The sequence below is a fragment of the Stenella coeruleoalba genome (genome assembly GCF_951394435.1).
Source record: "Stenella coeruleoalba genome assembly, chromosome: 12".
In the NCBI taxonomy this organism is placed as follows: Eukaryota; Metazoa; Chordata; class Mammalia; order Artiodactyla; family Delphinidae; genus Stenella; species Stenella coeruleoalba.
The window spans coordinates 74,512,614-74,567,159 of NC_137158.1; the positions used below are offsets into that span (position 1 = coordinate 74,512,614).

Here is a 54,546-nt window from a genome sequence, read left to right on the forward strand (position 1 = left end):
TGTCTGAGTCGCTGACTGAGGGCTCGAATGCCTTTGTGTTTGGTCCTGGAGACAGTCTCTACTTAGATCGTGAGATTGCATCTATGTAATTATAATAAGTTGGCATTTTGGAAAAGCTCCCTAAAGCTGCTGCAACCACACCTACAGTTTCAGTTGACTCTGGGGAACCCACATTTTCTGGAGTCCGTAGTTGTCTCACAAAAAGCCTTGAGGGAAATATGAGATGGTCTAACACTCTAGCCATTGCAAGGAAGAGAGACCGTGAATCAAAAGGTGTGAGGTCTATGGGAAACAGGTGGAGGAACCCAGGTTAAGGGCGTAGAATGAGTGACAATACTTGTGTTCAGATAAAGCACTACTCTGGGTCTAATGACAGCAGATGTAAGTGGTCACATTTGAACACCTGCAACACATTCTACGTCTAGAAACTTGGGCTCTAAGGCTCAGCTCCATATTCTCTTAACAGCATCTTTTCTGGCCTCTGGCCAAAGTGCTACAGAGGCTTTTCTTGAACTTTGCAACACCTCACTCCTTGCAGTGGGTTGAATTGTGCCCCCCAAAAAGATATGTTCAAGTCCTCACCTCCAACATCTGTGAATGTGACTTTACTTGGACATAGGGTCTTTGCAGATGTAATCAAGCTAAGGTGCTGTTGCACTGGATGCGGGTGGCCACCACATCCAATGACTAGTGTCTTTACAAGAGAAAAGATCTGGATACAGAGACACAGAAGAGCTGCCGGGAGGAAGGCCAGGTGAAGAGAAGCAGAGATTGGAGTGATGCAGCTGTAAGCACCAGAAGGTAGGAAGAGGCGAGTTAAGATTCTTCCCTAGATCTTTCAAAGGGAGCAGGGCCCTGCTGACACTTTGACTTTGGACTTCTAGCCTCCAGAACTGTGAGAATCAACCTCTGTTGTTTTAAGCCACCCAGTTGGTGGTAATATGTAATGGCAGCCCTAGGAAACGAATACACCCCTTAACCTCCAAAACGCCTTCCCTCAGGGCTCTTAGCCGTGGTAACCACTGACTAAGCTAAGCACACTCCTCCTGTGTAGCGGGAAGAGTTGAGTCCTTGCGCCCAAGGGCTGCTTGGCCGGCCGAGAAGCGGCTGTCTGCACGTGATGCACACGGCCTGTGCCTACACATGCTGGGGTGTGCCGCGAGAAGACATCTAAGACAAGCCCGAAGATCAAGCAGGTTTTACGGGGATGCCTGTCACATTCTTTCCCATAAGCACACGCTAGGGGAAAAGGCCATGAATGTGTGTCTCTGGTTTATTTTCAGAGAATGAATAGTAGATAATTATCAACATAATAATGAAACACCACTTATGATAAAGTTAAAAACACATTACTGGTCTTCCCTGGTGGCGCAGTGGTTGAGAGTCCACCTGCCGATGCAGGGGACACAGGTTCGTGCCCCGGTCCGGGAGGATCCCACATGCCGCAGAGCGGCTGGGCCCGTGAGCCATGGCCGCTGAGCCTGTGCGTCCGGAGCCTGTGCTCCGCAACGGGAGAGGCCACAACAGTGAGAGGCCCGCGTACCGCAAAAGAAACCACATTACTGCCATCTGCTGAGATCGCAGAATCTGTGGGCTGGTTTCCCACGAAGGTGAGGCACTCTCCTGCGTGTCAGATGTGCAGAGATGAATCTGACGAGGTGCCTGTTCTCAGGACGGTTCCAGGCTAGCCCTACACACACATCCCACCAACGCAGTACGAAGTGAGCAGCCCTCAGCCAGGGGGTCTCCATTCCGACCCTACACCATATCGAAGTTTTACTAAAAGCATGTCCATCTACCACCATTCCAAAGATATTTGAATTGTTTTCTGTAATGCTCAATGAGTGATTATGTTGCCAAGATTGTATGAGTTTTACAAATTTTATTGGGCGGCCCATTCCACGTTCTGCACCAACTTGGATATCAAACGCAGAAGGTGTCAGCGTATATACATCGTCTCCCCTGGGAAGCCTGCTTTGATGTAAATCTGGATTGGGGGCTATGTGTCAATAGATGACAAATGGATCATACGCGGTGCCATCTGAGGAATCTGGTGCCAACCCTTGAGTAACTATACACGACTCCCAGAGTAACTTTCTCAACTATCCCAGTGCCGCTTCCTTTGTTAGGAATATGTTCTGCTTTTCCACTGCCTGGCAAATCAAATCCAAGGTGCCCAGTTTTGCATTCAGCTCACTCCCTTCCCTAATCTCCTCCCGCCTTTCCACGCTCTCTGCTTCACAGTCCTCTGCTTTAGTCAGACCAGCAGATTACTCTCCCTCCACCTCTTGCCTTTTGACTTGTTTTCTGACTTGGAATCCCAAGCTCTCTCCACCAGATCACACTGCCTGGAGGAAACAAAATTAAACAAAATTTTTCTCTTTTTCAGGAACCAGAGGTCATTGTGGTCTTTTTCTAGATTCACAACAACAAAGAGGCACTTTTCTAACTTCCCATTTTATGGAAGCTCTCTTGCTCGTAAGTTACCATATTTTTGATTCTTTCTGTATCTTGAGCATCCTAGTGTCCTAGGTAAAATAAATAATAGCAACACAACCTTGTAATTGCACATAAAACATCTCTCATAAACTCTGCCCATCTGCCCATTCAATGCACAAGGAATAGGAGAGGAAGCAAAGATAAAATTAAACCTAATTAGCAGTCCTGGGTGGGTAAGGTAGGGTAAGAGCAAAGAGTGTCCCACTAGAAGGAATAATTGAGGTTACTTGCTTTTTAAAAAGGGCAATTTTAAAAATTAAGGGGATCTCCATATTCTATCATTTAACAACAGGAAGCACAAGCTTCTCTAAAATTTCCCATCAAAACATGGTTTCATAGCAACGGCTACTGAAAGGTAAGTCTTCTGTGATTTCGATTTTACTATCTATAATGCATTCTTTGTGACTCGATCTAGGTGGGTAAGAAATGTCAAATTCAAGATTAAAAATTTTTTATGATGAGTGGAAAACATAGGTATGAAATATATCTTTCAGTAATAAAAAGCAACCAATTTACTAAAAGACGTTTGTGAAAGTATGGACCTATTTAAAGTTTCTCTTCTTTTAGCCTTTAATAGTTCCGATCAAAATCTTTGAAAATTCAACGGGTAAGGGAGATCAAACCTGAAAGTTTACAGCAAAGTTACAAAGAATGAGCAATTTTGTCCCAAAATAACTATTTTTTTCCTCTTAAAGATAAAAATATATACCTACAGCTCACTTTTTTTTTTTTTTTAAGCAAAAGTAAGATATTACTGGAGCCTGGTTTTAAGAGTTCACCTAAAACCTAGAGAAGCAAAACAGAAGAAGCAGGAAACATGGTCACTTTACCCTACTTGTTAGTAATACTAACATAGCACCACAGCTGCCCTGTATCTAGTCAAGGAGACTTGATGGACACTGTAATTAGAGGTCATCACCATTAAAAACACTTTCTGATTAATAGGACTCAGTGTTTCCATACATACAACTTTGTTAAAACTAGAGTCTTTCATACCTAAGATATCAGCTATTGCAATTAAGGATAGTTTTTCCTTGAAACAATAGGTTCAGAAATTTTTACTACTTTTATTCTTCCCACTGAACCTATTGAATTCAAGTTTTAGTTATCAGTAAGTTTTTTCTTCTCATGACTCCTGTCACAGTCAGCAATCATTTCTCTCTTGCTCATTCATCTTTCAAACCACATTTTAGAATCTTCTGCGTGGACAATATTTATTTTTCTATATTCAGGGTGACAGTTTCTTATGTAATGTCATTACAGTTTTCTTCTATTGGTGGCTAAGGGTTATATATACTAGCGGAGAGACGTCTGCTCTTAGCAGTGTGGTGGGCTGGATATTCTGAACTGTAACCATTCACATTCCCCTCTCCCTACACATGCCAGATAAATCCACATGTAAGATAAATCCAGATAAGTTCCAGCAGTCGTACTTTAAATGCATTGATGAGATTGTAAGACAGTTGGGGAAACTCCTCAAGATCAAAAATATATGAACAAAATGGTAAGCAAACCACCACCAGCCCTCAATGTAGAGCTTTGGGGACTAACAGCCTCAGGCCACAGTGATGAAAGACATTGATGAAGACTAGACTTTTGGCTTGAAAGAAAGTTCAGAAACTGAATCTAAGATTTTCACATGAAGCCAGGAGATTAGAAGAGAAGGACTAGGCTAGGAAAAAAAAAAATCGTCAGGCATCTTCCCAGCTCTGCAATGATGGAGATGGGGATAGATCCTAATAATAGACTTATCTTCCCTAATATTTTGTAAACTCTCACTAGATTCTGTGGTTCAAAAGTACACTATGTATGCCCATGGAAATAGTAAGCCAAGAAATTAAAATGGCCCCAAGTGATAACATCACCTGGAGCCTAAAAAATAAACAGAAATCTTCTTTGGAGAAAAGCATCCTCAATTTACATACCTTGGGAGTCCCAAATTATGCATCCCCCATTTAAAAAAACATCAGAAACACAAAATAATCCACTATGCACGTCAGCAGAAAAAAACTAGATTCAAATTCTCAAAAAATGTAGATATTGGAATTGTCAAAAACACAATATTAAGTAACCATGGAAACAAAACAGAATGGAAATAAATAAGCAAGGAAAATGTAAAATAACCATACAGGCTTTTCTCACCTTCTGAGATGGTCCACGCTCCGTCCGTGGAGTGTTTCTCTCTAAATAAATCTGCTTCTTACCTATCAAAATAAATAAATAAAAATAAGCATACAAATTTGAAAAAGAATTAAATGGGACTTCTAAAAATGAATCACTGAAATCAAAAATTCATTGGATGGATTAAATAGCCGATTATGTTTATAGGAAGAAAGAAAGAATCAGTGACCTGGAATATAGACCTGAAGAAATTATTCAGAAAACACCATATGGAAAATGAGAGTTAAGATTCAAAGAACCGAATGAGAAGGTTTAACAAAAAACTGATTGGAATTGCAAAAGGAAAGAATAGAATGAATAGAGGAGAGGCAATATTATAGAGAAGTTTCCAGAATGGTGAAAAGTATGAAGCCATCAAACATAGAAATTATATACCAAGAATGATAAATAAAATAAATCCACACCTAGACACATCATAGTGAAACTCTAGAATACCAAAGACAAAGAAAAACCTTTAAAAGCTGCCAGAGCCTTTTCAACAAATCATGCTAGAGTGAGTGGATATCCATAAAAGAAGCTCAACCTAAGTATTACCTCTTACTCAAAAGTTAACTCAAGGGCTTCCCTGGTGGCGCAGTGGTTGAGAGTCTGCCGATGCAGGGGACACAGGTTCGTGCCCCGGTCCGGGAAGATCCCACATGCTGCGGAGCGGCTGGGCCCGTGAGCCATGGCCGCTGAGCCTGCGCGTCCGGAGCCTGTGCTCCACAATGGGAGAGGCCACAACAGTGAGAGGCCCGCGTACCACAAGAAAAAAAAAAAAAATTAACTCAAAATGGATCACAGACTTCAATTTTAAAACTACAAAGCTTTTAGAAAAAGAAAGGTAGGAGAAAAACTTCAGGATCCAGGGCTAGACAATTCTTATTCTTGACACCAAAAGCACGGTCCACAAAAGGAAAAACTGATAAACTGAACTTGAATAAAACGAAAATCTTTTGTTCTACAAAGACCCTGTTAACAGGATGAAAAAAACAAGCAATATGCTGTGAGAAAGTATTTGCAAACAACATACCCAACAAAGACCTAGTATCTAGAATATACAAAGAACTCTCAAAAGTAAAATATCCAATTAGAAATTGGCAAAAAACCATGAAGAGACATTGCACCAAAGGGGATATATGAAGATGACAAAATGAGTACATGAAAAGATGTTCAACCTCGTTAGCAATTAGGGTAATGCAAATTTAAACCACAGTGAGATGTCATTATACATCTACCAGATGGCTAAAATAAAACATAGTGAAAATACCGAATAGGCAATGATGCAGAGAAACTGGATCACCCATACACTGGAAATGTAAAATGGTATGACCACTCTGGCAAACAGTTTAGCAGTCTGTAAACATTTATGCAAGCAATTACTATATGTTCAGCAATTGCACTCCTGGGCATTTACCCAAAAGAAATGAAGATTCCTGTTCACACAAAAATCAATAGCAGCTTTATCCATTATAGCTCCAAACGGTGAATAACCCACTGTCCTTCAGTGGGTGAATGGTTAAACTGTGGTACATCCATACCAGGAAACACTACTGGCCATAAAAACAAATTAACTTTTTTTTTTAACATCTTTATTGGGGTATAATTGCTTTACAATGGTGTGTTAGTTTCTGCTTTATAACAAAGTGAATCAGTTATACATATACATATGTTCCCATATCTCTTCCTTCTTGCATCTCCCTCCCTCCCACCCTCCCTAACCCACCCCTCTAGGTGGTCACAAAGCACTGAGCTGATCTCCCTGTGCCATGCGGCTGCTTCCCACTAGCTATCTACCTTACGTTTGGTAGTGTATATATGTCCATGTCTCTCTCTCGCTTTGTCACAGCTCACCCTTCCCCCTCCCCATATCCTCAAGTCCGTTCTCTAGTAGGTCTGTGGCTTTATTCCTGTCTTACCCCTAGGTTCTTCATGACATTTTTTTCCCTTAAATTCCATGCAACAACCTGTAAGAATCTCTGGAGAATTAGGCTGAATGACAAAGAAGCCAATCTCAGACGGATACACACTATGTAATTCCATTTATATAAAATTCTTGACATGACAAAATTACAGAAATTGAAAACAGATTAATTGGTTGCCAGAGGTTAAGGAGGTACTAGGAGAGGCAGGGCAGTGGGTGTGGCTATAAAAGGGCAACTGGAGGGACCCTTGTAGTAATGGGAATATTCTGCGTCTTCACTGTGTCAGTGTCAATATCCTGGTTGTGATATTGTACTACAGTTTTTTTGGTTTGTTTGTTTGTTGGCTGTGTTGTGCGGCATGTGGGATCTTAGCTCCCCAACCAGGGATCGAACCTGTGCCCCCTGCAGTGGAACCATGGAGTCTTAACGACTGGGCTGTCGGGGAAGTCCATGTACTACAGTTTTACAAGATGTTACCACTGGGAGAAACTGAGTGAAGGGTACAAGCATCTGTTTATTTCTTATAATTGCATGTGAATCTACAACATGAAAAGTTTAATTAATAACAACAAATATAACAATGTTAAAGCATTTCTTTAGAAATGGTTGAATATGCTTCTTAAATGTGATTATAGACCACTATAATTGTTGACATTCTTTTTAGAAGTTGTGAAATGTTACAACTTATGCTTATGTAGATGCAATCTTCTCAGTGCAGTTCAATAAAGACTATTTATACTAAATATAACAACAACAACAGCAACAAAAGCAACCAGAAAGAAAAGACACATTACCTCCAAAGTAATGACATTAGGAATAATAATGGGCGTCTCCACAGCAATAACGAAAGATAGTAGAACTTCTTCAAAGTGGTGAGAAAAAAATAGCTGTCCACTTAAAATTGTGTATGTAGAAAATCAACTTTAAAGAACATAGGTGAACTAAATACATTTTTGATAAGCAGAAACTAAGGGTTCACCATCAACAGACTGTCACTGAAGAATATCAAATGTTGTGTTTCAGAAGGAAGGAAAATTACATCCTATGTGGAAGATCTGAGATGCAAGAATGGTGAGTAAAGAAATGATTAACACATGGGTAAATCTAACAACTACCTATATAAAAAGAGAAATAACAACGTCTAATTGCTAAGGTTAAAAATCACAAGCTTAGACTAAAATACTGGAGGATTATGGCACAAAAGTTGGAAGAGGGGTGATTGAAACTTAAAGATTTCTAAGATCTTCAATTAGAGAGGAAGGTGAAGATATTACCATTACATTTTAAGTATGGATGGTAAATTCAAAAGCAATTTCCCAAAACAAAGATGAGGGGAAGGAGGGTAGATTTTATGTATTTATTTATTTTATTTACTTTTGGCTGCTTTGGGTCTTCGTTGCTGCACGTGGGCTTTCTCTAGTTGCGGCAAGCAGTGTGTACGCTTCATTGTGGTGCGCAGGCTTCTCATTGCAGTGGCTTCTCTTGTTGCGGAGCACAGGCTCTAGACACACGGGCTTCAGTAGTTGTGGCTCGTGGGCTCTAGAGCGCAGCCTCAGTAGTTGTGACGCACGGGCTTAGTTGCTCCGCGGCATGTGGGATCTTTCCGGACCGGGGCTCGAACCCATGTCCCCTGCATTGGCAGGCAGATTCTTAACCCTGCGCCACCAGGAAGTCCCTAGATTTTCTTTTTTTTAATGTTTTAAATTAATCCAAAGGAAAATGAAGGGAAAGCAAAAACAAACAAAAAAAGCACAAAATAAGGTGATAGGAATAAATCTAAATATATCAGTAAATAATCAGGACTAAACTCATCAGTTAAGGTTAAGATTAGATTAAATATAATCCAATTTGCTATATGCTGTTTCTGGGACACACTAAAACATCAGGACCAAGTAAGACAAAATTAAAAGGGAAGTAAAAAATCTACTAGGTGTACTGTGAGCATCTTTATGTTAATAAATTTAAAACTTCAATGAAAATGACAAATTCACAGAAAGATGTAGTAACAAAAATGACTGAACTCTTTTTTTAATTTAATTTTTTTATACAGCAGGTTATTAGTTATCTATTTTATACATATTAGTGTATATATGTCAATCCCAATCTGACTAAACTCTTGAGAGAAATAGAAAGGCTAACAATTCTATAATCATTGAAATCTAATCATTAGTTAAATTTTCTCACAAAAGAAACACAAATGTCAGACAATTTTATAGGCACCCTCTATCCAATATTCAAGGAAGATATTTAAATCTTTCTCTTCTATTTCAATAGAAAAAAAGAGAGAACAGTCACTAAGTTATTCTATAACATGGACATCAAATCCAGACAAGAGCAACACAAAAATGGAAGATTATAGGCCAATTTTATCACGGTACTAGAAATTTTAGCCAGCAAGCACTGTAAGAACACCACTATCATTTATGGTCCACATAAAAGACCCAAGAGGACTTCCCTGGTGGTCCAGTGGTTAAGACTCCATGCTTCCAATGCAGGGGGTGGGTGCAGGTTCCCTCCCTGGTCAGGGAACTAAGATCCCACATGCCACAAAACATGGCCAAAAAAACAAGAAAACCCTATAAATTTTAAATATAAGACTTTTAGCAAAATGACTGGATATAAGAGGAATAGTCAAAAATATAACTTCTTAGGTCAGGAAAAAGAAAAAAAAATGTTTTAAGGTATCATTTGTAATAGAACATAAAAGATAAAGAAGCTAGGACATACCTGGTGGCACAGTGGTTAAGAATCCGCCTGCCAACGCAGGGGAGATGGGTTCGAGCGCTGGTCCGGGAAGATCCCACATGCTGCGGAGCAACTAAGCCCGTGCGCCACAACTACTGAGCCTGCGCTCTAGAGCCCGTGAGCCACAACTATTGAAGCCCACGCTCCGCAACAAAGAGAAGCCACTGCAATGAGAAGCCCGCGCACCGCATGGAAGAAAAGCCCCCACTCGCTGCAACTAGAGAAAGCCCACGCGCAGCAACGAAGACCCAACACAGCCAAAAATAAATAGATAAATACATAAAAAAATAAATACATAAATAAACAAGATAAATAACATTACTCTTCTAAAAAAAAAGGATAAAGAGGCTAGGAGTAAATCTAACAAAAGATGCTCAAAAGCTTTAAAAGAAAACTTCTAAGAACTAAATGGAGGGGTATGCTATCTTTATGAATAGGAAGATTATGAAGATGTTGTTTCCACAAACTAATCTACTGTTTGATTGCAAATTCAGCTGAAGTCCCAACAGAATTTTTTCGGAAACCTAACAAGTTTGTTCCAAAATTGCACAGAAAAAAAGAGCCACGGTATTCCTAATGAAACAGATGGCGGGGTGGGGGGGTTACTGAAATATCAAGACTTCCTATAAAGCCACAGAAATGTAGATGTTTAGTATCAGTGCTGGAATAAACAATGAACCAATGGAGTAGAGAGCCCATGAAACAAAACCCACATATATATAGAAACTTATATGACAGATCAATGGGGAATAGATGAACCACTCATAACAGATTTTGGACAGTTGGTTACATCCCTAAGTGGAAAAAAAAAGTGAATTTGAATTCCTATTATCACACCATATACATATACACATACAATTTAATATGGATTAAAGTCAAATGTAAAAAAGAAAGCTTTATAACCTTTAGAATATGGGAGAACATCTTTATTAAGGACTTCTTAAACAAAATACAAAAAAGCACAAAACACACAGGGAAAGGCTAATAAATTTGACATTAAACTTAAAAATTTCTGTCTAAAATGCATAACCTAATTTCAATCAAACATCAAGACTTAACTTACAGTTTACAGAAAGTAGAGAGGATGGAGGACACCATGAAGATACCGTCGAATAATTCCAGAATGTGGAATATTCTACAAAGCAACTGGCCTGAACTCTTCAAAAAGTCAATGTCATAAAAAAAATTTAAAAAACATGTGGTTGGGGTGGATGGATGGGTAGGAAACTCTTTTAGATTAAGAGAATAAAATGACAAAACAACATGCAGTTCATGAAGCTTGGTTGAGTCTGGGTTTAAAAACAAACCAACATATAAAAATGACATCCTTGGGACAATGGGAGAAATTTGAGTTTATACTATATATTACATATTATGAGATTACTGTTTGTAATAATAATATTGTGGTGATATAGGACACTTGCTTTTTAGAAAATGCATGGTGAAATACTGAAAGGTGACATATCATGTTTTCAATTTACTTTCAAATTGTTCAACAACAAAATGTTACTGTTTAATTTGGATGGAATATATATGGATGTTCATTATGTTTCTGTGTTGCTACACATGTATGAAACTTTTCATATTAAAAAGTTGAGGGAAAAAAGTTGGGGGGCATTTACAACTTGCGCCCTCCCAAGGGCATCAATCAGTGAAAAAATAACCACAAACTGAGAGAAAACGTTTACAACATATAACAGTAAAAATGGACTAGTATCCACAATCTATTTTTTTTTAACTCCTTAAGAAAAAGGCAGCAACGTAATATAAAATGGGCAAAAGACAGGAAATAAGCTTTTCACAGAGAGCAATCAGGAATGAATATAATATACGCGAAAAGCAGCTCAACCTTGTTAGAATTTAGGAAACGCACATTCAAACAATGAGACTCCCAGTCTGGCCAAAATGGAGTAACAGGGGCAGAATTTCCCTTCCCCATATTAAACAACGAAACATCCGTACAAAATATGTACAATAAAGTTTTTCAGACATTGGACAACTGTGCAGGACAGTGACTCTTGAGAGGAGAACAAACAGGGAAAGTCCTACCATTGCCCAAGCTTAATGCAGGGAGAGCCTGGGCGTTTCCCCGGGTAGAGCATTTAGGGGAGCCAAGGTAAAATCTGTAGGGTAGAGTACTGGAGAGAGGAGCTACAGAGGGAGGATTCCAGATCTACAGAGAGTTCCCCTGAGGCTTCGGCTTATCAGTGTATGCACTTCAGAAAACTACCCCAAGGTGGGAAAGAACCAGAAAAGAACAAGTGGTAAAATTCAAGTTCATACAGGGCTCAGAATGGTTCTCGCTCTCAATAGACAGAGTGGAGAAATCTCATAGTAAACCACGTGTAAGGAAGATTATTCAGAAGGGTATTATCTCAGTAGTGAGCCAAATTAGCCTAGATTAAAGGCTGTTCTGGTCCTATCTCATTAAGTATAAAAGCAAGCTATGAAATGATCAAATTATTTCTAAATAACTATGTCCCAGAACAAAACTCAACATATTAAAAGGAATACAAAAAGCTCCAGCACCCAACAGTGTAAAATCCAAAAATTATCAGGTGTGCAAAGAAGGAAATTACAACCCAATAATGAGGGGAAAAAATCAATCAATAGCAACAGACAAGAAATGACAGATGACAGAATGGTCAAGTATATTGAAACAGTAATGTTCAGTCAGATGTTCCAAAAAAGAGAGGAAAGCAGGAGTCTGGAAGGAGAGACATGGAAGATATAAAAAAGACCCAAATGGAACTTCTAAAGATTAAAAATATAATGTATGAGGTAAAAAATACATTGGACGGGATTAACAAGAGATTAGATACTTAAGGAGAAAACATTAATGAACTTGAGGACATAGCAATGGAAACCAATCTGGAACACAGAAAAATAAATAAATAAATAAAAAGACAAAGAAAAATAAAACAAAACAGAGCACCAGAGTGCTAAGAGACAGTTTTCAAGTAGCCTAACATACAATTAGAGTCCCACAGGGAAAGAAATGAAGGACAGAGACAGAAAAAAATAAATGAAAAAGCCTCCAAAATTCCAAATTTGATGAAAACCATAAATCTACAGGTAAAGAGCCCCAGCAGAAGAAACATGAAGGGGGAAAAAAAAACTACACCAAGCACATCATAATCAAAGTGCTTAACAGCAGTGATCAAGAAAAACCTTAAAAGCAACTAAAGAAAAAGAGGGGCTTCCCTGGTGGCGCAGTGGTTGAGAATCTGCCTGCCGATGCAGGGGACACGGGTTCGAGCCCTGGTCTGGGAAGATCCCACAGCCACGGAGCAACTGGGCCCGTGAGCCACAACTACTGAGCCTGCGCGTCTGGAGCCTGTGCTCTGCAACAAGAGAGGCCACAATAGTGAGAGGCGCGCGCACCGTGATGAAGAGTGGCCCCCGCCTGCCACAACTAGAGAAAGCCCTCGCACAGAAACGAAGACCCAACACAGCCAAAACTAAATTTAAAAAAAAAAAAGTTTCATACAGAAGAACAAATGTAAGAGTAATAGAAGTCTTCTTGCTGGAAACTACAATAATATACCACCTAACAGCCACTGGATTGGCAAAATTAAAAAGTCTGAAATTAAGAAGTATTAGAAAGGCTATGAAACAAAGGTAGTTCATATAGTGCTGGTAGGGATATGACTGGTACAGCCACTGCAGAATATAACTTGGCATTATCTTATAAAGATGAAGATATCCAGGGGCTTCCCTGGTGGCGCAGTGGTTGGGAGTCCGCCTGCCGATGCAGGGGACATGGGTTCGTGCCCCGGTCCGGGAGGATCCCACATGCCGCAGAGCGGCTGGGCCCGTGAGCCATGGCCGCTGAGCCTGCGCGTCCGGAGCCTGTGCTCCGCAACGGAAGAGGCCACAGCGGCTGAGCCTGCGCATCCGGAGCCTGTGCTCTGCAACGGGAGAGGCCACAGCAGTGAGAGGCCCACGTACCGCAAAAAAAAAAAAAAAAAGATTAAGATATCCATATCACGTGACCAAGCAAATCACTCCTAGATAAAGAATGTTCATAGCAGCATTGTTTGCAATAGCAGAAACAAAAACAAACCCCAAACATCCATAAACAGAAGAATGGATAAATTATGGTCTATTCATATAACATAGCAATAAAAATGAATGACTGGGCTTCCCTGGTGGCGCAGTGGTTGGGAGTCCGCCTGCCGATGCAGGGGACACGGGTTCTGTGCCCCGGTCCGGGAAGATCCCACATGCCGCGGAGCAGCTGGGCCCGTGAGCCATCGCTGCTGAGCCTGCGCGTCCGGAGCCTGTGCTCCGCAACGGGAGAGGCCACAACAGTGAGAGGCCCACGTACCGCAAAAAAAAAAAAAAAAAAAATGACTTTCCAAAAACACTAAGCTGAAAAAAGCAAGTCACAGAAGTAAACGTACTTTATACCATTTATATAAAATTCAAAAACATACAAAACTTAACATTTCATTTAAGGATACGTACATACGTTGTAAAACTATAATAACAAGCAAGAGAATGACAAACACAAAATACAGAATAATAATTATTTGAGAAGGAGAGGGTACTTTTAAAATGCCAGTAATATTCATTTCCTAAGCTGGCCAATGGGTACACGGCAGATATTATTCTTTATACCTATATATATACATTTGTGTATTTTTGTAGGCATGAAATACTTCATTAAAAATAAAGACTGAAAAATATGAAAGACTTTAAAAATGAAGACTACTATTTATGTATAACAATAAAATTAGTGTAAAAAAGTATACAAAGAAAATGTTCAATTCTTTATTTCTTTCAGTGCCCCGTACAATCAGTATTAATCTAAAAGGGCTATAATCCTACTGTGAAAAAAAAATAACAGGCAGTGTCTTTAACTGCTTTGACACAAAATCTGAACGTCTGGTACTCGAAATTATACAAGAGCAAATATGTTAGCCACTCATGTCTGATTCTTCAACTTTCATCTGTACTTAGATTTTTCTTTATCTTTGGATTTCTTGGGACTCCTGCTTCGTTCTCTCTTTTTACTCCTTTCTCTTTCATAGGGATCTGTCTGGTATTTGGATTTGTGACTATTACTATAGTGGCCATCCCTTTCTCGAGATCGGCTACGACTTCGGTTTTGAGGTCGGTCTCTCTTTTCACTCTTTTGCTTCTCCCAACAACTTTCTTCTTCTTCATAGTGACCAAAGCCCATTTCCCTGTAGATATCCTGTCAAAGGAATAAAGTGAATCAGTAAAATAATCATTTTGTACACACTATCAACAAAACTTAGACAAGTCCTCCATTAGTAAGCGGTTTTTACAGCTCAAATTTGAACGCTACCACTAAGGCCAAGAATCTTGTAAGTTAAAACGCAAAAATAATTCAGAAAAAGACTTAACCATTTTCTCATCGATCTCATTATTCTGTACTTACTACTTCAGCTGAACTGAAAGATCAGATCCAAAAACAAGGAACTGAAATAGCCCAATTGAAATAAGAAGCCTTTAGGGTGAAATTGCAATACCAAGAATTCTGGTTATGTGTGCTCACATTTCCACCTCTCCCTCTCCACTCCCCAAAAATGTGGTTCCATCACTGATCTGCAGTGAAACTACTAAAATCCCGATAAGAATCCTATAAAGAAGACATCATTTAAATAACATAGCCAGAAGACGTTTTAGACAGATCAATCAGTCTAAAGAGAAGAGAAAACAGATTCTGAATACTTGGGTCTGAGCAATTATTTTTAAAGTATTTTTTTGTGACAGCTCCTCTCTAAATCTCTAAATAAATTTTCTGGTTTACACTAAGCTGATAAATGGTTTTTTTTAAATCATTATTGACATATTTCTTTAAAATGAGTTAAGAAACACTGAAATAATTCATTGCCCCAAAGAGAACAAAGTGGGTACATTTAGTTCTATTCTCAATAACTAAGGAGCAGTAGTAACGTTTCCATATACAAAAAAGGGCTAGTTACAACACAATTCTATCTCCGCTTGTGTCTTATCCCTGATGAAAATGAGTACCTCCACAAGTGGCTGAAATCTAAAGACGCCAGAGCCAATGCTCTTTTAAGAATAGTTCATAAAATTCAACTTTCTTAAAAGATTTCTCAAAGGAAAGGCAAAATTCTAAGGACTGAACTCCCATGCGCCCAACTCTATCACCTTAGACATTATAATAGTAGATGTAACTATCAAGGCTTAAAACCCAAGTGGTGAAAACCCACGGTTAAGGACTGGGTTTTAAGCAAATGATTCACAATGATTCCATATACTATCTAGATACTGTACATTACGCCTGGCATAGAGATTGCAGTATGTGAAAACAGACCTAACGTGACTGTTACATTCCACAGTGTTTGTGGAATACCTCACTATAAACTGATTCATGATTTCCCACACAATACCAATAGTTCTTGTCATTCTATAAGAGTCCTGGAGGTAGAAAATGAGTAGGTAGTTCAGCTTAACCTTTTATCAACTATTTTCGAGCAAAATGTGACATCCCTAGATAAAAGAATTTTTTGTGCTTCCTGTAACATATACAAAATGTAAATATCTATGTACTATTCTGACTGTACACCTAGTACTTATTTCTGTACTGGTTGAGGCAAGAAACTTTTTAAATGGAGAGACTGTTTTAGCTGATGGATAATCCTATAAAGTCTTCAGCACATTATTATGCAAACAGGCACTTAAATGCTTTGAGTGTTTAAAATAAGAGAGAGAGAGAAAAGATTGTGCAGTATTTAATTCTTTGAAAAAATTGACTAAGCTGAAAATCTGAAATGGACTGAAACCTTAAAAACCTCTCCTACTTGGCACAGTTTTCAAAGCTACACAAGCTTTGAAGTCGGGCAGCTCTAGGTTCAAATGGTCTTTGCCATTTAGACGTGTCAAACAAGAAATGCTCTTGAGGTTAGATTTATCAGTGAAGGTTTCATAGAGAAGTTATAATGGACTTGAGATGAGCCTCAAAGGATGAGTGGGTTAGGGCTTGGAATGGCTTCAAGAAGGCTAATGCAAGGAGTGTTAAGTGAAAATTGAAAAGCAAGGAAGAATGAGTACTGTATGTATGAAGGAGAAAAGTTTAGGCAGCTGGATGAAGCCATGTTAGAACAGATCTAAGTATGTGCTTGCACAGTGCTAAGTGCTTTTGGAGTACAGTATTATCCTCCTTCCAGATATAAGGCAACTGAGACTCAGGAGATCCCCATAGGTTGGAGATAATTATTTCATTGATCAGTAACTCTACATATAAAATTGAAAAGGGGGTGGTATAGAGTAATGAAAAAAATAATACCACATCCAACTGAATTAAAATAAATGTTAAACTTCCAGTCCTCCCACGAAACTATAAGGCCCATGGGCTCGTGGGGTCAGGATCTTCATATCTAAGGTGAGGGAAACAAATCACATGAGCTCTAAGTCCTTTCCAGTATGGACTTTTAAAAATTCTATTTGTTTTATGCATTTAAGACATAAGACAAGATGATTAAACCAACAAGCAGCTGAAAAAAAGAAAGAAAGAAAAAGAACACCATAAAATGTTCAATTTAAGGCACTCAACTTAACCAAGCCAATAATTTCACGTTTAGTAGTCAAAAAATTAAAAAATCAACCAAAAACTGTCCTTGCTGAGGTCTCTGGGAGTAAATCAGAGGTTTAGTTACATCTAAATCACTAAAATAATATTAAAAGATGAAAATGACAACAAAAAGTCCCAAATTATAAGAACACTGAACACCTATGAAAACCACAGAGGAGACAGGCAAGTAGTCTGAGTACCTCTCAGCCAGGCAGCCCACGGCCGAGTACTCATTTCCTGTAACCCCAGTAAAACTCAAACCTCAAGAACACAGTAACCAGCTCTGGAATTAAGACATGTGGTGGAAAAATTAAACAGAGATTTCGAATTGAACAGTAAGGCTGTCATTCAATAAAAAACAAAGCCCTTGAAGAAGTAAGTTAAAACATTCTTAGGAAACTAAGCTCACCAAGCAAAACACCACCGAACAGGAAAATTTGAGCTATACCTGAAAATTCCCTAGCACTGAAAATTCCCTTTAATGATTATGTTTTTGAGATTAAAATCAAAAGGATAAAAAGCAGAATAACAGAAAAAACTGGGCCCACTGAAATCTTAAAAATGGATGCTATTCCATTAGGAAGAAGAGAAAATTAGTACAGCTATATTATTAAATCAAAGTACAAAATCAGAAACAATTGCTTTAATACACTTCGAAGGGAGAGATAAAGTTAGAATATTATTGCAGAAAGAGAAAGACATTTGCTACTGCTGCTGTAAAGTTTTAAGTAATCAAACAGCAAGATAAAAAAGATTCACAAAAAGGCAGGGGTGCAAGGGTGGGAACCACAGACTTAAAATGCAGCCAGTCTTTGGAGTTTTTAAAGATGTCTGATTATCTCAAACACACCAATGTGTATTTCGGGCCTAAATTCATCGAGGAATCCACGTACAAGCGCAGGATGAGCAGCTGTAGCTATAAGCAACACATGGTGGGTGGGGGGATTAAGGAGTTTTAGGGGAAAACCTGCTAAATAGTCACAGAAGTGTGATACAGGCACCATTAAAAAAGATGCTGGGGTGACCTTCGGCTAAATTAATAGAGTATAAAAACTAAGAGGGAGATGTTCCTATTGGATGACATTGGAATATTATACTATGAGACAAATTATATTAGAATTAACAACTGGAGTTAGGAAGGAAAACTGCTGACAGGAATATATTCCAGGTAAGAAGATTTAGAAAAGAAACTGACAGAAATATATTCCAAGTAAGAGGAACAGCAGTAAGGGTGCAAGTCCAAATTTAAATTGTGGTTCCATTACTTATTAGCTGTGAAAAACCACTGGCAAGTGGCTGAACCTCTTTATTCTTTACTTTCTTTTCTGTGAATGGAGACAATAGTATCCACCTCGCATTATAAGGACACAGAGAAGTTACTATTACTGATTCATGTGAGGATTACTTGAAGGATTGACAAGGATGTAACTTAAAAACTGAGGGCAGGGGGCTTCCCTGGTGCCACAGTGGTTGAGAGTCCGCCTGCCGATGCAGGGGACACAGGTTCGTGCCCTGGTCCGGAAAGATCCCACATGCCGCAGAGCGGCTGGGCCCGTGAGCCATGGCCGCTGAGTCTGCGCATCCAGAGCCTGTGCTCCCCAACAAGAGAGGCCACAACAGTGAGAGGCCCGCGTACCGCAAGAAAAACAAAACAAAAAACAAACGGAGGGCAGAGCATAAATGATGGGAATCTTTAAGTAGTAAAAGGTTTATGGAAAGAGGAGAGATTAGATCTCTGCTGGATGACAGCAAGGAGTAGGAAGATCGGCTGTCGAGAAAATAGGGTGCTAAAAATATATATAAAAAATGCGGGGCTTCCCTGGTGGCGCAGTGGTTAAGAATCCGCCTGCCAATGCAGGGGATAACGTTTCGAGCCCTGGTCCGGGAAGATCCCACATGCCGCGGAGCAACTAAGTCCGTGCGCCACAACTGCTGAGCCTGCATTCTAGAGCCCACGAGCCACAACTACTGAGCCTGCGTGCTGCAACTACTGAAGCCTGCACGCCTAGAGCCCGTGCTCCGCAACACGAGAAGCCACCGCAATGAGAAGCCCATACACCGCAACGAAGAGTAGCCCCCCCTCGCCGCAACTAGAGAAAGCCCGCACGCAGCAACGAAGATCCAACGCAGCCAAAAATAAATAAATTAAAAAAAATGCATTTGCTGACAATTTTTAAAATGAAGAATAAACCATAAAATTCATAAAATGGTTACCTTTGGGGAAAGAAGAAAAGGGGGAAAGGACAGGGATGGAAGCTAGGTTTTCTATACGTACCATTTTGTAGATTTTACTTTGGAACCATACAATTATTATTATTATTATTTTTGCGTTACGCGGGCCTCTCACTGTTGTGGCCTCTCCCATTGCGGAGCACAGGCTCCGGACGCGCAGGCTCAGCGGCCATGGCTCACGGGCCCAGCTGCTAAGCAGCATGTGGGATCTTCCCAGACCGGCGCACAAACCTGTGTCCCCTGCATCGGCAGGCGGACTCTCAACCACTGCGCCATCAGGGAAGCCCCAATACAATTAGTTTTTTAAATGACAAAACAAAAGAAAAAATTTTAAGCTATCCTTAAACATCAAAAAGAACAAGTTAATTTAAATATGAATCCAGTTAATGGCCTTACCAGAGAAATGATTCCAAGTGATTTAAAACACAATGATTTGACTGTAAAAATAACAGTAACAGCCAGTGTAGAAAATGTCTGCACACACATTTTTTTTCTTTTTCACTTAATCGTAACGTGCCTGGACAATAAATATTATCTCGATTTCACAGAGGAGGAAACTGTGGCTCAAAAAACTTAAATAACTTGATGAGGTCGCATCAATGATTAGCAACGTAGAAATCTAAACCCAGCTTTTCTGACAGCAAATCCTTTACTTTGCCAATCACACTACATCTCTCCATCTCAGTGTCTTTGCTTAACATTCTCACAGTCTTGAGTCCCCTCTGCCAACTGAAAGCCTCCTCGTCTACCAGGGCCCAGGTTGAAATGCCCTTACGTGGCAAAAACCATAGCAAGGGAACATAACATAATCTGCTTTTCAATTAACTGAGAGTCAAAATGCAGGCTGGAAATGATTCCTTCTCTTTATAATTAATTTTCTCTGGGGAATTTTTATTATCATTGTCTTAGAAAAAGCATTGTTCAAGAAAGCTTTGGGGATGATCAAGCTAATTATTAGTGCTGCTTTTATTTCATATATACCATATGGAAGGGCATAAACGTTTTTCAGGTCCTAAAACCTCAAGACCTCTAAATGCTGTACATAACACTTGGTGATAAATTAACATGATACATTATAAGAACTTTTTTACCATAACCACACTTGTTTTTGGTGGGAATAAGTGAGTGTCCACAGGTATGAAAATCACTCTTGCTTCACAATGTGGAACTATATGATATATTAAGTTATTTCAAAAACAATCTTTTATAATCTGTTATATATATTCTTGAAAATTAAAGTTCATTACCCTAGTGAAACCATTCTACATCTTAAGAGTTAGGAACACATCCATCCCTGTTCAGGACTATACCCTTATCTCCTAAATTAAGATGTAATTTACAAATGGATGAAATATTTATTTCTCTACAGCTAAGTCTGAACATCAGTAAGTACCTGATTTGTATTTTTGACTGGCATATAGTCCTCATCTTCTTTTTCTTCAGAGCAGTGGCGGGTTTTCTTCTTGTGTTTTTTACTTGTGTGTGAGTAACCTGACTTTGAGTCTTCTGCCTGCTCATCTAGTATAAGATCATATTTTGCACTGCAGCAGCTAGTTAAGGACAAACATGAGAACTGACACCGGTAATACATCAAAACATAAGAATCTGGTAAACAAAGTAGGCCATGAGGTTAAAGGTAACTTTTTAAAGCAAGAAACATCTCAGAAGCATAGAGTATATTTCTAAAACAAAACTAATTCATATTTTACTTCATTACAGAGTCAGGAAAAATGGAAAGAACACCTGTCTTTAATAAACGGTTATAAATTGGTAAGTGGGCCAAAAATATAGAGAGTAAAAAAACAAAATGAAAAATATAAGTAGCATAAAAAATAAAGAAGCATATTTGTCAATAATGAAAAACTTAAACTTAGAAAATGAGGCACATTTTTAACTAGAAAAAATTAAGACATTATAAACCCCAATGCCAGAGAAGCTGTATAGATGAAAAATACAGTCGTGTGACTCTTCTTTTGAGCGTAAATTAGTTCAGTCCTATAGGAGAAAATTTAGCAATGCATATCAATAGTTATCATGTTTAAATTCAAATAAGAATTTATAAAATAACAGTAAGTTAAATGAACATAAGCACAGCTGTCCCTCATTATCCACAGGGGATTTGTTCCAGGATCCCGAGGATACCAAAAGCTGCAGATGCTCAAGTCCTTTATATAAATGGCATAGTGTTTGCATATAACCTACGCACACCCTCTTTTATACTTCAAATCATCTCATTACTTAAAAACCAACACAATGTAAATGCTATGTAAACAGTTGTAAATACAACATAAATGCTAGTAAATAGCTGCCTGCACAGCAAATTGAAGTTTCGCTTTCTGGAACTTTCTGGAATACTTTTCCTGAATATTTTCCATCTACAGTTGGAAATCCATGGATGCAGAACCTGCAGATACAGAGGGCTGACTGTATACATAACAGAATTTTTTTTTTTAGGATTATTTTTAATACAGAAATTAAGAACAATAAACAGCCTAGTAATAAAGATATACTTAAATACATCAGGGTATTTCAACTGATATATTACTATAAAGGAAGTTATTAACAATGACAAATGAATGCTATTAAATAACCTGGAATGGTGTTTATAAAAAATTAAAAGTGGAAAAAGCTTGAAGCAAAAACTGTATATACCACACAGTGATTATAACTTTATAAAGCTTTATAAAAGATCGAGGCTTGAGAGGAACAAGGAGAAATAAAAAGTATCATTTGCCCAGGTGGTAGAATTATGAGTGAATCATTTTTAAATTTCACATAAATGTTATAAAAATTGTAATAATATGTTTTAATTCAGAAATAAGTGTTTAATATACTATAATGTCTTAGAATAAGAGAAAATGTAAGACTATTAGAACCTCTTCTAAAAAGAATCTTAAACTCTAAAACAGATTCTGAGGAAGGCTGACAAGGACTAGAACAGTGGTTTTCAAAAGAAAGGCTAGGAGGAAGCCCAAAGCGCAGAGCTATTTCAGTGGCGTGTGGGACTAGAGTAACAGTAGACACACTTCCCTCAGGACTAGGGCTTCGCCAGGCTACAGCTCTATGCTTCCTCAGCGATGTCTCTCGTTCAGCAGGAAAACACTGCAACTTCTGGCTTTTCACAGGACGGCTAATGACAGCTGATCAGCCTGTACCATCCTATCATTACTCCATTATCTCCAACTTCTTTTCTCCTTTATACCATGTCGCAATGTTTCCATAGTACCTTCTGGATGGTCTCCTTCTCCAGATACAAATTCAATAGTCCCTGCCTATGATTTCACCTCAGTGTTTGCTCTACACATGCTGCTCTCTGTCCAAAGGGCTTCAGAGGGGGCTTCCCTGGTGGTGCAGTGGTTAAGAATTTGCCTGCCAATGCAGGGGACACAGGTTTGAGCCCTGGTCTGGGAAGATTCCACATGCTGCGGAGCAACTAAGCCCGTGTGACACAACTACTGAGCCCATGTGCCACAACTACTGAAGCCCGCGCGCCTAGAGCCCGTGCTCCACAACAAGAGAAGCCACCGCAATGAGAAGCCCGCGCACCACAACAAACAGTAGCCCCCACTCGCCGCAACTAGAGAAAGCCTGCGCACAGCAACGAAGACCCAATGCAGCCAAAACTAAATAAATAAATAAATATTTAAAATAATAATAAACTATTCAAAAAAAGTGCTTCAGAGTGTTTCAAACTACTGATCATAATCCATCAATCCAGTTAGTGGGTCACCAAAAGCCAGCATTTTAAAATAACATAGACTAGAAAATAGAGTACACGGCATCTAATGAAAATATTATTTTATAACACTGTTGTTTCAATTACGTGTGTGTGTGTGTGTGTGTGTGTGTGTGTGTGTGTGTGAGAATGATTATATACTTGGACTGTACTGAGTCAAGATGTAAACTGTATTTAATGGATCACAGATAAAGAAAATATTGCTAGTATCCCACCTCAGCCCTCCTCTCTCCCCATATTCAAGCTGTAGCTTTAATGTCACTAAGAGTATTACTTGAGGTTCCTCTGACCCCTTACCTCTATTATGAGTCCCATATCCCACAAATGCACTTCTCTGCAACACTCTAGACGTATTTAATTAATGGTGATTATTTAATGTCTGTTCTTAATGTCTTTAAGGTCCAGAGGCTACATTTCATTGCGAAACTTCACTGGGCATGTAACCGATGCCAAATAAGTATCGGCTGATTACTTGTAATACCACCAAGACACTTGTTGTATCTCTTCCTTCCTTGCTCATCCACTATCTTCTACTCACCACTACAATCAAGACTTCTAGAAGATGTCAAATCTCTCCAAAATCCTACTTTGTGATCTCCCTGTCCTCTTTTCCCCAATTACTTCCCTGAGGTCTAGTGCAGCCAAGTTAAACTTCTCTCTTCTACTTCTATTTTTGAATCTTCTTATTAATGGTTTAACAGCACCTTCTCTCTCATGACCTATAAAGTACATCCCATGTCTTTCTAATTGGCTTATCTGTACTTAGATTATCATCAGAATCCCCTTTCTTCACCATGGTAATAATGTATGTGAAAATATATATCTATGTGCTACATATGAAAACATATGTTCTGTCCCTCTATAACTGTACCTATAATTTGTAGATTACAAATGACTTGCTAAAATGAAACCTATCAACTACCAGAAATGTAAAGATCATCCTACTGGGTCAGATTCATGAATTCCTTTCTCTTGTTCAGTATGCTGTTTGTGAATAATGAATAGTGGTTTGCACCAGGACATGCCTATCTTCTCCATCAACTTCAAAAGGTTAAAAGCAGCACTGTTCAATACTAGCCATGGGTAGTGGTTTAAATTTAAATTAATTAAAATTAAACAAGTTTTAAAATCCAGTTCCTCAGTCCATTTCACAAGCTCGATAACCACATGTGGTTAGCAGCCATACTGGACAGTGGAGTTACAGCACATTTCTATCACTGCAGGAAGTCCCGTTAGACAGCACTGGCCTATAGACTGATTCTCAAACACACTGAGTTCCTTTCTTAACTCTCAGTAGTCTATCATCTTGAATTTAAAACACTTTAATACTAGGTATCCTTCCTTTTCAGCCTGAACACCCGCTATGTGGGGAAGATGCCTCCTCCTACTTCATACTCCACAGCTGACCTTCCTTTCATTTGTCCTACACACTTCCCTTCTTCCAGCTGCAGTTTCTAGTGGTTGGCCTCAATTTAATTTCAAAGATTTGGTGAATAAGTCTCAAGTGTATTCCATCCACACCTTTTATGATTCTAAGATTTCAATCATACCCCCTCTAATGTCCATGTTTTAAGACCAATCTTAGTTTACTGTTTGGTTTGTCTGTATGTGAAAGCCTCTTTTCATGCTGATTATGTCAGTATACTCCAGACTTTATCCAACTCTAACTCCTTACAATGCTTTGTGCATTAGACAGCCAATACAATAAAAAATATTTAACAGGTCAACCTGATATTCATCTTTCCTGATGAATACTTGGAAAAAAAATGTCTATATAGTATGGGCAAAGAGAATCCCTAAAACACCAACAGAAACTAGGAAACAAAGAAACTACTTACGAGAAAGAATCACAAAAGAAATAACCTTTGCCATGTATGGAGTGATAGATTTATAATGAGAATATCAATGAAGAAACTAAAATGACATAATATAAGAAGTATGTTTCATTGCTTCTTATTTGTCTCAGCCTAAAACTTGAAAGAATCTATAAACTAAAGGGTCAAGTCAATGGATTTCTTTTTAATCCTATAAAAGTCAACTCTTGTACACAATAGGAGCCCAATAAATATTCGTTGCTAGACTGACAATGTATTATGCAGAAAGAAGCAATCTAATAACACAAAACAACAACAGGATTTTATCTACATATTCACCAACTCCAAAGAAGTTAAACATATAAGAAGGGTTAACACAAAGAGTTTAGCTTAGCTATAACAAAGAAATTTCTGATTATGAGAAATTTAAAACATTAAGATTATATATAGAAAATACAACTCTTACCTGCAGATCTTCTGAGAATAAGAGATAACCTTAACCTAGGTGTAGGGAGGTAAAAGAATTAAGCTCAAAACTTCTTTCAACCTTAACTTTCTCCATACAATAGAGAATATACTGAAAAAGCAGGTATACAATGTAAAATGGTGAAAAGAGATAACAATAAACTAAGTGATTTCTTCACAAACCATCTGGATTCAGGAACTTGTCTTCTATAGCCTTTTTATAAGGTATCACACTCAACTCTCCAGATTGGATGGTCAATACGTATTGACCAACTGGTTCTTGTGAAGGATACTCCTGTTTGGGCTTTACTTTATCTTTCAGAACCAAATTACATGGTTTGTCCTGTTCCTTTTCATACTCCTTGAAATCACTCTTGGTGTACTTCCCACCTATTTATTTAAAAAAAGAAGAAACAACCTAGTAATAAAATCACCTGATTCATCAAGAACAATAATTATTTTATAAGAGGTATAATATGTAAGAACTATTTATAAGTGGCATATATATCACGGGATAGAAAAAGGCTGAGAAGAAAACAAAAGAATCATAGTAATTCATTCTCCACCACTATTTTAACTGAAATCAGATATCCATTTTGCTAGGTAGCCAGATGCTGCCCCCTAATGACATACATGAATATTACAACACCAAACTTCCAAATCCTAAATTACGCAGTGAATACAATCACTGGAAAATAATTCAGGGTTCAAGTAGAGCCATTAAGTCTATGAGAACATTAGGCCCAAAGGAAATTGAGAGCTTGGGACCTGCGTCTGAGATCTGAGAGGCTTATAAGAATCAAAGACAAGATGAATCTATTTGGCAATTCCAGAAGCTCTGTAAAGGAAAAGGGCCAGTAGGCAAAGTTTCATATAAATGTGAAACAGACAACTGTAAGAGTTAAAATACTGGTAACTGTAAAAAACAGGCATCATTTCATCACTGAAAAATATGTGCCATGTGCCTGCCATTAGAAGTCTCACTATGGATGAAGCAGTTATGGTATATAGTAGAAGGAGCAACAGATCCAAGTGAGAAGTTCTGGATTCAAATATTGACTCCAGTGGGAGGTCCTAGGTAGGACACTTCAATTCTCTGAAAGTCATTCTCTTCATTTAGGAACTGAAAATAATATCAACATTTCACAATGCTGTTGGAATTATTAAACAAGGCTATAAGGAAAAGTACTTAGCACTGTGAATGGTACACAAGATATGTTCAATTTTTTAAAATGTGAATCCATAATATACAGAATTATCTCAGGAACTTCCTTGGTGGCACAGTGGTTAAGAATCCACCTGCCGGGGCTTCCCTGGTGGCACAGTAGTTGAGAGTCCGCCTGCCGATGCAGGGGACGCGGGTTCGTGTCCCGGTCCGGGAAGATTCCACATGCCACGGAGCGGCTGGGCCCATGAGCCATGGCTGCTGAGCCTGCGTGTCCGGAGCCTGTGCTCCACAACGGGAGAGGCCACAACCGTGAGAGGCCCGCGTACCGCAACAAACAAACAAACAAACAAAAGAATCCACCTGCCGGGCTTCCCTGGTGGTGCAGTGGTTAAGAATCCGCCTGCCAATGCAGGGGGCACGGGTTCAAGCCCTGTCTGGGAAGTTTCCACATGGTGCGGAGCAACTAAGCCCGTGCTCCTCAACTAGAGCCTGCGCTCTAGAGCCTGCGAGCCACAACTACTGAGCCCGCGTGCCACAGCTACTGAAGCCCGTGCGCCTAGAGCCCATGCTCAACATGAGAAGCCACTGCAATGAGAAGCCCACGCACCGCATCAAAGAGTAGCCCCCGCTCGCCACAACTAGAGAAAAGCCCGCGCGCAACAAGACCCAATGCAGCCAAAAATAAATAAATAAAGTTATAAAAAATAAATAAATAAAAACACTGCATCAGCAATCAAAAACCCGTAGTATTTCAGTATACACAGATTCAACCTTAAATTTGTTATGGTACCACTAGCAGAAATTTGACATATATATGCACATGTGGGATATGTCATTATGTGTAGGGATAGGACCTAGTACACAGAAGATCTTTTAATTTTGTACCATATGACAACTAAAACAAACAAACTTTATAAAAAAGAATTTTTTTTTTAATTTATTTGTTTTTGGCTACGTTGGGTCTTTGTTGACGTGCATGGGCTTTCTCTAGTTGTAGCGAGTGGGAGCTACTCTTTGTTGCAGTGCGCGGGCTTCTCAGCGCGGTGGTTTCTCTTGTTGCGGAGCACGGGCTCTAGGCACACCGGCTTCAGTAGTTGTGGCACACGGGCTTAGCTGCTCCGCAGCATGTGGGATCTTCCCAGACCACGGCTCAAACCCATGTCCCCTGCACTGGCAGGTGGATTCTTAACCTCTGCGCCCCAGGGAAGCCCCAGAAAAAAGAATTTTTAAGAGTTTTGCATCTAGAAGAGCCAAATCACCAAATGATAATTACTTTGGAAACATGTTATGTCTGCAATGGGTAATTATAAGTAATTTATAATACAGTCAAGCAAAAAATATATTCATCATCAGTTTAAAATACACATATACATCAGATAGAGAAGGACAAATATCATATGATATCACTTATATGTGGAATCTAAAAAAATAGTACAAATGAACTTGTTTACAAAATAGAAATAGAGTTACAGATGCAGAAAACAATCTTATGGTTAACGGGGATGGGGGAGTGAGATAAATGGGGAGACTGGGTTTGACATATACACACTACAATACATAAAACAGATAACTAGTAAGGACCTACCATATAGCACAGGGAACACTACTCAATACTCTGTAATGACCTACATGGGAAAAGAATCTAAAAAAGAGTAGATATATGTATATGTATAACTGAATCACTTTGCTGTGCACCTGAAACTAACACAACATTGTAAATCAATTATACTTCAGTAAAAATTTTAAAATTTTTAAAAATACAAATATACACACTCACACACACATACCCCCATCTTATATACTAGATAGCAGCTAGGGAAAATCAAATAGCAGGAGTTACATCACTGAACATTTCTAATTAACAGCACTGTCAAAAGAGGTACACACACACACACACACACACACACACACACACACACAAACACGATGCAAAGCAGAACAGAAACAAAGGAAGATGAACCAACATACCTTTTCCTTTCCATTTAACCTTTGCAACAGACTGGCTAAAGTCCACATGTATTCTTCTGTCATCTATAAGTACATTGTCCATTTTGAAGAACGCTTTCTCACAATCTTCTTCCTGATAGTAATTATAAAAACTCAAGCATAAATCTTTATGGAAAAGATTTCTGCAGCTAGAACAAATACTGAAAATACAAAAAGTTTCTTGTTACTAAAACTAAAATTTGAATATTTACTATGCACCAAATGCTGTTAAATGCTTTGCATCTACTATCTCAATTAACTCTGATAACACCCCTATGAGGTACTACCTATTATTACCTCCATTTTGTCAAAGAGAAAACAGAGGTTTAGAGAGGTACAGAAGTTGCTAGAGGGCACACAGTTGGCAAGGGTGAGAGCCAGGATTTGAACCGAGGCAGTCTGATTGCAGTGCACATACATATACTTACCAACTGTGTTATACAAATCCATAATCCCTTTTACTCAAAACCCAAAAATATCCTGAAAACTGTTTTTATAAATTTGGTGTTAAAATCCATGTGACAGCAAAACCTAATGGAATGATAAACCTTAACTTATTCTACTTAGTATGAATATTCATTTGTTTTCACAGCGGAAGTATTTCTGTGATTACGGAATGCTGACTCAGAAGTGTGCCACGTAATCCAGAGATATGTGTGTTGCACACACACACACACACACACACACACACACACACACACACACAAACACGCAGTATTACATTCCTAAATTCTGAAAAAGTCTGAAATGGGAACAGCTATTCCCAAGGATTTTGGATAATGGATTGTGGGCCTATGATACCAAGGTCTATGTTACATAAGAATCCTTGCCAGTAACTTTGCAAGCCCTACATCCCCATTTCTGACATCTGAAGACTAGAAATGACACATTTCAATCCAGCACTGATCAATTTTCTCCTAGGTCCCTGGAAACTTATTTTTTGGTCTGTTCACAGCTCAACTAGAAACAATCCAAAGAGAAGCAGATAAAAGAACTAGTTATAATCATTTATTTACAATGTATGTCAAGAATTAAATGGAATATAAACTCCAAGGGACAAAACTTTATTCATCTTTGAATCTACATCATTTAGACCATCATCTGGCACATGGTAGGCAATCAGTGCATGTTTGATAAATCTGACTGATGACCCCTAGGCAGGCATAATTCCATCACTGTGCCATTTCCCCAAAGAGAAAGTTCTCAGATACTTTTTTTCAGGAGGATAGTATTTGCAAATACTCAATTTACTTATACCTAAACAATAGTTAAGGAATCTCTTCAAAATTTAGATTAAACACAACATTGTAAATCAACTACACTTCAATTAAAAATTATAAAAAACACATATGGAAATGCATGCCAAGGACAAAAATATCCAAGAAAATCTTTAAGAAGAACAAAGTTGGAGGACTCACACTACCAGATATCAAGACATAATAAAGCGATAGTAATTCACACAATTTGAGAGTGGTGCAAGGACAGACAAATAGACCAGTGCAACAGTGCAGCATCCAGAAACAGACTTTACACATGTGGACACCTGATTCATAACAAAGTCGGTACTGAAAAGCTATGCGAATGGGTCAACCTTTTTAACGAATTTTGCTGGGTCACCTGGCTATCTTATGCAAGAAAAATGAAATTTAACATGAAACACATAATATACAAAAATCAAATTTCAGATCTAAATGGGAAAGATAATTTCGCAACAAAGCTTCTAAAGATAGAATAGAGAATATTTTCATGACTTCAGGTAGGCAAACATCTTTAAAAATAGACAATAAGGAAGAAAAGCTGACAAACTGAACTAAAAATTAGAAATTTCTGCTTATCAAAAGATACCATTAAGAAAGGGAAAAAGGCAATCCACTGAGCAGCAGATACTTGCAACACATACAACCAAAAAAACAGTCTGTACCCAGGAAGTACAAAGAATTCTTACAAATCAATAAAAAGGCACAAACACCCAATCCCAAAGTGGCCAAGTCTTGAACAGGTACTTCATTTTTATAAAGGACGTTTAAATGGCAATAAACATATGAAAAGGGGCTCAATCAGGAAAATGCAAAATAAAACCACAATAAGATACCACTACACATCCACCAGAGTGGATAACATTTAAAAGACAGACCATACCTAGAGTTGGTAAAGCTACAGAATAATAGGGACTCCCATACATTGCTAGTGGAAGTGAAAATTAGGATAATCCCTTTGGAAAGCTGACTGGAATTATCTCCTGAAGCTACACCTACCCTATGACCCAGCAATTCCCTCCTGGATATATACCCAACAAAAATGCATACACTTGTACACTGAAAGACATGACAGAAATGGTTTAGAGCAGCACCATTCACAGTAGCCAAAACTGGGAAAGACCCAAACGTCCATCAACAGCAGACTGGAAATCTAAATAATGTTATATACACGCAATGAAATACCATATGGCAACGAAAATTTACATACACACAATAAAATACTATATGTCAGTGAAAATTTACATGCACACATAAAATACCGTATCTCCAATGAAAATTAACAAAAAAGTTAAAAGCTACATGCAGTAACGAACAAATCTCACAAATGTTAGTTTAGCACTGAGTAAAAGAAGCTAGACAGCAAAAACACACATTGTGTTTACACTGATATCAAGTTTAAAATTAGACAAAATCTATGATATCAGAAGTAGCAGCAATGGGGAAGTTTGTGGAAGGGGACACAGGTGGGGCCTCTGGGATTCCGGTAATGTTTTTTCTGCTGGCGTTTTATTCCTTGACCTGGGTGGTGATTTACATGGGTGTATTAACTGTGATTAATTCATCAAGCTGTTCACTCATGAGTTGCACGTTTTCGGCATGTATTTCATTCCTCAGTTTTAAAAACATTTTGATCAGATTATCCAAAGCATAGAGAACTTGCATAACATGCAAAAAAGAGTCAGCAATGGACACTTACAAAGAGGCTACCGCTCATGAGAATCATGAAGCAGAATAATATAGCTTAATCTAATTTTCAAGAAAAGAGAAAGGCTACAAAAGATTCACCTCAGGGACTCCCCCGGTGGCACGGTGGTTAAGAATATGCCTGCCAATGCAAGGGACACGGGTTTGATCCCTGGTCCGGGAAGATCCCACATGCCACGGAGCAACTAAGCCTGTGCGCCACAACTACTGAACCCGTGTGCCACAACTACTGAAGCCCACGTGCCTAGAGCCCGTGCTCCACAAGAGAAGCCACTGCAATGAGAAGCCCGCGCACCGCAATGAAGAGTAGCCCCCGCTCGCCACAACTAGAGAAAGCCCACGCTCAGCAACGAAGACCCAACGCAGCCAAAAATAAATAAAAGATTCACCTCAAAAACTGAAATGTTGAATCATGATAAAGAATCCATAGATTCTAGGGCTTCCCTGGTGGCGCAGTGGTTGAGAGTCCGCCTGCCGATGCAGGGAACACAGGTTCGTGCCCCGGTCCGGGAAGATCCCACATGCCGCAGAGCGGCTGGGCCCGTGAGCCATGGCCGCTGGGCCTGCGTGTCCGGAGCCTGTGCTCCGCAACGGGAGAGGCCACAACAGTGAGAGGCCCGCGTACCGGAAAAAAAAGAAAAAAAAAAAAAAGAATCCATAGATTCTAGAACCACTCTATGCTCTACAGTTGACCTGAACTATGTATTCATGGCAAATGGGATACGTGCAGAAGATATTAGTCAATCTGCCATAAACAAAACGAAATTATGTTTGTAAGCAAATAAACAATATAATCTATGCTCAGTGATGGAATACACTGTCAAGTTGACAAAAAGTATTCATAGCAAACTAAAGGTAGAAATCTCCTTTCTGCTGACACCAATGTACCTTGTAAATATTATTTCTGGTACACCTGACACAGTGTCTAGGTATAATGTGTTATGTGTCTGTCTTCCTCAACCCTCCATTATTCATCTTGTACCCCTAGGGCCTACTGCAGTGCCTGAAATATAAAAGGTGTTCGACAAGTACTTTGGGATAACTATAACTAAGAATGAGCTACTATTGGACATACTTCAGTCCAAAGCTGCAAAAAGAAATAACGTAGCCTAGCAAAATGGCTAAACACATTGGGAACAGCATCAGACATATCTAAGTTCAAATCCTAAGAGCAAATACAAGCTTTTTTTTGTTTTGTTTTGTTTTGTTTTTGCGGTACGTGGGCCTCTCACTGTTGTGGCCTCTCCCGTTGCGGAGCACAGGCTCCGGACGCGCAGGCTCAGAGGCCATGGCTCACGGGCCCAGCCGCTCCACAGCAGGATCTTGCCGGACCGGGGCACGAACCTGTGTCCCCTGCATCAGCAGGCGGACTCTCAACCACTGCGCCACCAGGAAAGCCCAAGCTTTTGTATTTATTTATCAGATGAAGAAAAGTGCAAAGAAGAAATAGAATTAATACAAATGTTCCTAGTCACTGTATAAGTCACATTTAAATTTGATGGTTTTTTTAAAAAGAATTACACTAAATTTATGAGTATTAACAACGTTTTAAATCTGAACAATTTTATAAATATGGGTGGTAGTTTATATTTGTTACATAAAATGTTAATTGAGTTATTAACTATTTCTTTGAAAATAAAACAGCAGGACAGAAGGCTATGACATTCACTAGGTACATGATTTTAAACAAGTCACGCTACCACTGTGTGTCTCAGTTTACTTATTTGGAGAAGGAGGACAGTACCTATCTCAGAGTTGTGAGGATTAAATGCAGGTCAAATAGCATAATGCTTGCTTAAAGAAAATTACTTGAGTAACATAAGCTATCATTCCTATTATAGATCTAGAAAGTACCCATCTAACCTAATACTCAAGCTTTACTTATAAGGAAGATAATGCCTAGAAAGAAGAATTCTAAATAAACTGCCAAATATCATAGAACAGCTGGTCAGTGATAGAGCTGAAATTAATATCTAGATCATAACCCCCAGATTGGTTCTCTTTCTATTACTCAATTATTATATCTACCTAAATAGCACTGAAAAATTATTTATAGAATGCGAAGAACTTTACCTAAAACTTTAAAATTTTAAAGATACATTCATGTAGGTTGAAACTGAACCTAAATTAAAGATACATATATTAACATTGATAGATGTTAAATTTATCCCCTATTTGAATATAACAAAGTTATTTTTCTTGGGTGCCTAAAGAAAGGGCAAACTAATTTTCTAATCTTAGAGACTAGAAAAAGTTCTATACATTTTCACACTTTAATATCATAGAACAAAAAAATACATATTTAATATATCTATATTATGACCTACTTTTTCAAATTCAATAAAAGCATAACACAGGGATTCTCCAGTCTTCCAATCCCGGATAACTTCACAACTGAAAAATAGTTTGGAAAAAAGTGACTTTAAAGAAAAAGCATTCACTCTTACTCTTCAAAAGTAAAAAACAAAATAAGCCAAAGTTAAATTCACAGAACTATATTTCTCCAAATCTCTTCAATAATAACTATTTTTTTAAAAATAGTTCACCAGTCTAGAAACTAAATTATTTAGATTCTACTATAAATGCCCTATCTAAGCCTACAATCCTACATTCCCAAAACACTGAAGGAAGAATAAGATAAAAATATTTAATTTTCCTTTGGCAAAGGGAAATTACTGCTAAAAATCCTTTTAAATCGTAATTTATTTGTAGTCCAAATACAGATGAATTACAGATTATCTAATGTAGAATAATGCACACACATTCATACATATACATATGTTTAATAAACTTACGATTTGGGGGTTTTGAATTTTAATATAAACCAAGCTCAAATGTAATCGCATAAGTCTAGCTATTATACAGAACTAATCCATCTTAACCAAATGAAAGGGCCAATAAGATGGAATTTAAAGCAACTGGCTTAATCCTTTTTCCTCATGTATCTCAAGCCTCATTTTAAACACATGAAATGAAACAGGGATATAAAACATTGTGAGAGAAACGAAAAGTAATCACATTATAGCATATGGTTCAGCTGCTACAATATTTAAGTATACATTAAAATGTAAATATTGAACAAAGATCTAACCAAAATTATGATACAACCTAAGTTGTAGGCAGGGAGAATGAAGAGGGCAGGATAGAAATAGACGTGAATCCTCATCTTCCTTAGCAAGAAGTTAGAACATAATGTCTCCAATTTAAAAATAAGAAGTAGCAGTATAGGAAATATTTTTGTAAAGATGATATATTATAAGTGAGTAGAGGAATAAAGGCAGGTAGTCTTTTATAGGAAGATTTTTCTTTCAATAGGAAGAATAAAGAATGGCTTCATAGAAGAAAAAACATGAAATGAAAGGAAATTCTAAACTTAAAATAATATTTTTTAATCAATTACAAAATATTCCCCTTTCTCACAGAAACACTAGTTTCATAAACTTTTGCACTAATAATACAAGGAAAATTAACCAAAAGAAAAATTTTAGAAAACTTAGATTCAAATTAATTTTGACATAGGTTGCTGGTAATTCTAGGGAGAATTTAAATGAGATAGATATTTAAAATATTAAAGAATACTACAGAACTAGACTTAAACTGTTCCATTCACTTCCTGTTTTAGAGTTGAAAATGTCTGTGCTGGGAGTGAGAGAATCATTCAATGTATAATGCATACACACACATTACAATATATATACACACATATATCTACGCATACACATTTACATACATGTTTTTCTTCCCTACTATCCAACAGACTCATCTGTAAAACTCACCAGTATAAAATTCACTTTGAGTTCACAGACTCGTCAAAAATGTTATTAGAAAACTACTAACTAATACCTAGTTTTTCTAAATCTTTCACTAATTCTAGAGACTACCTTCTTATTGGCCCAAATCTTGAGAATATTATCTCCAGATCTTCATCTGTGGTCACTGGATTCAATTTACACACAAAGAGCACATTTTCTGGAGGTTTAATATCTGCATCAGGTAGGTCTCCCACCTAAATGACAAATAAACAAGAATATAAATCAACTCCTTTATTTAATTTGCATTCTAAATATCCCATATTTAGCCCACAATGCTGATTCCCTGAAATATCTAAATTTACATTATAAACTACAGGCTCAGCAAAAGAAATCTTAATAGATTTCAAGATTCAAAACTCCATGCTTCCTGGCAGTAACAATATTAATAGCCAAAATATTTACCAGACCCCTACTTTGTGTGAAGACCATGTTTGGCACTTCATATACATTACTGCCAATTCTTAAAACAACCATGCAATTTCCATTTTACTTTTCCATGAGTAAAAATTCAAAAAGGTTAAATAACTAACTTGCCCAGGGTCACACAGTTGTAAGCAACAGAGTTGGGATTTGAACCCAGGTCTACCTGGCTTCAAAGTCCCAATTTTATCTCCACTTTTTTCTTTCTTCAAGTATTTAATATATTTTTGAAAGAACTTATGTAAGTATATCTAAGTTATGAAGCATGAAAATAAAAACACCCATGATGCCACCAACTAGCTTGAGAACTAAAATGTCCCCTGATCCCATTATCCCTCTGCCTCTCTCACCACGAATGAGCTTTTTGGTTTTCCTTTCTGGCCATTCCCTTACAGATCTTTATAGAGTTCTGACACATAAGTATATACCCCTAAGTAACATATTGTTTAGTTTTACTTGTTTTTAAACTTTTGCAAAATACTGTCATGCTGAATCTAGCCTTCGGCAATAAGTAATGCCCAATTCTTCTCCACATTATTGCTCAGTATGGAACACCAACAATTCCTGGAGAGTGTTTCTAGCTTTTTAATCTCACCCTCACTATCATCTTCTACTTCAGTCAAACCAAAGTCAACTTCATGGTCAACTACTGTGCTGAGCCGAGCCTACCACTTCCTACTAAAGAACTAGAGAGGGTGACAGTAAGAGAAAACCATGATGTAATGATATGATATAATGATGGTGTTGTTTTCCTTGTGGGAAAAGTATGTTGACCATGAGCCTTTAGATGGGGAAACAATATACCTTCATACATATATTCAAAAACTCTCAGAGATGATTTCAGGTAAGATTACTATATAAAGTGTTTCCTCTTGGACAAACACATTAAAAAAAAGAGAGAGAAATCTTGGAAATCATAAACAGTAAGAAGCAACTGAGCCAGTAAGATCTGCTCAGTGTCTCTGAAGTCTATCAAAAGATAGCAATAACCTATGCCCAATAAGCAGCATTACAACATATATGGGGAAGAGCAAATCAGTAAAATCCCAAAAGGCACCTATAATGGCAGAAATACATCTAATGGAAGCACAAATGAGAAAAAAAAGTTAATGAGTTAAAAAAGAACTTGTTATACTACTTAGTCAAAGATAACTTTAAAATACTGCAAGGAAATTTAAAATATTCATAAGCTATGAAGGTCAAAACAATATTGCAAAACACTAGCTGAATTACCATTACATTATACACAAATAAAGCGAAACTGATGTTCTTAGAAAATAGAGGAAACTTGTTAATTGTGAGAATTGAAAGGACACAGGATCACCTAATGCAACAGCTAAAACCCAAAACACTGACAACACCAAGCGCTAACAAGGATGTAGAACAACAGGAAGTCTCATTCTTGCTGGTGTGAATGCAAAATGGTAATTCAATTTGGAAGAGAATTTGGCCGTTTCTTACAAAGCTAAACCATACACTCCAGCAATTGTGCTCCTAGGTATCTACTCAAATGAGTTAAAAATTATGTCCACACTAAATTCTACACACAAAGGTTTACAGCAGCTTTATTCATATTTGCCAAAACTTGGAAGCAACCAAGATATTTAATAGGTGAATGGATAAACAAACTGTGGTAGACCCATATGAAATATTATGTAACTATCAAGAGAAATGAGCTATCAAGCCATGAAAAGACATGGAGGAACCTTAAGTATACGTTGCTAAGTGAAAGAAGCCAATCTGAAAAGGCTACACATTGTATGATTCCAATTATATGACATTCTGGAAAAGGCAAAACTATGCAGACAGTAAAAAAAGATACTGGTTGTCAGGAGTTAGGGGGATGAACAGGTGGAGCACAGAAGACTTTCAAGGCAGTGAAACTATTCTGTACAATACATGGCATTTGTCAACACAAAGAGTGGATCCTAATGTAAATTAAGGATTTTAGTTAATAATAATTTATCAATATTGGCTCACCAATTGTAACAAATGTACCACACTAATGGAAGATGCTAATTAAAAAGGTAAACAGTTGGGGAGGGTGAAGGGAGTACATAGGAACTCTCTGTACTTCTTGTTCAATTTTTCTGTAAATCTAAAACTACTCTATAAAATAAATTCTATGTATTAAAAACAAAACAAGAAAAGGAATCCACAAGTCCATATAGATAATGAATATATGATAAGTAGAGATAATAAAGGAGTGGTCTTCCTTACAAAAGGCAGGCTGACAAGTGTGGAAAAAAGGGCAGAGTTGGGAAATCACCACTTTGCACCCATCAGAGTCAAGATTGGTTCAAGCAATAGTCACGGATGGCTAAGAAATCCAGAGGGACAGTTTGACAAGGAATAAGATATCTGAAGGTTTCAAAGTGCCTTTCTACAGATGGCTTATTAGTTGCAAGGGGAAAACAGAAACTATGCAGTGGAGTCCCCAGACAATGGATTACCTTGACCAAGTGATCAAAACGAACACTTTCCAATGAGAGGCAGATGGATATTATCCACCTCCAGATGTGACATCTGAGAAGGATACAATGTCACCTATGTAGTACTCTGGCTATGGGTGTATAACCTGAATCTTAATCACAAGGCAACAGCAGATAAACCTAAATTGAAGAATATTCTACAAAATAAATGACCTGTATTCTTCAAAAATGTTAATGTAATGAAAAATAAGGCAAGTTAAGGAATTCTTCCAGATTAAAGAGATTAGAGCAACATGACAACTAAATGCAACAGATGATTGATCATGAGATGGATTCTAGACTGGCAGGAAAAAAAAAGCTATGAAGGATATTACTGAAGTAACTGACAAAACTGGAAGGTAGACTGTAATTTCTATCAATTTTAAATTTCATGATTTTGATATCTATACTGTGAATATGTAGGATAATATTGTTGCTCTTAGGAAATACACACTAATGAAAGAGAAAAGATATCTGCACCACAATTTCAAATGGTCCCCCCAAAACAGTATGTGCATATGTGCATGTATAATCAGAGACAGAGAGGGAGAGGAGAGAGAGAGAGAAAAAATGAACGATCAAAGCAGATGTGGCAAAATGTTAAAAATGGGTGAATCTGGGTAAAAGGTATATAGAAGTTGTCTGCGTTATTTGTAATTTTTCTGTAAATTTGAAATTATCTGAAAATAAAAAGTTTAAAGAATATGTCAACTCCTCTTATTCTGGCATAAACTTTCTATACTTTGTTGATGAAAGCTCTGATGATAAGCTAATGTTCTTTCCCTTATAAATCACTTACTCTTGCTGCCCAGGTGCTCAAAGGATTTTTCTTTTAAGTCCAGTAATTTTCTTAGAATTTGTCTTGGTGTTGGCTATTCTGGGTCAATATTCTCAGATAACACAGTGTGCTCATTAAACTGTATATTTTTAATTTTTTTTCAATTCAGTAAAGTTTTCTTGAATTATAATCTTTAGTATTTGTTCCTTCAGACTAGCGATGCTAATACGAATTTTAAAACATAATGAACCTGAAAGCTCTACTATATAAAATAATGATAGTAATAAAAACTTAATTATTATCCATCCATTCCAATATTATTGATGACCTACTACGTGAAAGGTATACCTATTCCACAAAAATAAGAAATGGAAAAAATGCCTAGTAGGTCAACTAATCATGTACTGAATAACTGTTCCCCAAATGACTTCATATTGCTAGTAATACAAAAAAGAGTATACTTTACAGTGTTCAATTTCTGCCCAGGTTTTATCCTGTACTTAGTATTTTACTATTTAATCTCAATACTTGAGACGTACAAAGAATTATTCTCTAATATACTTAAAATTCAGTCCAAGAAACTCTTTAAAAATGAGATGAGTATAAACAACTGAAACCCAATTAATATTTGTAAGCTGGATATCCACTTCCCATTTTTTTAAAAAGGCACTTAGCACTATATTAATAGTGGAATCAAATCTGTTTACTTTCATTTGTGTTACTATGTCATACAAAATTTAATCCAAAAAAAAACTCTTAGCTAAATTTTTTAATATTTTAAAGACTATCAAAAAGTCAGAAATAAACTCACAATGAGTATGTATTAAATATATTGCTGAAAAACTATTCGAACAAAGTAATTATCTTACCATTTCTAGTAGAATAGCTTGAGTTTTGGCCTCTTTTTCTGCCTTTATTTCTTCTACTTCTTCAGCCGATCTTCCTTTGAAATCATCAATTTCTTCATCTGCTCCTATTCGACCACTCTGTAAGGCAGAAGTTACTCACATATATATTTAAAGAATAGAAAAATCTAAGAAATATGAGAGACATTATGCTTTATTCTTAGTTCCATCAAATGTGTTAGAACATTTGTTTCACAAATGTGAAACAAACTTACAAACCTCTGAAAATTGATTTAGATGAATTCAATAATACTAGCCAGACTAGGCATCTAATTTATTTTGAAATCAAAATAAACATTTATATAGGAACTACCTGGTATCCAACTAAGTGCTGAATACAGAAGATAAATGATCTTAGAAATTAAGCATTAAATCCCAACTATAAAGATAAATTCAGCTTTGAGGAAGCCTCATATGCAGAAATTTTTACCTCAAAAGATCTGAGGGAAAAAGTCTCCATTATGCCACAGAAATTTCTGGGTTCTAGCCTGGCTCAAAAGTATCCCCAGTTGAAAAGTTCCTTCACAAGCTGATAATTTAATTTAGCCTTAAAGCTACACTCCTATCTAGAGTTAAGAGATAAGAGAAATATTTCCCCAAGGTATTCATATAAGCTTCCAGAGCTAAGGCAAGAATATTAGGGAAATAAAAAGATAGGTAGAAAAATGAGTATCTCCCTGGAAGAGAAAAAAGAACTCTAAACTTGTCCTAGTATTACTGATCAAGCAAGATAATCATTCTGAAGAAATAAGTTTTAATAAGGTAAAAAGCAAATTTTATGCAAAACATTAATATGTATATACATTCAATCACAAGAAGACTCTACTTACATCTAGTTGTTCCCTTGTAGGTTCTGGTGATCGATCAGGAATTAATAGATCAGGAGGATCATCAAATGGATCATCTAAAATCACTGTATGATTTATCCTTACAAAATAAATCCAAGTCAAATGTTACATTTATGTCATTTCAGAATCCATGTTTTACTTTTTATAAAAATTATAACAAATATCTTAAGTATCTCTAACACCAAAAAAAACCATAAGCTCTTAAATTTTATTGCACAAGGATATTACTAGTGTATACTTTCACAATTAGTGTTACTGTCTTTGATTGTTTGATATTATATATTATATTTATTACTCTGCATTATGCTAAGATGTAATATAAATGACTAAATCCTAGTAATTTTGTCATAGCTCCCAATAATCTGCATTTTTTAAAAGCTAAAGGATTAATAATTCCTCCCAACATAAGCATTTATAATTAGTACAAGTATTTTTTTAAATAAAGGTCTTCTCTATTATAAAGATTCTTATAGTCACACATTTTAGAATTATCCAAAAACCAGTCCTATGTATGCCATCCCCATTACCTGTCAAACATCACATATAAAACATTCTAGTACATTTCAACAGTAAACTATAACCATACCTGATATCTTGATATGGAACAAAGTCCTTATCAACAAAGGTCTCATTAATTTTCTTAATTATGTCCATGCCTTCTGTCACTTCACCAAACACTGTATGAACACCATCAAGGTAATCTAGATTATCTCCTGTTGTAATAAGAAACTATATAGAAAGACATAGAATAAATACAAATATATATATAATTCAAACTGAAATCAGTTACAAAAGACTACATTAATTGCATGAATTCTCACCTACTTGTCACTACTACTAAGTATAAGGCACAAAGCTTAAACATAAAATATCAATAAATACAGATGCTCTGATTGTTTAAAACACTTGAACAAACCAAATCTCAGTTTTTTCACATGTAAACTGTGAGGGAAAAAAACCATCTACTCCAATGGGGCTGTTGTGACAATGAATGAAAGGTGCTCAACATGACCTGTTTTGAAATAAGTAATCAATACTGAAAGGAAACGGGCCACACTGTGAACAGTGATATTCCAGGAATGGTGGGATTGTAGGCAATATTATTTTCATCTTTGTGCTTTTCTGTATTTTCTAAATTCCTCCCAATGGACATGCTTTACTTTTAAAAGGACAAAATAATAAGGATTTTTTTAACATAGGAAAAAATAGTGTCATTTTTTTCTTCTAACAAATATCTTTGATTGAAATTCTCTCATTACTAGATATTTACAAAGATAATTTTGTGGGTTCCCTAGAGCAAAACTCATCTCCTCACCCATTTCCTTACCTGAGATCCATGCTGATCACTGCCATTGTTCACCATGGACACAGTGCCCTTCTTCTTGTGCTTAATTCTTGGCACTTTTTCAGCATCGAAAAAGCTTGCTTGATCGCCATACAGTTGACTAAAAATACATACAATAAGGTTATAAAATATAAGTATACTCAACATGAAATATAAAACTACTAGGGTTACATATAGGGTGCTAGGGTTAACATATAAGGTTACCATTTGTTTTTGGTTTTTTTTGGCTGTGCGCATGGCTTGCGGGATGGAACCCATGCCCCCTGCACTGGAAGGGCAGAGTCTTAACCACTGGACTGCCAGGGAAGTCCCAAGTTACCATTTCTTTATAGAAATGCCACTATGATTCAAAATATTCCTTTTATTTGCTATAGACATTTATGGAACTTGGGAAAAATCTATATATATATATAGATTTTTTTTTTTTTTTGTGGTACGCAGGCCTCTCACTGTTGTGGCCTCTCCCGTTGCAGAGCACAGGCTCGGGACGCGCAGGCTCAGCAGCCATGGCTCACAGGCCTAGCCGCTCCGCGGTATGTGGGATCTTCCCGGACCGGGGCATGAACCCACGTCCCCTGCATCGGCAGGCGGACTCTCAACCACTGCGCCACCAGGAAAGCCCGAGGCAATTCTATTTTTACTCATTTGAAAATAAAAGAACTTACCCAAAAACTGATTCTCCTCCACGGCCAGTCCCTGTAGGATCACCAGTCTGTATGATAAAATCCCTCTATAATATATAGGATACTTTGTTAATTCAGAGAGCTTGCTAGATAGTTCCAATAACAAAGAACATGACTAATATCCACCAACTCACCTGTACATTGTGAATAAGGCAATAATTGTAATATTTTATTTTGCACAACTTCAGGAAATTCAAGCAAGCTGAAAGAAAGTAAATAGTAAATTTATCACAGTAGTTCACAAATATATTTTTAACCAAGTAAAAGCACAGTTAGTATAGTTTAATTTCTAAGTTACCATACAAAAACTTCCCCAAATGGTCAAATGTCCAAAGCCACTGAAAAAGGTAGTAATCCTAGAAAAAGGCAATATGTTTTAAATTATCATTTTATTCTCTTTTTCTTTGGATTTCTTGGGCATCTGAACTGTATAGAAAACTGAAACTTATCTGGGATAAGCAATCATTTGTTGATGAATTGATTTTGTAAGGGAAAGAAAAAATGAAGAGGACACTATGACTGCAAAGGATCTAGCAGAGTATCTGAAAATGGGTACAGATTATTTATATTAGAGAAAACAAAATATCTGGGACCATTTTTTTCACAATGATTAAACAGCCCTTCACAAAAATCCATATACTTATCATGTACCATGTTTTTTAAATAAATTCACTCATTTATCCAATAAACACTGACTGAGAATCTTCTAAGTACCTGTCACTGTTAGGTCAAATGCCATTAAATCTCGATCTCTGCCCTTAACAAGTTTACAGTCTAGTTGTAGAGAAACATGCTAACAACTTCTCAAGGCACTAAGCTAGAAACCAAACAGTCAGAAAGACATATGAGGTGGTCCCTGCCCTCAAGGAGCTTATACTAAACTAGGGTCCTTTCACCTGAACACAAATAGTTACAATAGTGGGCACACCTGATAATACCATCTGTGCACTTAAATGGTACAAAGTTTAAAAGTGCTTTTAAATATGCCACACAAGTTGAAAAGAGATTGTTTCTGGCTGGGGAAATGAGAACACCTCCTGGAGGCTTAAGGGAGCACTAAAAGAACTGGATTGGCAGAGAGTAGAGAGTGGGCATTTCAAGCTGGGAGGACATTATGAAATACCCTGGAAGTGGGAATTTAAATGTTTTGGGGAGGGTCCAGGAGACCAGTCTAACTTCTATAACTTCTCCAGTGACACAGAGGAACAGAGGATTAAAAAGCTGGAGAGGTAAGATGGAGCCAAGTTATTGGAGGTTCTTGAATATCAGGCTTTTGATCATTTTTCTAGAAAACAAATGTATTCCTGGAGTTACTGTTAAACATATAGGAGTAGTCCTTTAACTAGAAAACAAAAATAATGAATCTAAGTAGTGATCAACAATGGTTGCCAAAATCTTTAGGTGAAAAGCTAATGGGAACACTATAACAGATATTATCAGGTAGACAGGCCTGAACCACTAACCAATTTTAACATCACAAAAAGATCCAACCAGACATCGAGTGCCTCCTGAATGTGATGCAGCTGGAAGTACAGACTACCTGATATGAAATATTCTTGCCAAAAACATTAAACCTGAATCTGATCAAGGCTCTGGATCTAAGTAGCAATTCATGAGAAATAGAAAGGATAGAAGAATATATTAAAAGATACAACAGGGATAAAATCAGTCAAATCCAAAATGAGAAAAATCTATCAATGACCCAGATTCTTTCTCAAAAATTTTTCAGGGAGAAAAGGGGGGCGGGGGAAACTTACAGATTAAAAGATATTTAAGAGATGTATCAACCAATATAATATATGGACCTCCTTACAAGACTAAACACACTCTTATCATACAATCCAGCAATCATGTTCCTTTGCATTTACCCAACGCATCTGGAAACAGGTCTATGCAAAAACTTGCACACGGATGTTTATAGCAGCTTTATTCATAACTGCCAAAATTTGGAAGCAATCAAGATGTCCTTCAGTAAGTGAATGGATAAATAATCTGTGGTACAACCAGACAATGAAATATTATTCAAGGCAAAAAGAATTGAGATATCAAGCCATGACAAGACGGGGGAACCTAAAATGCATTACTCAGTGAAAGAAGTCAATCTGAAAAGGCTACATACCGTATGGTTCCATCTGTATAACATTCTGGAAAAAGCAAAACTATGGACACAATTAAAGATAAGTGGTTGCCAGGAGATGCGGGGGAGGGGAATGAACAGGCAGAGCACAGAGGATTTTTAGGGCAGTGAAATTACTCTGCATGATACTGTAACGGTGGATACATGTCACTATACATTTGTCCAAAGCCACAGAATGCACACCACCACGAGCGTACCCTAACATAAATAATGGACTTTGGGTGATAATGATGTGTCAATACAGGTTCATCAAATGTACCACTGTAGTAACAAATGTAAAGTATGTACAATGTTACATGGTAGAAACATTACAAATGTATTACAAATGTACCATTCTGGTGGGAGGTACGACAATGGCAGAGGCCTGTGCACTGGGTGTAGGGGGAATATGGGAAATCTCTGTACCTTTACCTCAGTTTTGCTATGAACCTTAAAATGCTTTAAAAAAAATAAAGTCTTAATTTTAAAATGGGGTGGGGGAGAACCTACAGATTAAAAGATATTTAAGAGAGACTTCCCTGGCGGTCCAGTGGTTAAGACTCTGCGCCTCCAATGCAGGGGGTGCGGGTTCCATCCCTGGCGGGGGAACTAAGATCCCCCAAGCCGAGGGGTGCGGCAAAAAAATAAAAAATAAAAAAATTTAAACATCCAGTGGAGTGGGGCTATAGATGAAACATTTCACAACTGTTAAACAGAAGCTGATCATCAGCACATGAGAGTTCATTTACATGTTTCTACTTCTGTGTATGTTTCAAGTTTTCTATAACAAAAAGGTTTAAAAAAAAAGAAAAAGAGGGCTTCCCTTGTGGCGCAGTGGTTGAGAGTCCGCCTGCCGATGCAGGGGACACGGGTTCGTGCCCCGGTCCGGGAAGATCCCACATGCCGCGGAGCGGCTAGGCCCGTGAGCCATGGCCGCTGGGCCTGCGCGTCCGGAGCCTGTGCTCCGCAACGGGAGAGGCCACAACAGTGAGAGGCCCGCGTACCGCAAAAAAAAAAAAGAAAAAGAAGGGAGAGAAGGAGGGAGGAAAAAAGAAAAATAAGTCTGGATATACTTACTATAAATTGATAAGTAGTTACATATAGAAGTAGATACCCAATCACCTGCTTACAAATATATACAAATAGGGTGGACTTATGTTTTTAGTGTCCCAAGCTATCTTTGCAGAAACATTGCTTGTCCATTTTGTCCGTGTTAATTAGGTGAGATAACCCTACCTCCCCTTTAGTCTCTCATAGTTCTACGGAAAAAGGCCCACAAACTTGCCAGGTGCTGCTCCACATGGAGAGTGTCAAACTCAAAGGAAAGCAAATCCAAGAGATGAAAAATACAATTCCCTAAAAAATCCTGTGTACCCCCTGGTCCTGCCATCCTTAAAGCTTACCCCAGTAACATGAGGCAATCAACTGTTTTCTTTAAGCCAGTTTGTGTTGAGTTTCTATCACTTGCACAAAGAATCTTAATACAACACATATATTTGCATTACTCAATATAATGAACCTTTGGTGTATGCCCTCAAAGTGTCAGGCACTGCAGTAGATGCTCAGGATATAGAGATAATTAAGACACAGTCCCTATTCTCTTAGAGTTTACATTCTTGAGAGGAGCCCAGGACTTGCAAATTAATTCCAGGAAAATAGGTAAATGTATAACAAAATATGTACTGTGATTTATAAAAGACCTGAGACAGAACACAAGAAACCAATCGAACTCTACTTAGGGACACTGGAGAGTTTCACAGAAGAGATCATGCTTGATCTGAAAGTTGAATAATAAGCAGGAACTTTGCCAAAAGGACAACAGCGGAGAGAAATGTGGGGTAGAGGCAACAGTATGAGAAAGGCATAGAGGTATGGTTGAGTGTTGACGGGGGGCGATAAGTGAGCGTGGGATAAAGTGCAGCACGTCGGAAGGCACTCAAGGTACCATACTGCAGCTTGTTTCATCTTCTTTCATAGACTGCATTCCGTGGGGGCAGGACCCTGCTTGTAACTAAACTCTCCTGGTCTCTAGCTTCTCCCCACTCTGAAACATTCTCCACACTGCTACTTATTATCGTCCTAAAACAAGAAGTTTGCCATGCCTCCATCCTGCTCTTAATCCCTTCAAAGACTCTGGGCTTAAGGCTATTCACGACCTGACCTAACCTAAAAACGTGTACAACCAGACTCGCAGTCGGCCATTCCACTGTCAAGCCACGCGGATCTACTTGCTATTTCCATTAAATTTCAAGCAAACAAGAAAACCCTCGCTCCCACTCATTTTTCAAAGAGCTAGTTCAAGGGCTCTGAATTCTTTGCTAGCTTTGCTTCTCCCCGCCCCCTGCCAAAATTACACCCTCCTCTGGTTTCCATGGCAACTTACACATTCTTCCACTACAACGCTTAAGAAATTAAATGGGTTGCGGCGCCTATTTCCACCAATTTAAAATTACACCCTCGAGGGTAAGAGGCCCATTCTACGGCTTGGCACAAAGTCTCGCATAGTGGACGATCAATGAGTGTTTGCTAAGGTTGGGTGCACACCTCTGGACAGCCCTTCCTCCAACCACGAGGGATGCCCACACTCACGGCTCCAAGCCCATCCTCCCTGCTTTCATCAGGATATACTGATTACACACCAAGGAATACTGCTTGCGTTCCTCTGACTAGTGAAAAGCAGTAAAGCCGCAAAAGCTATGGGCATTGTATATGCTGCATTACACACACACGCATTTAATAACCACAAGCACCCGCCACCCGGGCCCAGCACCAGATGCGGAGAAGGGCTGCTCCTCAAAAAAACTTTTCAACCAAGGCCCGCTAATAAAACAGCGCAGTCGCGGGCACCATCAGCCCAGAAGCTCCAACCAGTCCACGGGGACCTGGCAGAAAAGGCAAAGTGGGGAAGGCAGATAGCGGCCCGGCGGAGAGGTGAGCGGGGCCCGGGCCTCACCGCGCGGCCGCTCCTCCGTGTACAAGTCGATGACGACATCGCCCAAGGTGGTCTCCAGCAGAACAGCCATGGCGCCCGCTCCTCCTCTGCAACAAGCCCCAGGGGTGACAGGCTCAGCCCGACGTCAACTACGCCAGGCGTCACCCTCGGCGCGACGCCTTTTACGTCATCCCTCCGGCGACAACGCCCCCTTCCGGGAGGCTCCTTTGGGCGGATCTGGTCGGTGCCCCGCCTCCCCCGGCTGTCGGGCGGTGCCCTGGGTCCTGCCCATGGCGCGGCCCTTTTGAAAATCGTTCTTAGCCCTTGGCGACTGGCGCGGAAACCTGTCACTCAAAGGGGCTTCTGTGAAGGATTTGTGACCCTTTGTGCTCTATCTCAAGAATGGGGCGCTCTTGCACTGTTAGTGGGAATGTAAACTGATACAGCCACTATGAAGAACAGTATGGAGGTTTCTTAAAAAACTGAAAATAGAGTTACCACACCACCCAGCAATACCACTCCTGGGCATATACCCTGAGAAAACCATAATTCAAAGAGAGTCATGTACCACAATGTTCATTGCAGCACAATTTACAATAGCCAGGACATGGAAGCAACCTAAGTGTCCATCAACAGATGAATGGATAGAGAAGATGTGGCACATACATACAATGGAATATGAGTCATAAAAAGGAATGAAATGGAGTTATGTGTAGTGAGGTGGATGGACCTAGAGTCTGTCATACACAGTGAAGAAAGTCAGAAAGAGAAAAACAAATACCGTATGCTAACACATATATATGGAATCTAAAAAAAAAAAAAAAAAAGGTTCTGAAGAACCTAGGGGCAGGACAGGAATAACGACTCAGACGTAGCGAATGGATTTGAGGACACAGGGAGGGGGAAGGGTAAGCTGGGACGAAGTGAGAGAGCGGCATGGACATATAGACACTACCAAATGTAAAATAGATCGCTAGTGGGAAGCAGCCACAAAGCACAGGGAGATCAGCTGGGTGCTTTGTGTTCCCCTAGAGGGGTGGGATAGTGAGGGTGGGAGGGAGGGAGACGCAAGAGGGAGGGGATATGGGGATATATGTATAGCTGATTTGCTTTGTTATACAGCAGCAACTAACACAACAATGTAAAGCAATTATACTCCAATAAAGATGTTAAAAAAAAATAAAGAATGGGGCGGACCTTTCTTTAATGCTCCTCAGGCCCTCCCTTCATCGCAGTGTGGGCGGGGGCGGGGGGGGGGGGGCGGGGAGGGGGACCGCGGCGCCACCTTCCCCTGACCTGTTGGGACAACCACTCGGAGTTTCCTAGTTGGTCTCTTTTTATCTCCCAGAATCAGAAACTTTAGGCCTTAAAGGCAGAATTTGCTACCCAGAAAGATGGTTAACAGGCAGTTCTTTCCTGGCTAATTGCGTCTAGGGAAAAGACTATACCTGTTACAGCAGCAGATGGTGGGTGGGTCCTTAGTGCAACAAGCTAAAGATGGTAGGCTTCAGCCTGTATCTTTGCTGGTTTTATCAGTAATCTTGATGAAATAAGAGAAAACAATTTTAAGACAAGACAGAGAAGTTCAAGATCAATGATTGTAATAGTGTAACTCTAAATGTGAGAAGAAGCAACAATAGGGAACATTTCCTGGACCATAACGGACTAGTAAGACAGGTGGTCTAGAGGCTTTGGGCTACTGTTAACAGGGTCTAGTACAGTCATAGCACATTGAGCGGCCTATCAATGAAATCCTCGCTTGACCTGGAAATGAGCATTCCTAGCACCCCAGGATAGATTGGTCATGAAATGCCTCGCAAAACTTGGTTGAAATTAAGACCTAAAGGGAAGGGATTGTAAAATTAAAAAATGTTGCCCACCATCCAGTTCTACAAGAATCAAGTCATTGGCCACTGCAGTCACTGGCCTCTAATACACCTTGAAAGGAATTCAGGGCAAAGGTCAGGATGAGACACTTTGTGCTCTGGGAAAACTAACAGAACTGGCCCTCGGTTAGATATTTACAGGAGAAAATTTCATGAACCCGGTTTCTTGCATCTTCTCACACTTAGAAAAGCACTAGAACCATTAACTAAGATATTTGTTTCTCTCGAATAGCAGTAACCTACTAAGGTGATGGATTTCATGTACCCCTTCACCAAAATCACATATATACTGGCCTCCGCCTTTACCTCTTCAGAACAGTTCTCAGAGCTCTCTGAGAGACTATCTCCCAGGTTATAATCCTCAGGTTGGCTCAAATAAAATTTTCCATTTCTTTCATAGGTTGACTATTAATTAATATTTTCATCGACACTCTAACTTAGAAGACTTATGAAACTACTTTTGTCTTCCTTTGAGGGTTTCCATGAAAAGTTTATTCCCCAAACTCTCCTGGTCAAGCTGACCATTCTTTTTCATGCCATTTTATACACACTTATAACCTCCAATAACTTTATTTCTGACTAAAAACCAAAGTTTCTATAGTCTACAAGACCTTACATGACATTCTGCCACCCCTCTTGCTGTCTTCACTCTTAGTCCCATGAGGTCACACTAGCCTTTGCTATTCTTTGAACACTATGGGGGAGGGGATGGGGTGAGGGGCTCTGCCTGAGGCCCTTTGCATTGCTGTCCCATCTGACTGGAACCCTCTTTCTCCAGCTATTTGCATAGCTCTCTTTCACCTCCTTTAGGTCCCTTGCTCATATGTCACCTCTCAGTGAGCCCTTCCCTGACCACTATAATTAAAGCTAACCTAGGACTTCCCTGATGGTCCAGTGGTTAAGCCTCTGCACTTCCACTGCAGGGGGCATGGGTTCGATCCCTGATCGGGGAAGCTAAGATCCCACATGCCTCGTGGTGCAGCCAAAAAAAAAAGTTAACCCCACATACATACACTTTTACTTCTCTACATAGTGCTTTTTACCATCTAACATGCTAGTTAGGAATTTGTTTATATTTGTATGTTGTTACTAGAATGTCAACTCCAGAGGGAGAGCCAATTTTGTCTGTTTTGTTTACTGCTTTATCCTTAGTGCCTATGACAGCCTGCCACATAATAGGTGAATAATTATTTACTGATGAATGAATATTGGTGATTAATTAAAGAAATGCAAATTAAAATAACAATGCAATTGTTGATCGAAATGTAAAATAGTACGGCCACTTTGGAAGACAGTTTGGCATTTTCTTACAAAGCAAAACATTACCTTACCATGAATTCAAGCCATCACTCACCTAGGTATTTACCCAAATAAGTTGAGTCTTATGTCCACACAAAAACCTGCACACAAATGTTTATAGCAGCTTAATTCATACCTGCCAAAGTTCAGGAGCAACTGAGACATTTTTTTACTGGGTGAATGAATAAACAACCTGGTTTAACAAGCTGGAATAAACAGCCATGCAATGGAATATTATTTAAAGATCAAAAGAAATGAGCTAGCAAGCCATGAAAAGACATGGCAGACCTTAAATACATATTGGTAAGTGAAAGAAGCCAGTGTGAAAAAGCTACATACTGTGTAATTCCAACTATATGACAACTATTCCTTTTCTGATAAAGGAAAATTATGTAAACAGTAGAAAGAGCAGTTGTTGCCAGGTTTCTGGCAGAATGAGGGAGAGATGAGTAGTTGAAACACAGGCATTTTTAGGGCAGTGAAACTATTTTGTATGATGCTATAATGGTGGCTATTATATATTTGCCAAACCCTGAATAACTGTATGACACTAAGAGTGAACCCTATTATAAACTATGGACTTTAGTTAATAATAGTGTATGAATATTGGGTTATCGGTTGTAACAAATGTACCAGACTAATTCAATATGTTAATAATAGGGGAAACTGGGAGATGGAGGAGAGGGTATATAGGAACTCCCCATAATTTCTCCTCAATTGTTCTTTAAACCTTAAGTTGCTCTAAAAAAAGTGTGTATACAGAAAAAAGATTTACCATTTTTCAGCTTTTACTTAGGTGATTCAAAAGATAAACAGTCCTAAATATTAAATTTTACATATATACCACTTAACATATTTTATGGTTATATTTGCCATGATTATCTCTAAATATTGAGTCCCCTGAGATAGTAAGCTTCCACTCCTATCCAACCCCACTCATATAAAAGTCTTAAACTTACTATAGCAGGGGCTTAGATCCAGGGGCTTTTGAGAACATTTTGATTGGCTGGAAAGCAGGACATTCCGCCCTCTCTGGGAGCAATCTTCACCTGCTTCTTCGTCTGCCTGTCCTTGTCAAAGACTTTAATTGCTCTTTCTTTTCTTTTTTTTTGCCATTTTATTTTTTTAAATTTAATTTTATTTATTTTTTTATACAGCAGGTCCTTATTAGTCATCAATTTTATACACATCAGTGTATACATGTCAATCCCAATCTCCCAATTCATCACACCACCATTCCCACCCGCCACTGCTTTCCCCCCTTGATGTCCATACATTTGTTCTCTACATCTGTGTCTCTATTTCTGCCTTGCAAACCAGTTCATCTGTACCATTTTTCTAGATTCCACATATATGCGTTACTATACGATATTTGTTTTTCTCTTTCTGACTTACTTCACTCTGTATGACAGTCTCTAGGTCCATCCACGTCTCTACAAATGACCCAATTTCGTTCCTTTTTATGGCTGAGTAATATTCCATTGTATATATGTACCACATCTTCTTTATCCATTCATCTGTCGATGAGCATTTAGGTTGCTTCCATGACTAACGGCTCTTTCTTTATTGTGATTATTTTAGCATGACCTTTTCAGTAGATATTGGTATAATGTTTTGAAATGTGGGTTTTAGTATTATTCACACGTGGTGAGGACAACAGATCCCAAGAGGAGGGGGGACACACCATGCCGTGAAGGACCACACAGGAAAGCACCAGGGTGGGTCAGGAGGCAGAAGGAGCAAGAGGAAAGCATAGACAGAAGTCTTTACTGTGGTTTCTTTGGAGAAGGCAAGACAAGGGAGCATAAGCAGGATTAGCATTGTCTGGTTTGAATAATTTCAGTGGGCTCTGGGGGTTGGAGGCTATCTCTAGTTTTCTGGCACTTGGCCCTGGGATGATTAGGGCAGAGAAATATTGCCTCCTGGAGGTTAATAAAAGCCTGATAGTGGAGGTGATCTGGAGTATATGCTCTGGATTGGTTGGTTTACATATGAAAGGCAGGCTCACAGGGGAGCAGTTTACTAACTCTAGAAATTAGCTTAGCCCTGGGAGTCTCTCTTGGGTCAGCCAGGCCCCAGACAACAGAGCATCCAGAATACAGAAAATAAGAAAATATAGTTAATACATACAGATTATGAAGTTGCCCATAATTTTGCCACCAAATGCGGTAGAAGATGATAAAGTGCGGCTCCTGTGTTCTAGGGACTCAAATAGAGTGAAGCTTGACTCAAAAGAAGTAAATGCACTCCCCAACACTGGAAGCCCAATGAAGGCGGAGAAAAGACATCCTGCAATCTGCTTCTGCTTCCACATGGAGGCCCCTTCCGTTCCTAAAAAAGTCTTAAAAGTTCAAAGAAGACAAATAAAAATGCAGGCTTTTGCTTCCCGGGTGTCTGTACATAGCTTGTCTTTGTATCAGAGCACTCTCCTGTGTTCTGCTTTAACAGACAACAGCTGTATGAGGAAGACAGTGTAAATAGAATACAAATTAAACTGGATCTCTATGGCCTAGGTTTTGTACATACAGAAACTGCATGGTATTTAAATTACTCTTTGTCTCTAATGATGTATGCAGTTTCTTTAAAAACAAACCTCAAAAAAAGTCTTAAAAAAATCAAAAAAAAATGCAGGCTTACCACAAAATATTACCTACTTAGCTGTGTTACTGAATATGAAATCATCCCTAAATAGACTCTCAAAAGGATTTCTACCTCCACCATTGAATTCTTCCTGCAATATTTATCACAGATGTCCTATATTTTTGAAATCGCATAGTATTTTTAAATATTTTGGATGTTTATTTTAATCTTTTATTTCCAGAATTTTTATCAGAATACAAATCAAACACTGATTTACAACTAATTTAACATCCTTGGACACAGATGTCTCTGCATGCTTTCAGGTTGTTGGAATCAGTTAGCTGGGGGAGCAGAAAGCAGGGACGGCCTCTTTGTCCTGGGGCCCCTCTGGCTACAGTTGTGGTGGAGAAAGAGGCAAAGATCTCCCACAATTTCCTGTTTCTTCATTTCTCTCAAGCCACATCATGTTCTTAGAAACTCAATTGAACAGAACACTTTGTAATAATCTCTATAAACATATAAAAACAAAGAAAATTATGACTTTTACTTTTTAAACAACTTCTATGAACCAACAGAATGTATTAATTCAGAATACCAGGGTTAAAAACCACAGCTCCATCACTTAGTATCCTGTAACTCCGGGCAAAAAACTTAAATCTCTATAAATACACAGAGAATAAGGGTACAGTAAAAACAGTTTTAAAATATCTTAGGAGAAAAATAAGGTAAAATGTGTAAATGGCTCTGGAGATGTAAAAGGAATATCTTTCTTGATTTCCTTTTTATCATCTCCTGGGGGCATTCAGGAAGTTCAAAAATGTGTGGTTGAGTAACTCTGGGAAATAATGGAGTAGACTGTGTTGCAATAGAAACGCAGCGATTCACTCTCTCCCAGAAATTGGAAACAGATACAGATTATGTCCCAGACTTCTCTTTGGTGCCAAGCCTGCTTTTGGATTACAGAAAAAGAGGAATTCAACTTCTGAGTGTGAGAATAATAAAAACAATGGGATCAGTAGTTTTTGCTTTTTTTTTTTTTTTTTGCCACACCGTGCCGGCATGCAGGTTCCCTGACCAGGGATCAAACCTGTGCCCCCTACAATGGGAGGGTGAAGTCTTAACCACTGTACTTCCAGGGAAGTCCCTAGGATCAGGTGTTGAAAAAGGAAATACCTCAAAGTTTGGAGTCAAAGAGTAATATTTTGCGT

At 38.3% G+C, this 54,546-nt stretch overlaps 1 protein-coding gene across 1 annotated transcript; it reads right to left on the reverse strand.

The window, feature by feature from the left end:
• Positions 1-10,249: 10,249 nt before the first annotated feature.
• PPIL4 (peptidylprolyl isomerase like 4) lies at positions 10,250-47,717 on the reverse strand. The gene is made up of 13 exons (XM_079940017.1): positions 47,595-47,717; positions 42,660-42,727; positions 42,508-42,572; positions 41,825-41,942; positions 41,084-41,226; positions 40,480-40,576; positions 39,614-39,730; positions 35,145-35,269; positions 33,591-33,657; positions 28,283-28,394; positions 25,440-25,536; positions 20,525-20,672; positions 10,250-14,532 (listed from the first exon to the last, which is right to left on the reverse strand). Exons 1-13 carry the CDS (start codon positions 47,662-47,664, stop codon positions 14,281-14,283), a joined length of 1,479 nt encoding a protein of 492 aa, XP_079796143.1. The 5' UTR covers positions 47,665-47,717; the 3' UTR covers positions 10,250-14,280.
• Positions 47,718-54,546: the final 6,829 nt, after the last annotated feature.

Excerpts from the sequence above, each read along its gene's own strand:
- PPIL4 (XM_079940017.1), bottom strand. The coding sequence starts at position 47,664 with ATGGCTGTTCTGCTGGAGACCACCTTGGGCGATGTCGTCATCGACTTG. Across the intron at positions 42,728-47,594 it reads CACGGAGGAGCGGCCGCGCG|CTTGCTTGAATTTCCTGAAG; the intron begins GTGAGGCCCGGG and ends ACTTTCTTTCAG. Across the intron at positions 14,533-20,524 it reads CAGTCAAAAATACAAATCAG|GATATCTACAGGGAAATGGG; the intron begins GTACTTACTGAT and ends TTCCTTTGACAG.